Source organism: Mytilus edulis, chromosome 11 (assembly GCF_963676685.1).
Source record: "Mytilus edulis chromosome 11, xbMytEdul2.2, whole genome shotgun sequence".
In the NCBI taxonomy this organism is placed as follows: domain Eukaryota; kingdom Metazoa; phylum Mollusca; class Bivalvia; order Mytilida; family Mytilidae; genus Mytilus; species Mytilus edulis.
Genome location: NC_092354.1, coordinates 54,235,587 through 54,307,675, shown reverse-complemented (window position 1 = coordinate 54,307,675; position 72,089 = coordinate 54,235,587). Strand labels below are relative to the sequence as shown.

The following is a 72,089-nucleotide window of genomic DNA, read 5'->3' as shown; positions in this document are numbered from 1 at the left end:
GTATCAAAACTATTGAAATTTTGTTACGTATCGATATTTTGAATATAAGGAGGACATGCTGGCACCCTAAATTTATGCGAAACAAAAATTTGTTGTTATCAGCTGGTTATTGTATTGCAATATTGCAATCCATTGTATTATACATTGAATCCTGACATAAAAAATATGGCTGAATTACTATGCAGGTATATATGGTATATAGATTTACAAATTAAAGTGCACATATGGTCAGTTTTGGTGGAAGCGCTCAAAATATTTTATTGTACAAGTCAGCATGAGGTATCAAAACACTAATTTTGATACGTATCAATATTTTGAATAAAAGGAGGACATTCTAGCACCCTAAATGTATGCGAACACAAATTTGTTGTTATTGTATTGCAATATTGCTGTCCATTGTATTGTACATTGAATTCTAACACAAAAAATATGGCTGATTTACTATACAGGTATATAACTTTACAAATTAAAGTGTACTTATGGTCAGTTTTAGTTGATGCGGTCAAATAATTTTGTTGTACAAGTCAGCATGGTCAGCATGAAGTATCAAAACTATTGACATTTTGTTACGTATCAACATTTTGAATATAAGGAGGACATGCTGGCACCCTAAATTTATGCGAAACAAAAATTTGTTGTTATCAGCTGGTTATTGTATTGCAATATTGCAATCCATTGTATTATACATTGAATCCTGACATAAAAAATATGGCTGAATTACTATGCGGGTATATGGTATATAGATTTACAAATTTAAGTGCACATATGGTCAGTTTTGGTGGAAGCGCTCAAAATATCTTGTTGTACAAGTCAGCATGAGATATCAAAACACTGTAATTTTGATACGTATCAATATTTTGAATAAAAGGAGGACATTCTAGCACCCTAAATGTATGCGAACACAAATTCGTTGTTATTGTATTGCAATATTGCTGTCCATTATATTGTACATTGAATTCTAACACAAAAAATATGGCTGATTTACTATACAGGTATATAACTTTACAAATTAAAGTGTACATATGGTCACTTTTAGTTGATGCGGTCAAATAATTTTGTTGAACAAGTCAGCATGGTCAGCATGAAGTATCAAAACTACTGAAATTTTTTACGTATCAATATTTTGAATTAAAGGAGGACATGCTGGCACCCTACATTTATGCGAACACAAATTTGTTGTTATTGTATTGCAATATTGCTGTCCATTATATTATACATTGAATCCTGACATAAAAAATATGGCTGATTTACTATGCGGGTATATAGATTTACAAATTAAAGTGCACATATGGTCAGTTTAAGTTGATGCGGTCAAATAATTTTGCTGGACAAGTCAGCATGAGGTATCAAAACTACTGTAATTTTGTTACGTATTAATATTTTGAATAAAAGGATGACATGCTGTCAACCTTAATTTATGCGAACAAAAATTTGTTGTTATTGTATAACAATATTGCTGACCATTGTATTATACATTGAATCCTGACATAAAAAATATGGCTGAATAACTATGCTGGTATATAGATTTAGAAATTAAAGTGCACAAATTGTCAGTTTTAGTTGATGCAGTCAAATAATTTTGTTGTACAAGTCAGCATGAGGTATCAAAACTACTGAAATTTTGTTACGTATCAAAATTTTGAATAAAAGGAGGACATGAAGGCACCCTAAATTTATGCAAACAAAAATTTGAAAAAATTTGCTGATTTAGTATGCTGGTATATAGATTTATGAATAAAAGTGCTCACATGGTCAGTTTTGGTCAACACGGTCAAATAATTTTGTTGCACAGGTCAGCAAGAGGTATCAAAACTACTGAAATTTTGTTACGTATCAATATTTTGAATAAAATGAGGACATATGCTGGCACCCTAAATTTATGCAAACAAAAAATTGTTGTTATTGTATAGCAATATTGCTGTCCATTGTAATATACATTGAATCCTGACATAACAAATATGGCTGATTTACTATGCTGGTATATAGATTTACAAATTAAAATGCACATATGGTCAGTTTTAGTTGATTCAGTCAAATAATTTTGTTGTACAAGTCAGTATGAGGTATCAAAACTACTGAAATTTTGTTACGTATCAAAATTTTGAATAAAAGGAGGACATGCTGGTACCCTAAATTTATGCGAAAAAAAATTTGAAAAAATATGGCTGATTTACTATGCAGGTATATAGATTTATAAATAAAAGTGCACACATGGTCAGTTTTGGTCAATGCGGTCAAATAGTTTTGTTGTACAAGTCAGCATGAGGTATCAAAACGTAACTAATTTTTTTTATGCATCAACATTTTGAATAAAAGGAGGACATGCTGGCACCCTAAATTTATGTGAACAAAAATTTGTAGTCATGTGTTAAAATGATGCTTTCCTCTAAAATACGTCCTTTCATAGATATACATATAAATAAAGTGCAAATATGGTTGAATTTGATAGGTATTGGAATATATATTCAGTGCCCGTTATCATTGTAACCAAGATCGTTTTTTAATTTATAGATTGGCAGATCACAGATAAATTTGTGTTTCAAGCAACGTTTTATGCGAACTTTATTTTCAAATTTTTGTATTAAATCCTGTTTATATAACGGAAGTATTAGTTTTACTTTATTTTTGATGTTTATACAACGAAACAAAGATATTAAAAAATATTTTTTTAAAATCGATGTAAAGCGGTCCTGCCCGTCCGAAAATTTCAACAGGAGTTCAACTGGACTTCAGCTGGACTTGAGACGTATTCCAGTCTGACTTTGAAAAGTCCAGTCTGACATGAGCCGTACACGTACTTTTTCTTATACTTCGGTTATTTGCCAGCCGGTATTTTCTTAAAAGTCCAACCGCACTTTTTGTAATTCTGACAAGAAAATAAACACGGCTGGACTTTTGAGGGAAATTATTCTTTCTGTAGAATGATCAGCAGGATTTTTGTCTTAGAAAATTTTACAGACATTTATGAGCAGGAATTAAGACTTAGAAAATTTTCATCAGCCAAATCTGCCCTTACAGAAATAAAAAGTTTGTCACTAGGATTCTGTTCTTTGAAAGGAACAATTTCTTTCAAAATGGAAAAGAGTTATAAATGAAAATTTGCAAGTTATAATAATGATATCATATTTTTTTTACAATATACTTTAAGATCAAACTATAAGATGTGATCTTTTCCCCTAAATTTTTCAATTCCATTATAAAATATTTAAAATAGACTGTAAATGGAAAGTTGAAATTTATTACAGGTGATATAATTTTGATTGAATTATATCCCAGTTAATATGTTTTCAACAATTATTTAACATTTTTACTTTTTCATGAAATAAAACCCCTAGCAAAATTACATCTACTAAATGGTTAAATTTATACATTTTTCTAGTATATTTATATTTAATAAGATGTCAAGATGAATGCATAAAATAAATAATTATCATCATTCTTTAACATCAATTAGAAACTTGAGACATTAACAGTGATTTAATAGCAGTAGTCTTGTAGAGAGTGCCATCTGTTTTCAATTAACCTCAGTCTGGACAGGGCACAGGAAGTAGCATCTACACAGAGGTTGATCATGAGGCCATTTGAAGGATAACACATTTCTAAATACATTTATCTGCAACAACTATCACTTTTATTAAACATTTCATAATTGAACAAATTAATAATTGATTTTCTTTTTTTTTTAAATATCACATATTCAAAATTAAGACATATGCAAGAAGTCATAAGAAGAAAAATTTTCACAGCTCCTCAAACAACGTCATGTATTGCAATACAACAAAATTTGAATTTGGAAATAAACAGGAAGATGTGTCTTCTTTCTTGAACAAAATGAGAATTTAACTTTGGATTTAAAGCAAATGTTTGGAAGTAGTTCTTTTCACATTAAATAGAGAAGATTGATCCTTATGACTGGTATCAATGGCAATTTAGGAAGATAGCTGTTTGCTTGTAGTTTGGATTGCATATTCTGGTAAGTACAATCTGATATGCTCTTTTTTCTTAAACATATTGATGAAATGATTACAACATTATAAATAGCTTAATTTTTATTTTTGAAGAGTAAAAAGAATTAAAAAAAAACTACATTAAATACTTAATTATGCAAAATATTTCAGTTTGAGTGATTTTCAAAGCTTTACTTTATTTTATGCACTTTAAATTTATTTAGTCTTAATATATAATCATGATAATTATAACCACACATTTCTAGGAGTAAGCATTTAGCTTCACAATTCCCCGTTTCTTGATTTTGCCAGTAAGACAGTAGAAAAAAGAAAAAGAAATAAGCAGTATATGCATAACGCCATCTGTTTTTCTAAATTTTATTTTCAGATTATAACAAGGGATGCATATCAAATCAGAAGAATCCACCATCTGAAGAAAAACTAAGCAGTAGTAATCAAGAGGGAGGGTTCTGCGGGGTGGAAACCCCCCCCTCATTTTTTGTGGATCAGCCCCTGCTGAGATCATCTTTAAAGGTCAAACAGAACTTTTTGAAGTCCAGCTGAACTTTTATGAGTTCAGCTGGACTTCTTAAAGTTCAGCCGGACTTTGTAAAGTCCAGCTGAACTTTATAGAGGCCATATTTTTGCCAGAAATGCCGGCTGGATTTTTTCAGACGTACTTTTATTAAAGTCCAGCTGGACTTTCTGAACCGGACTCCTGCTAATTTAAATATTTCGAGCCGGTTTACGGCTAATTTCGCTGAAAGTCCAGCCGGGTTATCCATTAAAAGACATTCAAAGAAAAGTCCAAATGATTATTATAAGTACGGTTCTCAGTATGGCTACTGTCCAGCTGGAGTACATGTCATGTTTTTCGTACGGGTGGTTACAAGTTAACTTAGTGTTGAGCAGACTAGTCAAAAGTTAACTTGGGAACAGGTCTGGTTTCGATCAGATTTGTCAAAGCAAAAGTCAACTTATGTTAACTTTGTGGCAGGACTGGTCTCGAAGTTAACTTATGTTAACTTTGTGGCAGGACTGGTCTTGAAGTTAACTTATGTTAACTTTATGGCAGGACTGGTTTCGAAGTTAACTTATGTTAACTTTACGGCAGGACTGGTTCAAAGTTAACTTATATCAATAGCGGACCTGTTTCGAAGTTAACTTTTTGGCAGACATAAAAACAGTCCTAGGACCAAGTCCGCTTTTCAAGTTAACTAGATTTTGGTCCTAGGACTGGTCAGAGCAGTCCTAAATTTGGTCACAGGTTAACTTTGACCAGTCCAAATGACTGGTTATCAAGTTAACTTGCTGTACAGGTTAGGACTGCACCCATCTGTAGCATGGGTTCGAATCCCGGCGAGGGAAGAACAAAAATTTGCGAAAGCAAATTTACAGATCTAACATTGTTGGGTTGATGTTTAGACGAGTTGTTTATATATAATGTACACAGCCATGTATCAACATCATTGATGGCGATCCGATGGATAAATCTGTTGTAGAGTTGTCACTGACTCAGACGTATACTTATAAATATAATTATTTTCTGTGACTGTATCTTACATTAATTTGTAGGATCCTTTACTATAGATAATTGAGCTGATCTTTAACAATAACGTCTCCATGCCTTATATATCATGTACTGTAGTACGCCGCTATATTAAAACTGACGAGGAAAGGTAACACACGGCCACTGAAAGCTTTATTTTTGTAGAGCCCAGGTAGTCGTGTGGTCTAGCGGGACGGCTGCAGTGCAGGCGATTTGGTGTCACGATATCACAGTAGCATGGGTTCGAATCCCGGCGAGGGAAGAACAAAAATTTGCGAAAGCAAATTTACAGATCTTATATTGTTGGGTTGATGTTTAGACGAGTTGTATATACATAATGTACACAGTCATGTATCACCATCATTGATGGCGATCCGATGGATAAATCTGTTGTAGAGTTGTCATTGACTCAGACGTACTTATAAATATAATTATTTTCTGTGACTGTATCTTACATTAATTTGTAGGATCCTTTACTATAGATAATTGAGCTGATATGTAACAATAACATCTCCATGCCTTATATATCATGTACTGTAGTACGCCGCTAGATTAAAACTGACGAGGAAAGGTAACACACGGCCACTGAAAGCTTTATTTTTGTAGAGCCCAGGTGGTCGTGTGATCTAGCGGGACGGCTGCAGTGCAGGCGATTTGGTGTCACGATATCACAGTAGCATGGGTTCGAATTCCGCCGAGGGAAGAACAAGAAATTGCGAAAGCAAATTTACAGATCTAACATTGTTGGGTTTATGTTTAGACGAGTTGATGGCGATCCGATGGATAAATCGGTTGTAGAGTTGTCACTGACTCAGACGTACTTATATATACAACTCGTCTAAACATCAACCCAACAATGTAAGATCTGTAAATTTTCTTTCGCAAATTTTTGGCTCTTCCCTCGCCGGGATTCGAACCCATGCTACTGTGATATCGTGACACCAAATCGCCTGCACTGCAGCCGTCCCGCTAGACCACACGACCACCTGGGCCCTCAATAAAAGAGCTTTCGCTGGCCGTGTGTTACCTTTCCTCGTCAGTTTTAATCTAGCGGCGTACTACAGTACATGATATATAAGGCATGAAGATGTTATTGTTACAGATCAGCTAAAATATCTATATATATATAGGCCTTATAGTTAAACTAAACTATATCATAGTAATTGTTACCATTAAAATTGTTTGAATACACATATTTGATTTTTAAGTCATTTCTCGACAGACCTTTTTTTACATCCATCGACGACCATGCGCCTAGCATGACAGACAGAGGTGATAACCGCTATACCAGATCCAATCCCCAAGAAAAGGAAGTTTCACGGGGGTAGTGTTACTTTTGCTTGTTACGAAAGCTTTTTAATGACTTGTCTGTTTCATACACAGTATTTGAAGCGACTAGGGGCTTAAATTACTAGGATTTCGATCCGCTGTAGGCATATGGATCTAAATATAATTTATATATAGATACCAATACAATTTTGAATTCTATTTATAGGTTATCAGTCTATGATGGTGTATTAACAAATGGCCTCCAACTTACCCATCGAATCATTAAAGATGTACTTAAGATGCAAGGATAATTGAATTATAATATATATATACCTTATAGTTTAAGCAAACAATATCATAATAATTGTCACCTTTAAAAATCGTCTGTACACACAAATTTGATTTTTAAGACATCGCTCGAGAGTAGAACTTAAAACCATTTTACATTTTTCGATGACCATGCGCCTAGAATTACACCAGATCCAATCCCCATGAGAGAAAGTTTCACTGTGGAGGTATATGTGGGATTTTCAGTTTTGTTGTGAATTTCAATTTATACTAGCTAGACATTCCAAATAAAGACTTCACATCTGATAAACAAATTTAATAACACTTTTAGATATTTGGATGATATTTTGGCTGTCAATAATGACGACTTCAGTATGTATATTAAAGAAATTGATCCTGTTGAACTTACTTTAAATAATTAAAAGCTAATACTAACAATGACCACTGCCCTTTCCTCGATCTTGATATCTATATCACTAATGGAAAGCTGAATACTAAAATTTATGATAAAAGAGATGATTTTTCATTTCCTATCGTTAATTATCCATTTTTAGATGGTGACGTTCCCTTGTCACCATCTTACGGTGTTTATATATCTCAACTTGTACGATTCGCTCGTGTATGTAACAATGTTTCAGATTTTAACGAGAGAAATTTATGTATTACTGAAAAATTATTACACCAGGGTTTTCGATATCACAAACTAGTCAAAACATTTACTAAATTTTATCATCGGTATAAGGACATCATTCGTAAATATAGCTCAACATGCAGACATCTTATACGTTCAGGTATTTCACATCCAATTTTTTATGGAAATATTCTTTATAAAGCACAAAGGTGTCAGTATTCACCTCAAAAACTAAAAAAACCTTTGAATAGACTTATTAAGAAGGGATATAGTTACGATACTGTTGTCAGGTCATTAAAGATTGCATATTTTGGCGTTAATATTTATTCACTTAAAGGGTCTTTGCATCGGAACTAAACACATTTTTTCAAAAACCAGTTGTTGGCATGACACGGGTTATGTTCTTCTCATATATGTTATGATGGTATGATACTAAACCCCTAACGGGAAGGATTGTGCCTGATGTTCATATGATGAAATCATAATCTTTCAGTCAGTTTAATTGAAGTCTGGAGCTGGCATGTCAGTTAACTGCTATTAGTCTGTTGTTATTTATGTATTATTGTCATTTTGTTTATTTTCTTTGGTTACATCTTCTGACATCAGACTCGGACTTCTCTTGAACTGAATTTTAATGTACGTTTTGTCATGCGTTTACTTTTCTACATTGGCTAGAGGTATAGGGGGAGGGTTGAGATCTCATAAACATGTTTAACCCCGCCGCATTTTTGCGCCTGTCCCAAGTCAGGAGCCTCTGGCCTTTGTTAGTATTGTATTATTTTAATTTTAGTTTCTTGTGTAGAATTTGGAAATTAGTATGGCGTTCATTATCACTGAACTAGTATATATTTGTTTAGAGCCAGCTGAAGGACGCCTCAGGGTGCGGGAATTTCTCGCTACATTGAAGACCTGTTGGTGACCTTCTGCTGTTGTTTTTTTCTATGGTCGGTTTGTTGTCTCTTTGGCACATTCCCCATTTCCATTCTCAATTTTATTCTGCATATCAAAACTATATTGTTTGAGCTTTTGTCTGTATGACAACTTTTTTTTGTAAAGAGAGAAGATAAAGCATCAACAACCTTGGGCATCTTGAAAGGGTTAGAAACCCGTGTGCTCTTCAGATAAACTCTTCAGCTTCGGTTCATCTGGTTTGCGCTTTACTGTAGAGACATTTATTGTCGAAATGCGCATCTGGTGAAGTAAGATTGGTACCATTAATGATATTACCAATTTTCTGGCTTAGATATGTGAACTTACCAACAATTTGTTTTTATAACGGAAGTGTTTTTGAGCTCTTGAAATAGTGAACTGAGCTTTGATGATGGTATGTAGAACATGTAAGTTCGATATAGTGAATTTCCAACAGAACAGAGGAAAACAAACCAATTTACACGAGCCTTACAAACTATTGTATGAATACCTTTTACCATTATTTTCTTTTTGATGGTATTATTTTAAAAAGGAAATATGATAGCGCTTCATACTTCAATTTAAGCTGGCAAACAACTTTGAAAAAGATACTATAAACGTAGTTTGAAACTTTAATGTAATTTTTTCTAAAAATAACTATATTGATTTTTATAATGTGTGAAAAACTCGTCATTTTTTGTAATAGTTATTTCATTCGAAAATATTGAAATATATTAAGAAGCAATGCCAGAGAGCACCAGGCAGGGGTATTCAACAAAAAGAAACCCACCTTAATTTAATAAAAAAAAATATATTTTTCGAACTCAGTATAACATACTGACTGGGAAAATATTTTTTTTTATTATTTTTTTGTGAATTTGACTTAGTTCAAATCAATAGAAGGGCTCATAAGGCGAATTTTCGATAGAATGTATGGGGAAAAATCCTGTTTCTAGCAGTTTTCAATAATTAATCTCCAGCAGAAAACTACACTTATGCCTCAACTACCTTTTTGAAAGTCTAGAACTATGTTGGTATTAAAAAAACTGAAATACAAATTTTTGTATCTCTTTTCATATTTCCATAAAATAAGGTAAAACATTGCAAAAATAGGAAAACTGGTTAAAAATGAGAAAAGTATGCTTTGGAACACCAAAATGGTATTACATGAACTACATTGCAACTACCTTATATATTGAATTTCTAAAGGTTTTTAAGTAATAGATCATAATAAAGAAAAGAGTCACTTCCACACTTTTTTCAGTTAGTTGCCATATCAACCATTACTATGTATTCTGTTCAAAAACTAAACAGAAACTGCAGGAATCTGATCAACTCCAGGAGGATCTATACTGGGTACGTCGACACAGCAATGTCTTCCCATGTCAATTGTTAATATGTCTCATGTACATATACTGGGTACGTCGACACAGCAACGTCTTCCCATGTCAATGGTTAATATGTCTCATGTACATAGACTGAGTACGTCGACACAGCAACGTCTTCCCATGTCAATGGTTAATATGTCTCATGTACATAGACTGGGTACGTCGACACAGCAAAGTCTTCCCATGTAAATGGTTAATATGTCTTATGTACATAGACTGAGTACGTCGACACAGCAACGTCTTCCCATGTCAATGGTTAATATGTCTCATGTACATAGACTGGGTACGTCGACACAGCAACGTCTTCCCATGTAAATGGTTAATATGTCTCATGTTCATAGACTGGGTACGTCGACACAGCAACGTCTTCCCATGTCAATGGTTAATATGTCTCATGTACATATACTGGGTACGTCGACTCAGCAATGTCTTCCCATGTCAATTGTTAATATGTCTCATGTACATACATTTCCAAAACCAACCTAAAGCCCTATCTTAATTTTCGATAACTTGTATATGTTATACATCATTGAAACATAAATATTTGACAACAATATTGCTATCCTGAGTTTTAGCAGCGAGGAACCCCTTTTATAGTTAATATAAAAAAGAAGATGTGGTTTGATTGCCAATGAGACAACTCTCCACAAGAGACCAAATGACACAGGAATTAATAACTATAGGTCACCGTACGGCCTTCAACTATAAGCAAAGCCAATACCGCTTAGTCAGCTATAAAAGGCCCCGAAATGACAAATGTAAAACAATTCAAACGAGAAAACTAACGGCCTTGATGTACAAAAAAATGAACGAAAAACAAAACAATTTGTTTATTTTCTTTTGTTTCATATTCGGACATCGGATTCGGACTTCTCTTTAAATGAGTTTTACTGTGCGTATTAGTACGTTTGTTTTTTTCTACATTGGCTAGTGGTATAGGGGGAGGGTTGAGATCTCATAAACATGTTTAACCCCGCCGCAATGTTGCGCCTGTCCCAAGTCAGGAGCCTCTTGCCATTGTTAGTCTTGTATGATTTTTAATTTCAGTTTCCTGTGTATAATTCGGAGTTTAGTATGACGTCCATTATCACTGAACTAGTATACATATTTTTTAGGAGCCAGCTGAAGGACGCCTCAGGGTGCGGGAGTTTCTCGCTACATTGAAGACCCATTGGTGGCCTTCGGCTGTTGTCTGCTATATGGTCGGGTTGTTGTCGCTTTGACACATTTCCTTTCTCAATTTTATGTAACACATCAACAAACGACAACCACTGAATTACAGGACCCATAGTTGATTCATTTACTTCAGATAAATAACTACTTTCAGCACATATTAACTACACGAAGCGTACATGATGGGGAAAAGACATTAGATGCCCTGAATGTCATTCGAATGTATTTAATATATACAAATTAAGGAGATGTTGTATGAGTGAAAACGAGAAAACTATACACGTGATGTGAATATAAGCAAGTGTGGTTTATAAGTTATAAGCTAGTTTACACCCACACAAAACTTAGTCAGGATCTCCAGGAGAAAAGTATCAATAAGAACACACATCCATCGAATTGAGTGTAAAAACATCATAAACAGTCTGATAAACCGTAACTGTGTGCAATGCCAAAATATAAGTAAACATGATGTAGGATTACGAGTACGCATGATTATAATTTTATATCCGTATATGTTTAGGTATATTTTCATTTTCCAAAATCAAAATCAATGATAGAATCGATAGAACAATATTTAAAAGTTTTAATTTGGTGTACAATTGATAATTAATAAGGATGTTTATTCAATGGATCAATGAGTTTTACAAGGAATCGTATCTAAACTACCAGGCGCTATAAAATACTCCATCTGTATGTGATATTATAAGAATTAGAAATACAGCTAAACATCATAAATAAATATGTGTATCTATCAAAACATTTTATAAAAGTTTTAGTTAAATTTAAGTAACGAAATGCATGACTCGATACATTTATAGTTATACATAAATTACATTTGCTGAAATTAAAAAGCGACTTCAGACAAGGATTTAAGACTGGTTAAAGACCGATTAAACTAAATAGCACCCCCAGTTAAACACTAAGACTCATTATACTGCCGGTGCCGTAGTGTTAAATTAGTTCAATCAAATTTTACACTGAAAAACAATTGATCAATACACACTTAGTAAATAAAATCACTCATACATATTTGATTTTTAAAGTGTATTAAAAATGACTCAGTTGATTATTTTTTTTAAATGAATAAATATAGCATTTTCAAAAATTGTGACATCTCTTGTTTGTATAATCCAACAATTTTTCAATTTCGCACCTGTTTATTATTGTGAAAGGAATATTTTATATCTCTACTGCTAAAGAGAGACATAAGACACAGTGATAGTTTCATTGGCATTATTTTTTTTAAGAATGGGTGAATTTCCGTTAAGAACGTTTTTTCGTTTTGTCTCTTGTTGGTATTTCGACTGGAAATTTATTCTTTTATTATGGACATAGACATAATGAAAAATAAATTAATTAAAATAACTAACATATTACATAATTTAAATCAAGGCACATTATATTTCAATTATGATAAACTACATTTCCGATAAGATGCACAATGCCTTAATGTAGTACCTTTACCAAATGCATACTGTATATCAAGTAGGCTCTCAAATTGTTTACTTCAGAATTGTCAAGAATATGATAAGTCTGTAAATCAGTTGAAATATGAAATCAAACACTTCTACTTTAAAATAAGTACCTAAATAGTTCAGTGTACCAAATCTTTATCAGATTCTTATTACGAGTGTTTGTAAGGGTATTATTGTTTACCCTTATTTTGTATTTGAATATAGCATATTCTATGATTGGTGTTCATCGTAGGATAAATACGTGCATTTCCAGTATGCAAAGTGTGATGTCAGACCTAGGTTGCATTTGGACAGGCATTTTATACTCAAATAAGGTATCCTATAAAAAGCTTTCATGTGATCACGTTAATTTAAAATAAAACATATCCGTGTCGATGATCTAATCTAATCTTTTGAATGCATATCTTTATATAAACAATTAAATTTTAAAGCATGCAACCGTGGCAGTGTACGCCGTATTTAAGCAACCAATTTAACGATTGAAACTACATATTCAAATTTATTTAAAGGCTATAGGAATTACTATCTAGTATCTTCCGAGGTAAGTCCACATTTGAAATGGTACGTCTAGTCTATCCCTTTCCAACTGATTTTTACAAATTGTAGTTATGTTGAACTGTTACACAACTGTCCTTGTTTAGGGGCGGGTTGAACATTCTTTTAACAGGAATGACTTATGAAGTTGTCGTTGTTCTTAATCTAAATCTCTTATTTAATTTTCACGTTTTACCTGTTTTGAATAGTGTCATGGCGCGGTCTTTTATAGTTTACAATATGATTTTAGTTTTTCTCATTGTTAAAGGCCGAATAATGACATATAGTTCCTTGGATCTCCCTTTTGGTAATCATACTTCTTCACCTTATTTTAATATTCAAATAAAAATTTATAGTTTTTACGATTTATCGAAACAAGTGATGATCGGAAGTTCATAACATAATTTGTTCAAATATAAAAAAAAAACATCGTCTTTTTCTAACTTTTTAACAGATAACCCTGTTTAGGGGTCTCACAGTAACGATACAATTTGTCCTTTTTGTGACATCGTCTTTGTACATTTGCCAATAACATAAAGCCGACATCCTTGCTTTTTTTCTAAAATAATTTGAACAATACCTAATTTTACAGATCAAACTTAGTCTTGTAAAATGCATAACAGTGTTCCAATTTATTTAATTCCGACTGATGATAGTGCAAGATTTTTTTTTCTTGTTCTTGATAATGTTGCTCTCATCTGTTGGTTTATGCTTAAAAAGTGTACATTTTTCAATTTTTTCTATATGGCTAGTTGTCATTGACTTCTCGGACTTCTAGTTTAGTGATATTTTCTGTTTTAAAACGTACATATGTAACTAGAAACAGTATAATTACATTACGATTTGTACAATATTTTACTAGTTTTATCATGTGGAACAATTATTCCTATACTGCAAAATTTAATAAAAGTGAGATTTAGTCAGTAAATCTTCAATTATTGTTTGACGGAAGACAGACATGTTTATTTTTCATATCCTTGTGTTAAATTTTCGAAGTAGCTGTAATCAAAGATAAAGTTAAGGTCTTCTCATCGAATGTTATACGGGAGTCATTATGATTAGTTTACCTTCAAAGCATATATAGATGTCATAGATCAACAGTAAGGTGTTCCTTTTGGCGTTTTTTTTTTCTCTCTTTGAATGCATTTTAATATAAGATTTGGGATTTTGAAATGCCAAGTTAATTTTTCAGAAGATAACAAAAAACGCAACAAATTAATATCAGACTTAATATTTATACGAGTCAATGATAAACTGAAAACATGAGAAGATAAAACATTTCTTAAGCTTTACCTCGAATATTTCTTATTTTCATTTCGATAATTTAAGGATATAATTGAAATGCCAAGTTAATTTTTCAGAAGATAACAAAAAACGCAACACATTAATATCAGACTTGATATTTATACGAGTCAATGATAAACTGAAAACATGAGAAGATAAAACATTTCTTAAGCTTTACCTCGAATTTTTCTTATTTTCATTTCGATAATTTAAGGATATAATTTCATGTGATAATTATTCATTTGATGTTTAAGTTTAGAGTATATTATATTTAGTTTGTGTTTTTGCATCCTCATTTCGGGTATATGGGTCAATATTCCTAATGCGCCTCAAATTGAGGAATTCAAAAGTTGTGCGTAAAAAATTATATCTGTGAAGTGATATTGAACATGTTTCAATTTTAACAAGTGAATGAGCTTAACCATTTGTGCTGATTTGGGGAGTAAAGGAGCATAGTATACATGTGTTAAAACTGTGGAGTTATTTAATATATGCAAAGAACTAAATTTTCAAAGAACTTATTGTGTGAAAAAAGGGATTTATTTACATCGATGAGCCGCACAATGAAATAATTTAATAGTGTGCTAATTTACGGAATAATTAAGCTCACTTCGTACCCCGACAATTTAACCACATACTATGTGAAAATGAGCCATCATACATATCCTAGTTTACGAGCAGAGGATTTGAGGAAAAGGCTACCATTATTGCCTACCTGAAATGAATTGCGCATCTGTGCCCAATGTATAGGATTTTTTTAGAAGTTGTTAGACTGTGTTATGCATGATTGCATCTTGTACACCAGAGAAAATTGTGAAAATGAAGGTTAGTTGTCTTTTATAAATTGCTAGGTATCACAGCTGGCTCTAGATTAACATTATTTATAAAGATCAGCAATCATTTTTAAAGTATTACGGGCACGAAGCAACAACAATCTTTGTTTACATGAGACGCTAAAATCCACATGTTGACTTGTTCATTGACTTGAAAAAGGAATAAACTTCTTATTGAAACATTCAATATTGTTAAATTGTAAGTCAACATTAATTAGCAGCTGGTCACTAAAACATGCAAATAAACAGACAAACATATTTTAAGAAGAGCACCAATTGCTATATTTTAATGCACAGTAATTATAAATCACAAGATAGTGTCTTTTCTTAGTGAAAAAAGGGGAGGGTTAAACCTTTTAAAAACAAAATGCTTCACCTATTCAGCTATTTAGCTACTACTGATTACTCCTAATAAAAAAGGTTAAAATGAAGGTTGTACAGCTACAACGGAGAAGAATCTCTCTTTTTTTTGTGATAAAACTTTGAAGAATTTATTTTTCTTCTCTCAATAATAAATGTTTGTATTTAAATGAAAGGATAACACAACTAATTAATTTTTTGTCTTATTTCAGTTTCAGACATCATTCCAGTTTAACCTAAGACGGCAAATTAGAGATTTTAAAAAAGTTCTCAATTACTGGTTAGCATTTTGTTTTATTAGGCAAGGTCTAAATTGTTCATTTATGGTATTTATGAATTTGAAATTAAAATCAAAATGTTAAAATATGCTTATATGATAATTGTCGCTATGTCTTGATATTATAAAAAAAATGCTTAGCTACTGATCCTTTCGACTCAACATTTTGAGTTATACCCTGCAGCAACTGTTTTTTATATAACACTTCAAACTGTGCTTAGCATTATTTTAATGGGTCGTTATTTAATGACATTATAATACGTGTAATGTCATAATGTTTACTTTAAAACATAATGTGCATTTCTCACTGATAAAGGGTTTTCACTGAAATACATGTACATTAAAAAAAACACATTTTTTTAAATAGAATTGTGTGAAAGGGCTTTAACAGGGTCTGTTAAATGTAATTGAAGGTTCATCCATATTGTGACCTGTGAAGGTATACTGGAAGAAATCAATCATAATTACACATTGTATTCAGTATTAAATGAATATAGCGATAAAAGGGTCAATGCCTTATAGTACTGTAATAATTTATTTTATTTCAGAAATGGACAAAAATACACAAATTTATTCAGAAAGTCATACCGAAGATCAAAACAGAAAACTATGGATTTCAATATGGGTCAATATCCCTAATGCGCCTGAAATTGAGGAACAAAAGTCAAATTGGACATGTTTCAATTTTTAACAAGTGACTGAGCTTAACCATTTGTGCTGACTTGGAGAGTAGAGGACCATAGAATAAATGTGTTAAAACTATAGAGTTATTTAATGTATGATACGAACTTATTTTCAAAGAACTTATTGTGTGAAAAAGGGATTTTTTACCTCGAGGAGCCACATCACAAAAGAATTTTCGAGGTGTGCTAATTTACGGAATAATGAATCTCACTTCGTATCTCGAAAATTTAACCACATATGTGAAAATGTCGCAGCTTCGAAATGAGTATTCATACATATCCAAGTATACGATATGAGTGGAGGAATTGAGGAAAAGGCTTCCATTACCGCCTACCTGAAATGGATTGCGCATCTGTGCCCATATGTGTCACATAACAAGACGGTGCAGACAGTTCTATAATCTATACGTATATTTTTATTCGCCATGGATTTATAACTGCAATCTAAAACTAAATGTATAAATTCGTATGTATCAGATCTTTGTATCTTTTTTCATACATACCATTCTGGGGTATACAGACCTATATTTCGATACCTGTATTTGCATTTATGACTGAAATGAAAATAACACCCCCCCCCCCCCCCCCATAAATGAACTGCGCTTGAAGTGTTTTTTTCTGGATTTCTGGAAAAAAAAAGCGAAATCTATCTAGGATCAACATGGTCAAATTTACTTGATGGACTTTGATCCTTAGCTTCTTAATAGTTTGTATATTTGTATTGCATAGAATTTAAAAACGTTAAGTTATAAACCATACTTGTACTGAAGCTCTCACTACTGGGCTTTTTTTAATTCCCTTCATCAGTAACACTCCAACACAAAATGTTAAGCCAAAAATGTAAATGTTTCCGATCACTTCAAATTCGTCATGACCAAAAATGGCTGAATAGGAATAGTCAAGTTCATCTAAGGTAATATTTACATGCGGTAGTTTGGACCGTGGTTTCTAAATTATTTCTGAAATATTCAACAGAGATATGATAAAAAGTGAAATCCATTTTAAAATCTGTATGCCCACATCTTGAATTCTACAGCAATATCAAATATGCTATTTGAAGTACAGTTGATTGTTTACGCTGACGCTTGTCTTAGAAAATACTCATATAAAAAAGTAAAACAGAAATACCGAACTCCATTCCTTAGCAACCAACGGAACGAGTGGAAAACAACTGTCAGTCCTTACTTGGTAAAGACATTATCGGAAAAAATGGAGAGTTAAAGGTAGTTAGTATTGCCAGCATACCCATGTATGATAGTTGTTTCATTATTTTGGCAGAATGGAGTGAGAAACCAAAACCGACATAACAAGTTTTTTGCTTGCAACTGGAGGAAACAGTTTTCTGTCTTTATGTTATAGTTTCAGCTAACAACTCCATATGTTTTCAATAGTTAAGTTATTGCATTTCAAAAATCATATTTAACATAATTGGTTTGATTTCAAAAGATTGGTTAACATTATTTGCTTGTAATAATGCAATGGCTGTATTGCAGGTGTATTGAGGAGACAATGCGCCACACATTTTTTTTAATAGTATGCTCAGTTATGCTAAGTACAGTCTTTGGATGTTCTACACCGTGTTATTGCCATGGATCGAAGTATTATTGCAGTTATAAAAGCTTAACGACAGTACCGTCTGGAATTCCAAATACAACAACACTTTTGTGAGTATTTGAAATAAAAGTTTTGTGAGTATTTGAAATAAAAGCAATCAGTTGAAATGTAAATATCTGTCTAATAAGTGAGACGTTCCCGGAAAAAAATCTTTATTGAATTGTTAAGACCTACATAAAGCGTGTTTAACCAATTCCACGGCCGACACTCGGCTAACCGAGAGATTGGTCGGTTAATCTATATTGAGTATGCGGCTGTATGGGCGATTGGTCTGTTTATCGGGTTGGTTATACGTCTGTTAAGAGTAAAACGCACAATTTTATGTTAAACTCTATCAAATATACAGATTTTTGGCATGTTATCAGAACCAAATCAAGAAAAGAAAATCGTCTGACAAAGTGATATCTATCATAGAATATTTTTCACCTGTAAAAACATTTCATAGTCTGCGCAGTTCTCAGTAAAACTAAAAGGCGTCGCGCAAGTATGTATAATTTATACTTATACGCATAGCAATTTTTTAATAAAAGGCGAAACAAACAATTTTAGATATCATTAAAAGGACACAAAATAGTACTTTGGTTCTATAAAATAAATTGACATTAGTAAATATTTCATAATTGTAATATAACGTGAATAACACCACGTTTTAGTGAAAATTATGGGAATAAAGTCTGTTAATGGGTTGGACAATTGAAATTGTGTCAGTTAAGAGTTATTTAGCCACGGCAATAGTTTTGCTACATTTATATTTTCCCATTGAAAAAGTAAAGAATGACATGTTCTTGAGTAAAAAAAGAATGACAACACGGTGCAACAGTATCGTTCTAGTAAGAGCATTTTTATTTTGACTTTCTTTGCATTTTATTGAAGGGTGTGTCACTTCAATATAGCATGATATGGATTGGCCGCTGGAATATGCCTGCATTTAATATCAACGTTTTCAATCAGCCTTAATTTTTTAATCTGTTCAAAGTAGCACGTTCTCAAATCCGACTGAAAGTGTCTTTCTAATACAACACAGGGGTACATATAACGTGTTGTCGTTCTCATATGCACATGCTATTTGTCACTGGACGTTAACCCCTAATTCGTCAGCATCATCCAATTAGTTCTTTTCTTCTTTTATTTAATCATATGTTGTTTTCAGATCATTCTAAAGAAGTAAATGGAAAGGAGCGAACGCAGCTACATTTTGTTAACTTAAGTTTTAATTCATTTTATTCCGTTTAGTTCCTTTGTACATAAGTGCAGAGAAGAACTGCTGTTGTCCGCATGTAAACTTCTAGAATTCGTCACCAATATGAGTACATCGCAATCCGTTACTGTTTCAACACCCAGGGGTGTTTCATGTCTGTATTCTTAAACAATTATTATTTTTTCTCTCTTTTTTAGCAATGCATCAATCTCTACTGTCCTTTTCTACTATTCTATATTCTGCGTCTCCATCCAGATTCTCGTGTATACCATGATGATCCGAATTGGGGGTAGTGTTTATTTCTGTATTCTTTAAATTGTTATGTCACTTTTCTATACATTTTATTTATCTTACTCAGTATTATTAATTCGTATATTTTAACTTATTTGGTTCGTTCAGGGATAGTCACATGTTAAACTATATTTTCGAAGGTGATCAAAAACGGCGGATAGCAAAATGCATATTGCACAGCAAAAGGCATATTGCACGGTTTATTTATATGTCGTTAATGTATATAATGTGGAGACAATATGATATCTATAAAATTCAAACAAAATCAAATGACGATTTTGATACAAATATGGTTGGAAATTTGATAATATAACAATTATAGCCTATGTATGAGGTCAATACAGGATAGATCGACCCAAAGAAGTATTTCGACCTAGGACTTCGTCCTCAGTCAATATACTTCTGTCAGGTCAATATATTCTTGTATTGCCCTCATACAAATGCTATAATTGTATATTATTCCACTGTTTATACACATTGATAGTTTAATCAATATCTGATTGGTTGAGACTATCCCACGTGTCATTGAACAAATCTTCATATATCCCTGAGGCACGGGAAATAAATGTATATTATTCTTTCTCTATTCTTTATATTTTAGCATCCCAATATATTTTACTTACTGATGTTTAGTTACATTACGACGTTTATCTCTGATTAATATACTGGTTACCAATGAAGATGACAAATTGGTGTCATTCATTATGTAAAGAGAATCCATACGATATATGCTACCATTCTTGGATGAAATTAATATTACTTTAATATAACACTTTTTGAAACCATTTTTATCAATTTTCAATTTCCATTGTCTAAATTGTTAATTGATCATGTGTTGCTATCGTATATTTTATGTTTCATTGCTCATGTGCTGTTTCCGTATATTTGAGCTGCTCGTCTTGAGCCTACCCATTTGATCCGATAACACCCCATATAGCAATAAAATTATATTTTTGTTGCCATTCATAACTCTTAACAGACCAATTAATAGACCGAGTTTTATAAATCCGACTCATTAACAGACCAGGTTTTAAATAAAGATTGATTTATGTCACCAAAATACAAATTTTCGTGTAGATTTTTCACACAAAGATATCAATAGGGTTAACAAACACAATGCCTGTCTTTTTTCGATGTTCAAAATTTTGCATGCAAGTAAAATCAACCATCGTGTCATTTTGTGTTCATTTTGTATGTGTAAAATGTGTATAAATTTATTGATGAGTAACCCGCCTTTTCATTTTATAGATCGTACATCGAAGCTAGAAAAATAATAATTACACCACTGGATTCAGTATATTGAATTGTTTTGTTAGACATGAATAACGTTTATAATAAAAATATATTTAAAAAGTTATACAATGAAATATGCTAAACTTTCAATGATTTTCTCGATAACACCTGATTAACAGACTTTAGTGTTGACATGCATATCAATAATGTGGTCATTTTATAAATTTCCTGTTTACAAAACTTTGAATTTTTCGAAAAAAAACTAAGGATTTTCTTCTCCCAGGCATAGATTACCTAAGCCGTATTTGGCACAACTTTTTGGAATTTTGAATCCTCAATGCTCTTCAACTTTGTACTTGTTTGGTTTTATAAATATTTTGATATGAGCGTCACTGATGAGTCTAATGTAGACGAAACGCGCGTCTGGCGTCCTAAATTATAATCTTGGTACCTTTGATAACTATTTACACCACTGGGTCGATGCCACTGCTGGTGGACGTTTCGTCCCCGAGGGTACTACCAGCCCAGTAGTCAACACTTAAGCGATTAAGTGTTGACATGCATATCAATAATGTGGTCATTTTATAAATTTCCTGTTTACAAAACTTTGAATTTTTCGAAAAAACTAAGGATTTTCTTATCCCAGGCAGTACCCGGCCACGTCTACTTGTAGTTTTGTCCATCTGATGAGTTAAGCCTTTTTCAACTGATTTTTATAGTTCGTTCTTATTTTGTACTGTTATACCACTGTCCCAGGTTAGGGGGAGGGTTGGGATCCCGCTAACATGTTTAACCCCGCCACATTATTTATGTTTGTGCCTGTCCCAAGTCAGGAGCCTGTAATTCAGTGGTTGTCGTTTGTTTATGTGTTACATATTGGTTTTTCGTTCATTTTTTTTACATAAATAAGGCCGTTAGTTTACTCGTTTGAATTGTTTTACATTGTCTTATCGGGGCCTATTATAGCTGACTATGCGGTATGGGCTTTGCTTATTGTTGAAGGCCGTACGGTGACCTAGAGTTGTTAATGTCTGTGTCATTTTGGTCTTTTGTGGATAGTTGTCTCATTGGCAATCATACCACATCTTCTTTTTTATATAGATTACCTTAACCGTATTTGGCACAACTTTTTGGAATTTTAGATCCTCAATGCTCTTCAACTTTGTACTTGTTTGGCTTTATAAATATTTTGATATGAGCGTCACTGATGAGTTTAATGTAGACGAAACGCGCGTCTGGCGTACTAAATTATAATCCTGGTACCTTTGATAACTATTTACACCACTGGGTCGATGCCACTGCTGGTGGACGTTTTGTCCCCGAGGGTATCACCAGCCCAGTAGTCAACACTTAAGCGATTAAGTGTTGACATGCATATCAATAATGTGGTCATTTTATAAATTTCCTGTTTACAAAACTTTGAATTTTTCGAAAAACCTAAGAATTTTCTTATCCCAGGCATAGATTACCTTAGCCGTATTTGACACAACTTTTTGGAATTTTGAATCCTCAATGCTCTTCAACTTTGTACTTGTTTGGCTTTATAAACATTTTGATATGAGCGTCACTGATGAGTCTAATGTAGACGAAACGCGCGTCTGGCGTACTAAATTATAATCCTGGTACCTTTGATAACTATTTACACCACTGGGTCGATGCCATTGCTGGTGGACGTTTCGACTCCGAGGGTATCACCAGCCCAGTAGTCAACACTTAAGCGATTAAGTGTTGACATGCATATCAATAATGTGGTCATTTTATAAATTTCCTGTTTACAAAACTTTGAATTTTTCGAAAAAACTAAGGATTTTCATATCCCAGGCATAGATTACCTTAGCCGTATTTGGCACATCTTTTTGGAATTTTAGATCCTCAATGCTCTTCAACTTTGTACTTGTTTGGCTTTATAAACATTTTGATATGAGCGTCACTGATGAGTCTAATGTAGACGAAACGCGCGTCTGGCGTACTAAATTACAATCCTGGTACCTTTGATAACTATTTACACCACTGGGTCGATGCCGCTGCTGGTGGACGTTTCGTCCCCGAGGGTATCACCAGCCCAATAGTCAACACTTAAGCGATTAAGTGTTGACATGCAAATCAATAATGTGGTCATTTTATAAATTTCCTTTTACAAACTTTTGAATTTTTCGAAAAAAACTAAGGATTTTCTTATCCCAGGCATAGATTACCTAAGCCGTATTTAGCACAACTTTTTGAAATTTTGGATCCTCAATGCTCTTCAACTTTGTACTTGTTTGGCTTTATAAATATTTTGATATGAGCGTCACTGATGAGTCTAATGTAGACGAAACGCGCGTCTGGCGTACTAAATTATAATCCTGGTACCTTTGATAACTATTTGCACCACTGGGTCGATGCCGCTGCTGGTGGACGTTTCCTCCCCGAGTGTATCACCAGCCCAGTAGTCAACACTTAAGCGATTAAGTGTTGACATGCATATCAATAATGTGGTCATTTTATAAATTTCCTGTTTACAAAACTTTGAATTTTTCGAAAAACTTAAGAATTTTCTTATCCCAGGCATAGATTACCTTAGCCGTATTTGTCACAACTTTTTGGAATTTTGGATCCTCAATGCTCTTCATTTTTGTACTTGTTTGGCTTTATAAATATTTTGATATGAGCGTCACTGATGAGTGTAATGTAGACGAAACGCGCGTCTGGCGTACTAAATTATAATCCTGGTACCTTTGATAACTATTTACACCACTGGATCGATGCCATTGCTGGTGGACGTTTCGTCCCCGAGGGTATCACCAGCCCAGTAGTCAACACTTAAGCGATTAAGTGTTGACATGCATATCAATAATGTGGTCATTTTATAAATTTCCTGTTTACAAAACTTTGAATTTTTCGAAAAAAACTAAGGATTTTCTTATCACAGGCATAGATTACCTTAGCCGTATTTGGCACATCTTTTTGGAATTTTAGATCCTCAATGCTCTTCAACTTTGTACTTGTTTGGCTTTATAAACATTTTGATATGAGCGTCACTGATGAGTCTAATGTAGACGAAACGCGCGTCTGGCGTACTAAATTATAATCCTGGTACCTTTGATAACTATTTGCACCACTGGGTCGATGCCGCTGCTGGTGGACGTTTCGTCCCCGAGTGTATCACCAGCCCAGTAGTCAACACTTAAGCGATTAAGTGTTGACATGCATATCAATAATGTGGTCATTTTATAAATTTCCTTTTACAAAACTTTGAATTTTTCGAAAAAAACTAAGGATTTTCTTATCCCAGGCATAGATTACCTAAGCCGTATTTAGCACAACTTTTTGGAATTTTGGATCCTCAATGCTCTTCAACTTTGTAATTGTTTGGCTTTATAAATATTTTGATATGAGCGTCACTGATGAGACTAATGTAGACGAAACGCGCGTCTGGCGTACTAAATTATAATCCTGGTACCTTTGATAACTATTTACACCACTGGGTCGATGCCACTGCTGGTGGACGTTTCGTCCCCGAGGGTATCACCAGCCCAGTAGTCAACACTTAAGCGATTAAGTGTTGACATGCATATCAATAATGTGGTCATTTTATAAATTTCCTGTTTACAAAACTTTGAATTTTTCGAAAAACTTAAGAATTTTCTTATCCCAGGCATAGATTACCTTAGCCGTATTTGTCACAACTTTTTGGAATTTTGGATCCTCAATGCTCTTCATTTTTGTACTTGTTTGGCTTTATAAATATTTTGATATGAGCGTCACTGATGAGTGTAATGTAGACGAAACGCGCGTCTGGCGTACTAAATTATAATCCTGGTACCTTTGATAACTATTTACACCACTGGATCGATGCCATTGCTGGTGGACGTTTCGTCCCCGAGGGTATCACCAGCCCAGTAGTCAACACTTAAGCGATTAAGTGTTGACATGCATATCAATAATGTGGTCATTTTATAAATTTCCTGTTTACAAAACTTTGAATTTTTCGAAAAAAACTAAGGATTTTCTTATCACAGGCATAGATTACCTTAGCCGTATTTGGCACATCTTTTTGGAATTTTAGATCCTCAATGCTCTTCAACTTTGTACTTGTTTGGCTTTATAAACATTTTGATATGAGCGTCACTGATGAGTCTAATGTAGACGAAACGCGCGTCTGGCGTACTAAATTATAATCCTGGTACCTTTGATAACTATTTACACCACTGGGTCGATGCCGCTGCTGGTGGACGTTTCGTCCCCGAGGGTATCACCAGCCCAATAGTCAACACTTAAGCGATTAAGTGTTGACATGCAAATCAATAATGTGGTCATTTTATAAATTTCCTTTTACAAAACTTTGAATTTTTCGAAAAAAACTAAGGATTTTCTTATCCCAGGCATAGATTACCTTAGACGTATTTAGCACAACTTTTTGAAATTTTGGATCCTCAATGCTCTTCAACTTTGTACTTGTTTGGCTTTATAAATATTTTGATATGAGCGTCACTGATGAGTCTAATGTAGACGAAACGCGCGTCTGGCGTACTAAATTATAATCCTGGTACCTTTGATAACTATTTACACCACTGGGTCGATGCCGCTGCTGGTGGACGTTTCGTCCCCGAGTATATCACCAGCCCAGTAGTCAACACTTAAGCGATTAAGTGTTGACATGCATATCAATAATGTGGTCATTTTATAAATTTCCTTTTACAAAACTTTGAATTTTTCGAAAAAAACTAAGGATTTTCTTATCCCAGGCATAGATTACCTTAGCCGTATTTAGCACAACTTTTTAGAATTTTGGATCCTCAATGCTCTTCAACTTTGTAATTGTTTGGCTTTATAACTATTTTGATATGAGCGTCACTGATGAGTCTAATGTAGACGAAACGCGCGTCTGGCGTACTAAATTATAATCCTGGTACCTTTGATAACTATTTACACCACTGGGTCGATGCCACTGCTGGTGGACGTTTCGTCCCCGAGGGTATCACCAGCCCAGTAGTCAACACTTAAGCGATTAAGTGTTGACATGCATATCAATAATGTGGTCATTTTATAAATTTCCTGTTTACAAAACTTTGAATTTTTCGAAAAACTTAAGAATTTTCTTATCCCAGGCATAGATTACCTTAGCCGTATTTGTCACAACTTTTTGGAATTTTGGATCCTCAATGCTCTTCATTTTTGTACTTGTTTGGCTTTATAAATATTTTGATATGAGCGTCACTGATGAGTTTAATGTAGACGAAACGCGCGTCTGGCGTACTAAATTATAATCCTGGTACCTTTGATAACTATTTACACCACTGGATCGATGCCATTGCTGGTGGACGTTTCGTCCCCGAGGGTATCACCAGCCCAGTAGTCAACACTTAAGCGATTAAGTGTTGACATACATATCAATAATTTGGTAATTTTATAAATTTCCTGTTTACAAAACTTTGAATTTTTCGAAAAAAACTAAGGATTTTCTTATCCCAGGCATAGATTACCTTAGCCGTATTTGGCACATCTTTTTGGAATTTTAGATCCTCAATGCTCTTCAACTTTGTACTTGTTTGGCTTTATAAACATTTTGATATGAGCGTCACTGATGAGTCTAATGTAGACGAAACGCGCGTCTGGCGTACTAAATTATAATCCTGGTACCTTTGATAACTATTTACACCACTGGGTCGATGCCGCTGCTGGTGGACGTTTCGTCCCCGAGGGTATCACCAGCCCAATAGTCAACACTTAAGCGATTAAGTGTTGACATGCAAATCAATAATGTGGTCATTTTATAAATTTCCTTTTACAAAACTTTGAATTTTTCGAAAAAAACTAAGGATTTTCTTATCCCAGGCATAGATTACCTTAGACGTATTTAGCACAACTTTTTGAAATTTTGGATCCTCAATGCTCTTCAACTTTGTACTTGTTTGGCTTTATAAATATTTTGATATGAGCGTCACTGATGAGTCTAATGTAGACGAAACGCGCGTCTGGCGTACTAAATTATAATCCTGGTACCTTTGATAACTATTTACACCACTGGGTCGATGCCGCTGCTGGTGGACGTTTCGTCCCCGAGTATATCACCAGCCCAGTAGTCAACACTTAAGCGATTAAGTGTTGACATGCATATCAATAATGTGGTCATTTTATAAATTTCCTTTTACAAAACTTTGAATTTTTCGAAAAAAACTAAGGATTTTCTTATCCCAGGCATAGATTACCTTAGCCGTATTTAGCACAACTTTTTGAAATTTTGAATCCTCAATGTTCTTCAACTTTGTACTTGTTTGGCTTAATAAATATTTTGATATGAGCGTCACTGATGAGTCTAATGTAGACGAAACGCGCGTCTGGCGTACTAAATTATAATCCTCGTACCTTTGATAACTATTTACACCACTGGGTCGATGCCACTGCTGGTGGACGTTTCGTCCCCGAGGGTATCAGCAGCCCAGTAGTCAACACTTAAGCGATTAAGTGTTGACATGCATATCAATAATGTGGTCATTTTATAAATTTCCTGTTTACAAAACTTTGAATTTTTCGAAAAAAACTAAGGATTTTCTTATCCCAGGCATAGATTACCTTAGCCGTATTTAGCACAACTTTTTGGAATTTTGGATCCTTAATGCTCTTCAACTTTTTACCTGTTTGGCTTATAAATATTTTGATATGAGCGTCACTGATGAGTCTAATGTAGACGAAACGCGCGTCTGGCGTACTAAATTATAATCCTGGTACCTTTGATAACTATTTGCACCACTGGGTCGATGCCGCTGCTGGTGGACATTTCGTCCCCGAGGGTATCACCAGCCCAGTAGTCAACACTTAAGCGATTAAGTGTTGACATGCATATCAATAATGTGGTCATTTTATAAATTTCCTTTTACAAAACGTTGAATTTTTCGAAAAAAACTAAGGATTTTCTTATCCCAGGCATAGATTACCTTAGCCGTATTTAGCACAACTTTTTGGAATTTTGGATCCTCAATGCTCTTCAACTTTGTACTTGTTTGGCTTAATAAATATTTTGATATGAGCGTCACTGATGAGTCTAATGTAGACGAAACGCGCGTCTGGCGTACTAAATTATAATCCTCGTACCTTTGATAACTATTTACACCACTGGGTCGATGCCACTGCTGGTGGACGTTTCGTCCCCGAGGGTATCAGCAGCCCAGTAGTCAACACTTAAGCGATTAAGTGTTGACATGCATATCAATAATGTGGTCATTTTATAAATTTCCTGTTTACAAAACTTTGAATTTTTCGAAAAAAACTAAGGATTTTCTTATCCCAGGCATAGATTACCTTAGCCGTATTTAGCACAACTTTTTGGAATTTTGGATCCTTAATGCTCTTCAACTTTTTACCTGTTTGGCTTTATAAATATTTTGATATGAGCGTCACTGATGAGTCTAATGTAGACGAAACGCGCGTCTGGCGTACTAAATTATAATCCTGGTACCTTTGATAACTATTTACACCACTGGGTCGATGCCACTGCTGGTGGACATTTCGTCCCCGAGGGTATCACCAGCCCAGTAGTCAACACTTAAGCGATTAAGTGTTGACATGCATATCAATAATGTGGTCATTTTATAAATTTCCTGTTTACAGAACTTTGAATTTTTCGAAAAAAACTAAGGATTTTCTTATCCCAGACATAGATTACCTTAGCCGTATTTGGCACAACTTTTTGGAATTTTGGATCCTCAATGCTCTTCAACTTTGTACTTGTTTGGCTTTATGAATATTTTGATATGAGCGTCACTGATGAGTCTAATGTAGACGAAACGCGCGTCTGGCGTACTAAATTATAATCCTGGTACCTTTGATAACTATTTAGCCAACCCGATTAGCAGACCAACCTCCGATATAGCCGCATACTAAATATAGATTAACCGACCAAACTCTGGGTTAGCCGAGTGTCGGCCATGAATTCGTTTGTGCATCAAACCATGAGATACTTTTACGAGTATAAAGAACACCCAAAACAATTGAAAGTCAACTCAGATATTTGTTTTTGACCTTGCTAACTTTCCTTTTTTGAAGACAAAATGTGAACAAAATGTTTGAGATGTAGAATGTTAGAAACCGTATACTGGCCACATATTTGAAGTAAATTTTGATTTGTTTGCTTTGGATTTTTTTTTATCGTATACTGACTTTATTGTTTTTATTTGCAATTTACGATAAGAAAAAAACCCCATAATTATAATCAGTATCATACTTTTAAGTTCTATATCATTGGAATGCCCTTCGTAAGGACATTCATCTGTTCTGGCGCAACTGTTCCGCTACTGCCATTGCAAAAAAAAAGTATCTTAAAATAATGTGTCTTCTACTTTTGACGGTTTTGCAACTTAATGCATACAATCTAATAAGCTCTACCCTGTTCACTGATGGCTACTCAATTATGCATTCCCTCTTCCGGTAAGACTACAGCAAAACAACACTCCCTAAATTATGATATCGGCGCAATGATTACAAGATATGGTGAGTTAGAAAGGTGTATCGCTTATTCAATTCGGCATTTAAATAGACGGTGAATTTGTTTACACAACAACTGTTCCAACAGAGTAATGTGGAAGACCCATTGAGATCGACACTAAATGAATGTAAAAAAAATGTCACCATCACGAATAAGATAACAGATAAAATACGGGTGTGTTTTAGCTCACTAGCGATGTGAAATTGCTGTCTTAGATCCACCTTTTCCTGCTACAACTATAGTTCATGCAGTTCTAAAAAAATATGTTTATTACCTTGATTAATCTTCTTAATTGATTTATGAAATGAACATTAATAACATACTGTTGCCTATTTTTACAACCGCAGTTACGGGCCTAAAATATCTGCTCAATTATCACTAATAATCCATATGTAATAGATTTTGTTCGTATGCAATTCTGGTGACAGGTGTTTAAATATGTTCGAAGCCTGTTATGGAAAATGAACGCAAGCACACTTTTCATACTATTCGTGATTGTTTTCTTTAATTTGCTTCATAGGAAAGGTTCAAATTCAATTTTGATAATTACCATTTAATGTTGTTAGTTCAAGGTACCTTGTAGTTTGTTAGATTATCATTGAAGTGATTTAGGCTTTTGAAAACTTATTTATATATTCTACAATACACATTAGTATTACCTTTTTTTTTCATTTTTTATGTAAAATTAAATCTTGTAAAGGTATTAATTATTTTTTATTACATTTCGTATTTATATCATTTCAACATACAATTAAGGTGTTCATAAATATAGGAATTAGAAAAATAAAGTTGTTTATAATCTTGTCAATGAAATGCTAGAATAGATAAAAACCTTTTCAGTTTTGTTAATAGAGACGTTTTACTGTATCCTTATAGGAAACATAAATCAATAGAAGGAAATTCATGGTTCTTATTTCATTGAGACAATTTTTTCTATAGAAATTGAAGTTTAGACTATTTGCATGGGAATATCTGTATTATATCATATTTGTATTGACATCAACTGGTTAAGGTGGTACATAACACTACAGGGAGATAACTCTGTAAAATCAGCTAAACGTTTTAATTACGTTGTGTTGTTAAGGGAACATTAAGCTTCTCGATCATCAAAATTAGTGTTTGTCAAACTGCTATATAACGAGTGTAATTTTTCTTACAAAATGGTTGGTTCAAATGTTTTGAATTTTTGTCAAAGGGTCAACGTTAATACTTTGTCAAAATTTTATGAAAATTAAACGAGCCAAATTAATTTAAGTGAAGGTGTTGGGTACCACCTTAAAAAGGTAATAGGAATGATGTATCCATCAATAGTGATTTATCATGTGTTTATTATATTTTTGAAAGTTGGACGACAGACCATTTGTACACAACACAATCATTTGGTTTAAAACAACATACAGCATTATTGTACAAAACACAATATACCATGTAAAGAATTCATGGGTTTCATTTGGCTACACATTGTTAGTTATTGCATTAGATAATTTTCACTGGCATTCCTTGCCATCAACCTTGTCTGCTGCCATACAGCACCGTTAGCAAAAACATTATCCCAACTTGTTTTGAAAAAAATATTGGTATATTATTTTACGTCAGAATTTTTTTTATCTTCAATGGTATAGACATATGTGTTGAAAATATCGAGACTCATTGTTGTTGAATTCTCAAATTTATCAAGAATTACAATAAAATTGTTAGAGAACAAACGCGCTTATTGTGTGAGAGGAAAACATAATTAAACATAAATGTGGTAAGGCAGACAGGAAAAGTGTCGAAATATTGTTCAAAACAAATCTGTCAGTGCATTTGACATATGATTACTGGTATTCAAACATCTTACCTCAACAAAAGTTGCTTTGTATATGTACTATGTTAAATACAAATAGGAAGATGTGGTAAGCTTGCTTATGAGACAACTATCTACCAAAAAATATTCGCAATCATATGTACCGGTCGGCCTTCAACAATGAGAGAAAAAATACCGTATAATCAGCTATAAAAAAAGCCCCGACATGAGACATGTAAAACATTTCAAACGAGGAAACTAACACAGTTGGCTTCAGATAATTTTAAATAAGACAAAACAATTATTAACAATATTTCTTTCAAAAAATTATTGAATAAGAAAAATCAAAAGAAACTGTTGTACAAAATATAGATAATGAGTTGAAAAATGAATAATTAAGAAGCTGCATAGAACACAGTTTTGACTGAAATATTGTCCAAATATCACTTGAATATATTTGACTGACATGAACCTAAACATCATCGTCACTGATTATGGCCTTAATGAAACAACTTCATAAATATTTAACGGGTAGAAGAAGTCTCTATATAAAGGCAACAGTAGTATACCGCTGTTCAATAGTCATAATTCGATTAAGCGAAAACAAATCCGGGTAACAAACTAAAACTGAGGGAAACACGTCAACTAACAGAGGAAAACAACGGAATAACAGAAACACTGAACAACAACAAAAGCAAACCCCAACATACATAGACACAGACTTTTTGATAACAACGTGATGGATTAAACCTTGTGTTATGGCTAGCCGAGCCTCCCGCTTATATGGCAATGTTCAAAATACCACTAAAATGACAACACTACGTGACAGGAATACATTACTAGCAAACAATAGATCACTTAGCAAAGAGAAAAGCATAAATGAATTGTATAATAGTACATTACAAGATGAAAACAGACTAAAGTCTGTCTACACTGGTATAGTTCTATCTGTTGAACTTATTATCACGTTTATAATTGTGTCTATATCAAAAATATCAACAATGTAACGGTAAAAATGTCCAAGGTTTTGAAGTTAAATGTTTACTCATTACAATCGATTATTTTAGGAATATAGGCATGTCTATTTTTTCGTTTATGTCTGTGCGTCATATGCAATCAAGTAACACATTTTAAAACAGCTTGGTATCATCTTCAGTAGCTTTCTTTATGCTACGTAATTTATTTTTATGAAGATCATAATGGAGATGTAGATTTTTATTTTTCAGGGAACTGAAAGAGAATCAAATTACTGAGATTAAGGTAGATGAATTCCAAGGCATGGCGGCTCTTGAAAACTTGTAAGTATATTTATTCCAACAAAAATAGTACCGCCTTCTGTTGGTAGTATGCTGTCGCATTATATTTATCCTCATCTTTTATTCATATTTCATATACAATTTCATTTTGAGAAGGTATTTCTTCAATACATTTATTATTGTATGTTTATGACAAATAAATACAATTTTCATAGTAAGGAATACATTTCGTTCATATATCATTTCATCGTACGTTTACATTGTACAGTTTACAAGAAATACTAAAATATGGATTCGTATAATCTTGTAACTAACTTGATACGATAGCTAAAGACCATCTGGGTTTTGTCACAGAGATATTATCATTTAAAGAAATATAAGTTAATTGTTTATGAATCCTCTACCTCACATGCAGTTGGTAACTAATATCCATGAAAATATGTTTGAATTGACGAGATAGCAAATAAAACGCTTAACACTTAAAACAATGTTATCTGTCAGGTATCTGGATAACAATCTGATAACCAAGCTAGTGCCGAATGTATTTCAAGACTTGACTGCTCTAAAGACACTGTAAGTACTCTGTATGATAAGAAACGTCTATCCGTGCATATGTTAACACGTTTTGAAGGATCTATATCTAACATTCAAATGATTACATACAAATAATACATACAGAAATGGCCTTAATGAAACGACTTTTAAATGGCCAATCAGATAATTAACCATGTTAACCTTCTTTCATTTATTGTGTTGTCCTACATCATGCCGTTTGTTTTTTTCGTTTTTATTGTATTGTATATTATTTAATTGTTTTGCCGATTGTGACATTTTTACTGAGTGTGAATTTGCATAGAACACAGTTTTGACTGAAATATTTTACAAACATCATTTTAATCCATTTGACTGACATGAACCTACGAGACAATCAAATAACTGAGATTAATGTAAATTCATTCCAAAGCATGGCGGCTCATGAAAAGTTGTTAATATATTTATTCCAACAAAAAAAGTACCGCCTTCTGTTTGTAGTATGCTGTCGCATTATATTTATCCTCATCTTTTATCCATATTTCATATAAAATTTCATTTTGAGAAGGTATTTCTTTAATACTTTTATTTATTGAATTTTTATGACAAAAAATTTCAACTTTCATAGCAAGGAATACATTTCGTTCATATATCATTTTAACATACGTTTACATTGTACAGTTTACAAGAAATACTAAAATATGGATTCGTATAATCTTGTAACTAACTTGATACGATAGCTAAAGACCATCTGGGTTTTGTCACAGAGAAATTATCATTGAAAGAAATAAAAGTTAATTGTTTATGAAACCTCTACCTCACATGCAGTTGGTAACTATTATCCATGAAAATATGTTTGAATTGAAGAGATAGCAAATAAAACGCTTAACACTTAAAAAAAAATGTTATTTGTCAGGTATCTGTATAGCAATCTGATAACCAACCTAGTGCCGAATGTATTTCAAGACTTGACTGCTCTAACAAAACTGTAAGTACACTGTATGATAAGAAACGTCTATCCTTGAATATGTTAACACGTTTTGAAGGATCTATACCTAACATTCAAATGATTACATACAAATAATACATACAGAAATGGCCTTAATGAAACGACTTCATAAATATTTAACGAGTAGAAAAGTCACTAAAGTCTGTCTACACTGGAATACATCTATTTGTTGTACGTATTATCACGCTTATAATTGTGTCTATATCAAAAATATCAACAATGTAGTGGTAAAAATGTCCAAGGTTTTGATGTTTAGATTGTATACTCAGTACAATCGATTATTTTGGGAATATAGGCATGTCTATGTTTTTTTATGAAGATCAGAATGGAGATGTAGCAGTACACTGTAAATTATTATTTTTCAGGGACCTGAATACTAATCAAATTACTGAAATTAAGGTAGATGCATTCCAAGGCATGGCGGCTCTTGAAAAGTTGTAAGTATATTTATTCCAACACAAATAGTACCGCCTTCTGTTGGTAGTATGCTGTCGTATTATATTTATCCTCATCTTTTATTCATATTTCATATACAATTTCATTTTGAGAAGGTATTTCTTCAATACTTTTATTTATTGAATGTTTATGACAAATAATTACAACTTTCATAGTAAGGAATACATTTCGTTCATATATCATTTTATCATACGTTTACATTGTACAGTTTACAAGAAATACTAAAATATGGATTCGTATAATCTTGTAACTAACTTGATACGATAACTAAAGACCATCTGGGTTTTGTCATAGAGAAATTATCATTGAAAGAAATAAAAGTTAATTGTTTATGAAACCTCTACCTCACATGTAGTTGGTAACTATTATCCATGAAAATATGTTTGAATTGACGAGATAGCAAATAAAACGTTTAACACTGAAAAAAATGTTATCTGTCAGGTATCTGTATGGCAATCGGATAACCAACCTAGTGCTGAATGTATTTCAAGACTTGACTGCTCTAAAGATACTGTAAGTACTCTGTATGATAAGAAACGTCTATCCGTGCATATGTTAACACGTTTTGAAGGATCTATACCTAACATTCAAATGATTACATACACATAATACATACAGACATGGCCTTAATGAAACGACTTCTAAATGGTCAATCAGATAATTAACCTTCTTTCATTTATTGTGTTGTCCTACATCATGCCGTTTGTTTTTTCGTTTTTATTGTATTGTTTATTATTTCATTGTATTGCCGATTGTGACATTTTTACTGAGTGTGAATTTGCGTAGAACACAGTTTGGCTGAAATATTTTACGAACATCATTTAAATCCATTTGACTGACATGAACCTACGAGACAATCAAATAACTGAGATTAATGTAAATTCATTCCAAGGCATGGCGGCTCTTAAAAATTTGTAAGTATATTTATTCCAACAAAAAAAGTACCGCTTTCTGTTGGTAGTATGCTGTCGCATTATATTTATCCTCATTTTTTATCCATATTTCATATAACATTTCATTTTGAGAAGGTATTTCTTCAATACTTTTATTTATTGAATTTTTATGACAAAAAAATGTCAACTTTCATAGCAAGGAATACATTTCGTTCATATATCATTTTAACATACGTTTACATTGTACAGTTTACAAGAAATACTAAAATATGGATAAGTATAATAGCTAAAGACCATTTGGGTTTTGTCACAGAGATATTATCATTTAAAGAAATATAAGTTAATTGTTTATGAATCCTCTACCTCACATGCAGTTGGTAACTATTATCCATGAAAATATGTTTGAATTGACGAGATAGCAAATAAAACGCTTAACACTGAAAAAAATTGTTATTTGTCAGGTATCTGGATGGCAATCTGATAACCAACCTAGTGCCGAATGTATTTCAACACTTGACTGCTCTAAAGACACTGTAAGTACACTGTATGATAAGAAACGTCTATCCGTGCATATGTTAACACGTTTTGAAGGATCTATATCTAACATTCAAATGATTACATAAAAATAATACATACAGAAATGGCCTTAATGAAACGACTTCATAAATATTTATAGAGTAGAAAAGTCACTAAAGTCTGTCTACACTGGTATACATCTATTTGTTGTACTTATTATCACGCTTATAATTGTGTCTATATCAAAAATATCAACAATGTAGTGGTAAAAATGTCCAAGGTTTTGATGTTTAAAATGTATACTCAGTACAATCGATTATTTTGGGAATATAGGCATGTCTATGTTTTTTTATGAAGATCAGAATGGAGATGTAGCAAAAAAATCAAAAAAATTCTGTTGTGCAAAATATAGATAATGAATTGAGAATTATGTTAGTTGAAAAATGAATAATTAAGAAGCTGCATAGAACACAGTTTTGACTGAAATATTTTCCAAACATCATGGAACGGTTCTGTATTCATATCACATTATCGTGATCTCGTCCTGAATATATATTTAATTTCCCATTGGATGTCAAACAGACAGCCTTCGGTCCATCGAACGTCCCTAAGAGGGTTGATCAACAAAAAACGCGTCGAATGCATTAACATAAAACAAAGTTATTTTCATTAATTCTAGTTATAATTATATTTCTTATGGAAGCCTACTCTGACAAAATATAGTACTTTTGGTGTTGCAGATTACTAGCACGTAACAAATACATTTGCGTAACTAAAACTTTTGATGAAAGATAGATATTGCTTTGACGACTACGAGCCCAATGTTACTTGGTTATGCTGTTATATGACATTTTCATCAAAGGTATTAAGAAAACCGTAGTGGCGTTTTAGTATTAGATGACTTCTGGGAGGTCATCTGTTCCTAATTGACTGTAAAAGTTGCGTACTAAAAGGAGTCCATGCACACAAATGATATATATATAAATAAATGGTTGCAACTAAGTCCAACTTTATGTAAAATGTTAACACAGCTGTGAAAATTGAAAATTGCTGTTGAATTTATCATGTTTTTTGAATTGGTTGTACATGTATGAACGTAACTAAATTGACTTATTTTCGTAAATTATTTTTGTGTCCTCTCTATTTGATTTTGCAGCGATTTTTTTGATTTTTTTTGGGATGATTGGAGTTTATATTATTTTACATTTATTTTTCAACTCATGAAAGTGGCGAAGAAAAATCGAATGGCAGAACTTGTTGGTTTGAACTCCCACTGTTTTAATTTTTTTCTAAAATTTTAGATTAAAAAGAAATCCCCTTAAAATTGATCCAAAGCATGAGTAAAATTGCTATGTTCTCTTTTCTGCAATAAGTGTCTTTAATGTGAACAAAGGATATCAATGGAACTATCTCAAATCGCAAATCAAAGAGTCTAAGATATCACCATGACCAATAAAAAAAACCAGACAAACAGCAGTCCATAAAACTCTACACCCAAATGTAAATCGAACCCTACCGTTTCAATATTCGAATGAATTCTGTTTTCACTATAAGCTTTTAAAACACAAATGCCGGTAAATGGTACGTAAGTTATTTTTATAAAATATGACTTCAAATTAATCTCGCAAAAGAGAAATACCATTCATGGATAGCTCCGATTGCTTGTACGAGTTTGACTATATTTTTTATCCTTTTTGCTTTTTGTCAGCTCTTAATTTAACGTTTGTATTACGTTTTGTTTGGACTCGAACAACATTGAAGATACATCAATTGTCGAAAGGGGCATCTTGTGCAATACAATTGTTTGCGTGAAAGTTATTCCTGAGCATATGGAATCTTTCCCGGGTTGGGAAAATTATTATTAATATTCATTTTTTCAATATATTACTAGTTATATGTAGTCATATGTAAGATTACAATTATCACGTTTAACATTTTCTTAAACAAAAAAAGCAGCAGAGTTTCTAGTTCTTTGATATGATGCAACAGCTTAACACAGATCACCGATTTCAATTTTGCCACCGATTTCGGAGCAAGGCCATGTTGGCATTTCAACATGACTTCAAACGGTAATTAAGTTCGACTTATTTTTTACTGTACTCAGATCATATTTTTCTTTTCGAGTTTTATCTATCCCTCCTTAAGTTATGGTCTTCCTTATATTGACAATATCGATCTGCCTTTTTAACACAGAAAAGCAAAAGGGTCCATTCTCGCAGAGGGCGGTATTTTGAGCAACTGCAAAACCTTCAATATAAGCCTGTTTTAAGAACATAAATTGCTATTGTCTAGGAACTACTTTTCAGTAACTATGAGTAAGCTGTTTTAGGGGGCTTTATATCGATCTGAAGAGGCAACATTTTTCACTGATCTTTATAGTTTGGCTGTAACAACACGGCCCTAGGTTAGGAAAAGGTTTGATCGGCCATTTTCTGTATGTGTTGTTTTTGTGTATAAATGAGACTGTTGGTTTTACTGATTACCTTTTTTTTCATTTTGTTATGTCGAGACTTTCATAGTTTGCTATTTGACATGGGTTTTGCTGATTGTTCGAGGCTGTACGGTGACCAATTGTTGCTAGCATCAAAGTCATTTGGTCTCTGGTGGAAAGTTGTCTGATTGGCAACCTTACCTAATGTCCTTTTTGATACTGAGTTTTTGTTTTATTATCATGATTATAAGTAAATAATTTAATTTTGGATGTAATCGTCTTCTGATTGGCTGGCGTTATTTTGTTATCAGCCCATAAACATAATTTAGTCATGTGACCGTGACGTCATCAACGTTTTTTCATGGTTTTCTACGGTTTAAAATGGAATTTAGAATTAAATTATTAGAAATGACTCTAATATTTTTTCTGTCTATTCGAAATAACATAAAACATGTGGTGCACAGTGTTAAATAACCCGCTACGCGCGTTATTCAGTGTACACCAAATTTTTAATGTTATTTCTTCATAGACAGAAAAAATATTACAGTCATTCCTTAAGAGGATATTCAATATGTTAAACAGGTTTTTAAACAGGTATATCATTCAGCTGCTTATATGCATGTGTAATGAGTAGCAAAGTATTAAAAATACTGGTTTGAAGAACCGTATTTGAAATCTTCGGCGTTACTTTTTTAGCAAGCAGCTAGCAATTAGCAATCTGTCATCGATCAGTGACGTCATTAATCAGTCAGACTTATCAGAATACAAATCGTTTTGACTAATCGGACGGATTGGATGGATTGATCATTCTGACTGAGTTCGTCAAGTTGACCTCTTACAAAATTACGGAATCGTAAAATGAAGAAATTGTTGCAGTCTTATTCAACGCAAATGAAAGTTTAAGTAGATATAGGAAGATGTGGTGTGAGTGCCAATGAGACAACTTTCCATCCAAAAACAATTTATAAAAGTAAACCATTATAGGTCAATGAACGGCCTTCAACACGGAGCCTTGGCTCACACCGAACAACAAGCTATAAGTATCTATATCTTTATTTTATACATATTTTATCACAAACCATGAACATTCTTAAACAATTCGAAAAAAAATTTGTTAGTTTATTATATTCATCATATTTTATGAAAAACAACCCATACTGGTGTACAAAAGGTACTTATATCTAATACGGTTCGTGAATTTCATAGTCATTCTTAAATGATTCGAAAAATTATTTTAGTATGTTTTCTCTTATATGTATATAAACTCATCGTAAATAGATACCAGGATGTATTATATTGTATAAAAACAGTCCTTTCTGATATACAGAATGTAGTAATATCAAATGACGGTTCCTGATTTCCATAAAAATGTAGAAATGATTGCACTCTTATTCAACTTGAAATATGCAGTTGTTTCAACACAAACAAAAGTTAAAGTATCTTTTATTATTTACACTTTATGAAAAAATACTCATCCAAAAACACAAAAATGACTGATTGCTAATAACGGTGCATGCGTTTCAGTTTCAGGCATAGATTACCTTAGCTGTATTTGGCAAAACTTTTAGGAATTTTGGTCCTCAATGCTCTTCAACTTCATACTTAATGTGGTCTTTTTAACTTTTTTGGATTCGAGCGTCACTGATGAGTCTTTTGTAGACGAAACGCGCGTCTGGCGTATATACTAAATTTAGTCCTGGTATATATGATGAGTTTATTTAAAAGACGAAATATAGGCTTCTTTTTACAACACTATAGCGCAATTCCATTCCAAAAATCTGATTGTCATTTTTAAAAGTGTTTCTATAATAAGATCATCAATATCTTTTCTTAGAGGATAACTGATGTGGTCAAAAGTCGTTAAATGTTTAAATTACTTGTCATTTCATTGACTGATCCGTAACTAAAATGTAAATGGTAGCGTTAGTGGAGCAGGATTTGTCTACCCTTCCAACTCACCTGAGATAAATAATTGGAAAAGTATGAAAGGAAAATAAAAGTGTTCTTAACATTGTGAATGTTGTTTTTTTATTCAAATATCATACCTTCTGAAACATAACTTGATTGAACATTCTCATGAAGATATTGCCTTTTCGTAATGTGTAAAATAAGATTGAATAGGTAAATTGATCTTTTACATTTAAATAAATCGATATACAAAACTTTCTATGAAAATATAACTCTTTGCATGTAAATTTTGCACGCGGTTTCAATTTCAAAATCGAAATGCCGTAATAAACGCGTACAAAAGTACACTACTGTCGCAATTTCAAAGCAGTTACAAAATTTTTCAAATATACGTACATATACACATGATATTTGTCGCAGGTTGCGTACACTGAATGTCGACTACTATAGGTTACACTTTGTAAATACAGCTCTTTCACATACCACGCCTCTTTTGGAGAGAAATTTAATATTCATAGATATTTTGTTTTGTTTACCTACTGGTTTCCAGATATGATCTCTATTCTTCATCTTGTAGAAAAAAACAACTGGGGAATGTTACCAGTTTAAAAACATATGAATAGCAGCCAAATTGAATTTTGAAGAAGACCCAAAGTGAAGGGAGGGGTAGTACAGAATTATAGTATACGTTTATACTCTTAGAAGTTCGAGGCATATAAATGTTAAAAATATGCCGCAAACCCCTTGTTTTGACCTTTGAAAAAAATAGTAGTGCATATAAACTTTCCATTCTGGCATATATTTTTTTATTAAACTTTACAGTAAAATTGGCACAGTTTGAGCCGTAAACGGAGTTCCTATGGGAAATTGCATTGTCTTTATTTACAGATGTGGAACCTATAATATTGTACAAACCGTTCGTGTTGCGGGTTGTTTTAAAATGCAAGTTATTCATCTGTTTTTGCTTTTTGTAGTGCATGAATGAACATCATTTAAGCATTAAACTATACTTATATAGATCCTCTACAGTCTAACATTTACAATTGTAATCACGAACAAGCTGCTTTCTAATTGGCAAACATTAATTGCAAAAGTGGTATATTTATACTGAGTGTCATACCTTCGATTTTTCTATCAGTGACTGAGCAGAAAGTTGATGAACCAGGGGTACCAAAGAACATTTTGACATGTTTACCTATAATGTCTTTTTGTTTTGTTCACACATCAATATAATGTCAATATAATGGAATTTTATGCGACTGTCATACAAGTGAGAGGTTTAGCTAGCTAATCCACCATTTTCTTCATAAACAAAATGACTGCACCAGTTGTTATCCATTCGTTTGATGTGTTTGAGCGTTTGATTTTGCAATTTGATAAGGAACATCCCGTTTTGAATTTTCCTCAGAGTTCGGTATTTTTGTGATTTTACTTTTGGCTATTTGTTTAATTGATCACGATATTTTGTAATATTTTAATTCCCTTATCGAGTGATTTAACATAGATGTGAACCGCATGAATTCTCTCATTTAACAAGAAACAATAATAAAATGGCCAAACATACAGTTCTCTCTAATTAATTTCATCTTTAAATATTTTAAAGTACACATTGTTAAGGCGCTCTTGCATTATATTACATTATGGATTAAGAGTTAGGAATCATTCTCACATAAATAATTAGAAAACAGTTGTACATTCAATTCGTTGAATTATTTGAAGTAGAACAGTATGTTAAACCGAAGTGTTAACTTTCTTTCGGTTGCTATGTTATCTTCGTGTAAAAGCAATCCCTTTGCAATAATGGGTATGTATATTATTTGATTGATTGATTGATTTATTGATTGATTGATTGATGAATAATCTTATTCACAAACAATGATGCATGGATAATGTTAATTCTCCATGAACGCTGTGAAAAGAATTATTTCAAAGTTTAAATGTATTGTCTTTTTAAAGGCTTTTGGATCAGAATCCATTGAACTGCGGCAACTGTGAAATGTCACAACTAAAGTTATTTCTTCAAAATCAGAATTTGGGGACTGCAGGTGCAACGTGTATTGGAACAAGTATAAAGGTAGTTACCTTTGATTTCACCAATTGCACAGGTACGATACTACAAATAAATGATAATTTGAAAAAGAAATTGTCCAAAAAGTAAAACAGTAATCCCAATACCCATATACATTTCTTTAATATCGATTGGTTAATGATGCGTCGTAAAAAAAAACTTATCCTCGGACGTTACTAACTAATATACCTGGGCGTTACTGGCAATTACCCCGGTAACTGCACAGACATTCCTATGCAATGGTTGGGCTCACTGAAAATTTAATTTGGTATTTTCTACATGATGACTGATGACTGTATTCTTAGTTGAAGAAACATCGTGTCAATCGCCTTCTATATTTTAAGCGCCACGTTTTATTAGTCTAGTTTCTCTCGTTATTGAAGCACCTAAGACCCGTTAACAATTTGTCAGCTTGTCCTTTCTTTTATCAAACTTCTTTTTTTTTTTAAATACTATGCTTCATTTTTGCTCATTGTGTCTGAATTTCTCTAAAAACGGCGATTTTGACTAGGATCGGTGATAAATTCGCTATCTACGTTTATTTTCTTGTTAGCCTCATGGTGTAAAGGAGTACTGAGGGTGTGTAAATTTCTAGGGACAATTAATGAGAGCCGTCTATCGTACATCCTGCACAATAAAGCTGTAATCTAAGTTTGGTAAAATCATACATTAATTTATCAACTGATAATTTTCCGAGTAAATATATCATTTGAATCATTCTGGCATCGATGAATCGATTATAGATTAATGTTTGAAATAACACACACACATGCATTACCAGTCAACTGACAGAGAGACCGGTCAAATGATAGTGCAATACAAACGAATGATTGGTTACTGGTCTTTATCTAAAAATGTTAAGAATAGTTTTTTCTTGTTGTATTGCAACTCGAACCTTCAGATGCTTTGGTAGGTTCACACATAAATAACACATTTCGTTGATTTGGTGCACATTTTAGTTTTTGACTCACGTCTTAGTTAATAAAAAAGCGTCATCTGATTTCTGATGTAATCATGTTCACATAATTTGTCATAAAATGTCTAAAATAAAAGCTTTGAATATGATTTAAAACATCAAACCATACTTACATAGTTATTAGTTCTTCCGATGACTGTGGCTTATTTCATTGTCTGTTTTCTGTCTCATTGAACAATGTACAAAACTATGTTTATACTCATATCATAAGTCTTAATTATTGATACATATAAGATTCATTTACAGCAACAGAAACAAGCACGTTGTATACTACCAACAGCAACGTTGGTTCCTCATCTGGTGAGTACAGTGTTATAATAAGAAATGTAACTTAAAGGTTATTTTAAAATAATATATATTTATTTATTTTTCTTAAATATTTAAATTCATCCTCAAAACGGCAACAAACTTATCTTTTTTTCAATTCAGAACATTTTATCTGACCTGTCAAGTAATAACGGAAGCAAGTTTGTGCGTAGTGTTTTTGCTGCAGCAGCATAAGTTTGTGATTAGGTCAGTTGAAGATGAAACAAAGTGACTAATGGTGTATCAGTGTTAATCGAAATGTAATTTTATTAGCATTTTTTATTCTGGTTGGAAGGCGATTATTTGGATTCAGTCCTTAAGAATGATCCATCGAATTTTAACAATGAGAAAAACATGAAACAACGACAACCGCTCATGATTTGGAATGCAGAATGCGGCATGGTTTAACACATTTAACCTCCCCTAACCTGGGACAGTAGTGTAACAACACAGCATGAAAATAAACTTTAAAAATCAGTTGCAATAGGCTTAACTCAAAACATCTGTACAATAGGTCAACTGATTAATGCATGTTTTTAGAATAATTGTTGGTTTGATGACAAAAGCACGAAACATTGCACAATGGCAGATATATATTTGGTAGTCAATTCAAGCTATGGACCCAGTCTGAAAAATCCAACATGGCGGTCATTTTCCAGATGTCTGCCGATCAGTTCAAATTTGACAACCATGTATAAATGAAAGCAAAAAATAATCAAACAAAATCTTTTAAAAACATATAAAAGGTAATCCAACGTTTTAAGTAAGTCATGACGTTATGAAAAATATGATGACTTTATTCTTAGTTGAAAAAAACATCGCATCAATTGCGTTCTTGATTTGAAGCGCCACATTTGCTTAGTCTAGTGTCTCTCGTTATTGAAGCACCTTAGACCCGTAAACATATTTTTCAGCTTGTTCTTTTATTTTTTATCAAACTTCTTTTCTTAATGAAATACTATGCTTCATCGATGCTCATTGTGTCTGAATTTCTTTCAAAACGGCGATTTTGACTAAGATCGGTGATACATTCGGTATCTACGTTTATATTCTTGTTAGTTTCATGGTGTAATGGAGTACTCAGGGTATGTAAATATTCATATCTAGGGATTTAAACAAAGATAACCAATGAGAGCCGTCTATCGTTCATTCCCCCTGCACAATATACCTGTAACCTAAGTTTGTTAAAATCATACATTAATTTATCAACTGATAATTTTCCGAGTAAATATATCATTTGAATCATTCTGGCATCGATGAATCGATTATTGATTAATGTTTGAAATAACACACAAGCATGCATTATCAGTCAACTGACAGAGAGACCGGCCAAAGGATAGTGCAATATAAATGGATGATTGGTTACTGTTCTTTATCTAACAATGTTAAGAATATTTGTTCTTGTTGTATTGCAACTCGAACCTTCAGATGCTTTGGTAGGTTCACACATAAATCACAAATTTCGTTGATTTGGTGCACATTTTAGTTTTTGACTCACGTCTTAGTTAATAAAAAAGCGTCATCTGATTTCTGATGAAATCATGTTCATATAATTTTCCATAAAATGTCTAAAATTAAATCTTTGAATAAGATTTAAAACATCAAACCATACTTATATAGTTATTAGTTCTTCCGATGACTGTTGCTTATTTCATTGTCCGTTTTATGTCTCATTAATTTATGTACAAAACTATGTTTATACTCATATCTATTGCGTGTGAAACAAAATCATTAGTCTTATTTATTGATACTTATTAGATACATTCCCAGCAACAGAAACAAACACTTTGAATACCACCAAAAGCAACGTTGGTTCCACATCTGGTGAGTACAGTACTATAAGAAGAAATGTAACTTAAAGGTTATTTTATGATAATATGTATTTTTTTTTATATATACAAATGTATACATAAATTCATCCTTAAAACGGGAACACTAGTTTCAATTCAGAACATTTTGTCTGACCTGTCAAGACATAACGAAAGCAAGCTTGTGTGTAGTGTTCTGGCTGCAGCAGAATAAGTTTGTGATTAGGTCAGTTGAAGATGAAACAAAGAGACTAATGGTATATCAGTGTTAATCGGAATGCAGTTTTAATAACATTAGTTATTCTGGTTGGCCCGACGATTATTTGGATTCAGTCCTTAAGAATGATCCATCGAATTTCAACAATGAGAAAAAACATGAAACAACGACAACCGCTCATGATTTGGGATAGGCACGTGCAGAATATGGCATGGTTTAACACATTTAACTCTCCCCTAACCTGGGACAGTAGTGTAACAACACAGCATGAAAATAAACTTTAAAAATCAGTTGCTTTAGGCTTACCTCAAACAGTTGTACAATAGTTCAACTGATTAATGCATGTTTTTAGAAGAATTGTTGGTTTGATGGTAAAAGCACGAAACATTGCACAATTGCAGATATATATTTGGTAGTCAATTCAAGCTATGGACCCAGTCTGAAAAATCCAACATGGCGGTCATTTTCAAGATGTCTGCCGATCAGTTCAAATTTGACAACCATGTATAAATGAAAGCAAAAAATAATCAAACAAAATCTTTAAAAAACATATAAAAGGTAATCCAACGTTTTTAGTAAGTCATGACGTTATATTTAACAATTTCTTTTTTTCAAAACGGCGGAGAAGTTAAAAAATAACGCCAACCCGTACCGCATAGTCGGCTATAAAAGGCCCCGATATGAAAAATATGATGACTTTATTCTTAGTTGAAAAAAACATCGCATCAATTGCGTTCTTGATTTGAAGCGCCACATTTGCTTAGTCTAGTGTCTCTCGTTATTGAAGCACCTTAGACCCGTAAACATATTTTTCAGCTTGTCCTTTTTTTTTTATCAAACATCTTTTCTTAATGAAATACTATGCTTCATCGATACTCATTGTGTCTGAATTTCTTTCAAAACGGCGATTTTGACTAAGATCGGTGATACATTCGGTATCTACGTTTATATTCTTGTTAGTTTCATGGTGTAATGGAGTACTCAGGGTATGTAAATATTCATATCTAGGGATTTAAACAGAAATAACCAATGAGAGCCGTCTATCGTTCATTCACCCTGCACAATATACCTGTAACCTAAGTTTGTTAAAATCATACACTAATTTATCAACTGATAATTTTCCGAGTAAATATATCATTTGAATCATTCTGGCATCGATGAATCGATTATTGATTAATGTTTGAAATAACACACAAGCATGCATTATCAGTCAACTGACAGAGAGACCGGCCAAAGGATAGTGCAATATGAATAGATGATTGGTTACTGTTCTTTATCTAAAAATGTTAAGAATATTTGTTCTTGTTGTATTGCAACTCGAACCTTCAGATGCTTTGGTACATGTTGGTAGGTTCACACATAAATCACAAACTTCGTTGATTTGGTGCACATTTTAGTTTTTGACTCACGTCTTAGTTAATAAAAAAGCGTCATCTGATTTCTGATGAAATCATGTTCATATAATTTTCCATAAAATGTCTAAAATTAAATCTTTGAATATGATTTAAAACATCAAGCCATACTTACATAGTGATTAGTTCTTCCGATGACTGTTGCTTATTTCATTGTCCGTTTTCTGTCTCATTAATTTATGTACAAAACTATGTTTATACTCATATCTATTGCGTGTGAAACAAAATCATTAGTCTTATTTATTGATACTTATTAGATACATTCCCAGCAACAGAAACAAACACTTTGAATACCACCAAAAGCAACGTTGGTTCCACATCTGGTGAGTACAGTACTATAAGAAGAAATGTAACTTAAAGGTGATTTTATGATAATATGTATTTATTTATTTTTATATATACAAATTTATACATAAATTCATCCTTAAAACGGGAACACCAGTTTCAATTCAGAACATTTTGTCTGACCTGTCAAGACATAACGAAAGCAAGCTTGTGTGTAGTGTTCTGGCTGCAGCAGAATAAGTTTGTGATTAGGTCAGTTGAAGATGAAACAAAGAGACTAATGGTATATCAGTGTTAATCGGAATGCAGTTTTAATAACATTAGTTATTCTGGTTGGCCCGACGATTATTTGGATTCAGTCCTTAAGAATGATCCATCGAATTTCAACAATGAGAAAAATATGAAACAACGACAACCAATGTACTACAGGCTCCTGACTTGGGATAGGCACATAAAGAATATGACGTGGATCGAAATGGCCGCCAAAAAATGAAAATGAACAAAACTAAGACAAGGCTTTGCTGATATTTATTTCTTCCATCGAATTGTACTTTGCAGTTCATACAATATTCTAAGGGTTGCGTTTCCATGATTCATGGAAGTTGCTTGCAGGAAAATTTAATCAAAGATCCCATAAATGGAAACATTTGAACGTTTTCAGGACGCCATCAAAATTTGTTTGACCGTTAAGTTATATCTGGGTCACAACTGATAATGGATATGTTCCACTTTTCCTTGCCACCTAAACACCAACTTGCAATGAGTAACATCACGCGTGCATCCAGTTGACCCAAAACTACACACCCTTCCGGAACACATGCGATAACCTCTAGATTTGACGAAAAGGTACTTGTGTTGTTTATGCTTTCAATGTTGTTTTCCATTCATTTGATGTGTTTGAGCTTTTGATTTTGCCAATTGTTAAGGGACTTTCCGTTTTATTTTTTCTTTGGAGTTCGGTTTATTTGTTGTATTAATTTTTACCTGCTCTTTTTTCAATGTCTGTTGTCAACTATTGAATGTCTTGTTTATCCATCGTACAGGCATGGAAAACCTTATTTCATTTCAAACGTTCACATTCGGTCAAGTCTAAATAATAATTTCAATGTATCAATGGTTTTTACATGTTCTAAGGATTCTAAGGGTTAGACAATATACATTTATAAATTCACCATTACTAGTACATGATATATGCCCAATTACTGGATATTACTCATCAATCTATCTAAACAAGTAGGGTTGATGTTGCCCATTTAAAAACAATTGTGTGTAGTGATTTCTTGACTGCTATTGGTCCGTTTTTTATTCATGTTATTATCCGGTTTTCTTTTACTAATGATTTTTTAGTGCCTATGTATCTTCGCTGTCTTCTTATTATCTAAACAACAACATATTTTAACAGCAGTTATCAAAATGTTTCTCAAGGACAACCCATTTAATCTTTACCCCACTGTCAACAAAATGTTAAACAGGACTGTAAAAAACATCATTATCCTCGCGCATTTTAATCTACTGTGACATCCGTGTTATCCGGCAAGCACATTTTATTAGCTCATTACAAAATGCTGATACCTTTGTGATAAATGTCCAATAGAATAGATGACATCCGCATTCACTCGAAGTAACACTCCGGGTAAAAGGCCGAAACATTCGCCGCCTAAAGCTTTCACATGCTTTAAGAATGTTGTTAATTTGCTTTTAAACTGTTCCTGGTGTAGAACATAATTTGGATTACCTAATCAAGTTATATTATTTCAAAGCTTGATTGAAACGTGTTAATTACAATGGCCATTTGTAGATAAACGCTATTACATGTTGTAGTTTAGCAATATTGATGGTCAATCTGATTGCCCTACCTTCCCCTTTTACAAGTGTGTAATTCTACTCATGGCTTGATCTACATTTACAGTTTTCAAATTACGTTTCCAACACTTAAACTGTATAGTTAAATGGCATAATATCACACACGGGTAATGGAAGCCATAATTTGGATGGGAAAATGGAAAGACCTAATGAAAAAGTAGTATAGTGGAATCTTTATATACTTAGAAAGAACATTCTCTTAATGATCTTACATCAACATTTAATTTTTACAGATTAGTTGTGGCTAAGTTGACTGTCACTTTCCCTCTTATATCTCTATTCTTTAAATATTGCATAGTTCTCACCAGTGTCTCGTTCCTCAGTAAACATTATGTCATGATCTTTACATACGAATGAGAAGTACACCTACTGTAACTTCATCAAAATGTCTTGTTCGTGATGCATTAGAGCCTCTTAAAATAATCTGCTGTTCATGAAGTGCTATGTTTCTTTGATTGAACACTTGTTCAACCACTGTTGTCGAACCAATCAACTATGCCATTTCGATACGAAGACCTTAAATACAATTATTTTTTGTTCTGCTAGAAATACTGTACTGAAAAAGTAAAGAAAGGATTGATCACAATTGATAATTGATATATGTCTCAGAAAATATTAATACATTGCTGGATTGTATTAATGGAATGTCGAACCGTTGTGACAGATTTGATCTCTTCCAGACACGTTGTCAATGTGGACTAATATATAAAGGCGGATGACCATTTGTCTTCGCTCTACATGCGTGAAATGTTGTCCAGACATATTTAATGTTTTCATTATCATCTGGGTCAAAATACCATGACTAAGTAACATTTTCTAAACATCTTAAAAAGCATGTTTAATACATACTGGAGTATTATTACTATGTAAAGGAGTTAGAATAGCTTTAACCTTTAGATTGGAGGTGTATTGTAGTGGGTTTAACATACCATGGCAAGGGGGTCAAAATACCACGGCTAAGTAAAATTTTCCAAACATCTTTATAAGCATGTTAACTACATACCAACTACTTATTGCAGTAATAATACTATGTAAAAGAGTTATAACTGCTATAATTTTTGAAATTAGGATGTATAGTAGGGGATGAATACCATGGCTAAGTAACATTTTCCATACAACTTTATAAGTTTATCATATACTTAGCATTGCTATGATAGCTTTTGTATATGTGTAATGAGCGGAAGTACACAAACCATAATTTCCCACCCGGGCTGATAACCCATATCAGGTGCATCTCGTGCACAAACCCCATAATAGTGCCTCTCGTGCAAGTTACTTTCGGTGTTTCCGGTATCGGTTGTTTACTTTTCCATTGTGACGTCAGATATTTTTTATGACGACGTCAAAAGTTACGGAAACTTTTGTGGGGATAGTTTAGTACATGCTAACAAATGCCATTGACAATTATGAATCATTTTATAGTACAACAAACACGGCGTAATAATGATCATAAAACTCTTCCAAATGTTCAATGTTTTAAAATGCCCCTATAGGAAATAATACCATACATATTTATATGGAGGTAGTGATGCTGTTGTTGGACAATTATAGTATATTTGATGTATGATTTAACTTCTTTATAAAGTTTTTGACTGTTTTATTTATTGCATTTGTTTATTTGCCGTACATAACACTATTGTCGGAAGTATATGATAAAGCGATTAATACATACCAACTACTTATTGAAGTACTATTACTATGTAAAGGAGTTGGAATGGCTATAATTTTGGAAATTGGACGTGTATAGGAGGGGATTCAATATACCATGGGAGGGGGGTCAAAATACCATGGCTAAGTAAAATTTTCCAAATATCTTTTATGAGCATGTTTAATACATACAAACTACTTATTGGAGTATTATTACTGTGTAAAGGAGTCAGAATAGCTATAATTTTTGGAATTTGGGGTGTATAGTAGGAGGTTCAATATACTATGGCAGGGGGGGTCAAAATACCATTGCTAAGTAACATGGTCAAAACATCTTTATAAGCATGTTCAATACATAACAACTACTTACTGAAGTATTATTACTATGTATAGGAGTTAGAATAGCTATACTTCTTGAAATTTTAAGGTCCAAGGAAATGGTAAAGATGTGAAAGTCTATTGTTCATGTATATTGGTTGATTGTCATAAAAAATTGTTTAAAACACAAATTGTCATTACTTATTATAAACAAATGATTACTTGGCTTTTCCAATTTATCTTTGGAATTGTCAAAACGAAGTGTTCTTTTGTTTAATAAAAGTGTGCTATATACATTTTTTTTAAACACCTCCAATGTGTCCAATACACTAATGGTTCATTAGGATGTCGCATTGTTCACATATTATAAACGCCACATTTCAGATGTAATTTTAAAAATTGTTTAAACTTATTATATAGAATTATCTTTATGTTGTTTCTGAAAAAACTTATTTGATCGTATGGGTATTTTATCTTACTTCAATATTTAAGAATGGTCTACAACAACCCTGTTTACAGTGTATTTTGACCTGTTGTAGAATTGTTATAAATTTTGAATTTTCATAGAATTTCAACTTAAGATTAATCTTATGATAAAACACAAATTTTAATCCGTGACAGAATTATTATAATATATACAAATAAAACTAGTTATGATGCTTAAAAAAAGTATCTTGAATGAAAACCATTATGGAAGTAAATGTTTTAAAACACTTTGCTAATAAGACATGATATAGTGAACTCCCTAGTTACCATGAAAAATTTACCCCACTTTAAATGTAAGAAAAAAATATTAAAGCATGTAAGCAACAAATCTAGTTAGAATGCTTCAATAGGTATCTGAAACAAAAAATGTTGGAAAAGATTGATTTAACATTTTTTTTTCTTATCCATGGTATTGATCCCTTACCATTGACAATTGGCCCTCCTCCTTTAAGTTGTCAGGATGTCAGACTACATGGTCTATTTATAATGCTTCAATAAGTATTTTAAATGAAAATTATGTTGGTAAAGACTTTATAGCACTTATTTCTAGTCGTGGTATTTTGAACTTCTACTAAGTCAAATTGACCTCGCCCCCCCCCCCCCCCAACCCTTTTACATGTCTGAATTTCAATCTATAATAAAGTGTTTAATACTATTTAATGTCAAAATAAGTAGTTGGTATGAAAAAAAAACATGAAGGAAAGATGATTCAATAATTTTACTAAGCCATGGTATTTTGACCCACCTTGTCATGGTAAATTGAACCCCCTTCCTATACACCTCTTACTTTCAAAGATAATATTATTTCAAACTCCTTCTCAAAGTTTTAATACTGTAATAAGTATATGGTATATATAAAACATGTTTTAAAAGACGTTTTAAAATGTTTACTTAACCATGGTATTTTGACCCTTGCCATGGTATATTGAACCCCCTCATATGTACCTCAAACTTCAAAAATCATATTATTTCAAACTGCTTTTCAAAGTTTGAATACTTTAATAAATGTATGGTATATATAAAACATGTTGAAAAAGATGTTTTGACTATTTTACTGAGCCAGAGTAATTTGAACCCCTCCCCTTTTTTACCACGGAAAATTGAACTCCCTTTATATGGTAGGATATCAAATAATTAAAGCATTTAAGTTACATGGTATAGTTATAATGCTTCAATAATAATTTTGAATGACATTATGTTGGTAAAGACTTCAGAACACGTATACCAAGCCATGGTACTTTTTGTTACCTACCATGGAAAAATTGAACTCCACTTTTTGTATGTCTGATTTTCAAACCACAATAAGCTTTGAAATCATGTATAATTGTCTCATAATTATCTAATTATCTAGAATGAAAAAAAACAGGGGGAGGTCAATTTACCATGGAGTCAATTTTCCATACATGGGGGTCTATTTACCAAAGTGGTATTTTGACCCCGGGGTTAAATTTCCGTTGGGTTCAAAATACCATATGACACCGGTAGTAAGTATCATCGATCACCGACATGTTTACAGATTAGAATTAATTGCAATATGAAACTAAATTGATTTAATGATTAAAACATTGATAGGTAAATAAGCTGAATGAATTCAATAATATTGTTGTTGTTTAAAGCACAATATTTCTATTGCTATAAATACGCGAATGAAGGATCGCGAAATTATATGCCAATACAGACCTACCGTTTTTTGCAATTCTAGCAAACAGTATGATTCCGTATTGCTTGACCGTAATTACAAGAAGGTATCATTTTCTCCCATTCCCATCTCACGTAACACTTATTTTGATATGAACTGGTCTTTGTTACTGACTCGTTCGCAATTCGATAAGTCAAAGTTATTATTACTTCGCTTTTACCATATTTACCTTTTGATTTTTTGTCTAGTGTGTATTAGGTCTTTACATGCATTTTAATATATACAAGCATGTGTCGTTAAATTGATTTTTTTTCATATTTTTCATGTCGAGGCCTTTTATAGCCGACTATACGGTATAGGTTTTCCTCCTTATTGAAGGCGTACGGTTGACCTGTAATTGCTTACATCTACTTCATTTGAACTTTGGTGGATAGTTGTCTCATTGGAAATCATACCACATCTCCTTATTTTTATATAAGATGACAACTCTGAAGTTAAAATATATAAGAGAAATAACAAAACTACTTCCGATTTTTAGTTATGCGTTTTCGACTTCCTTTCACATGTTCTATACTTCCTTTACAAGTAACCAAATCTATTGATTTACTATATACACTGTTAATACCATAAAACAATGATCCTATCATTGATATGTCAACATTCTATTTGTTGAAAATTATACCCATTGAAAGATGATTAAATCTTGTATATATTTATATATATATATGTGTGTGTAGGACTCTAAAGTGCGATGGTACTCTAAAGTGCGATGGTCTACGCTAAAGTGCGATGGTGTCAGACGCTAAAGTGCGATGGTTGTTTGTTTTTTAAGTGCGATTAGATAACACGCTAACATGTGATGGTATGACAAGCTAAAGTCCGATGATGTAACGGAAATGTGGTTCAGGCAATGGTTTTCGCTTGTTGCTGAGTTCCAATTATTTTTTGTTTATTGTTGTATTTATACATCAAGCCGTAGTCTTTCTCTTTTGGATGGTTTTACACTGGTCATTGTATAACCCTATATAGCTTGTTATGCGGCATGGGCCAAGGCTTTACTTTGAAGGTCGTATGATTATTAGTTGCATACATGAACGACATTTGGGGTTGGATGGATATTTCATACTACATCTTCTTAAATTTTTTTAAAGTACGATAATTGTCCAAGAAGTGTAATGGTTACATTGCAGTAGTTAGTAAATCCGGAATTTAGTAGTAGTCATTTGTTGGTATATTTCATATCTGCTGTTCGTTTAATGTTTTGTATTTAAATCAGGTTGTTATTTTCTCGTTTCAATTGTTTTACACTGGTTGTTTTGAGTTCGTTTGGTCTTAATAGAATATTATGCGGTGTAAGCCAATGCATCGCGTTAAAGGCCATTCTATAACATAAAGTTGCATACATTAATGACACAAAGTCTTGTATAGAGAGTTGTCTTATTGGCAATCATATGATGATACTACACATCTGTTCGTAAGGTTGATGTCTAGCTGACGTGTATTCATTGTTTAACAGAAATAACAAACCATATTGTAATTTTTTTTATTGAACTATTCAATTAGAAAGCAAAAAGAAGACTTTTTTTGGCACCCCAGCTATTTTTATTATTTTTTTTTATAATTTTACAAATTATAAAGTTAACCTGCTCCAGCAACGACCAAAAAAGTTCTAGATTGTGATCAGTTTGTTTCTCACTTCTTTCTTTTCTGTTTTTGTGTAATAAAACCCCTTAATCTGGACAATCATTCTCGTCATAATGCTGTTTGGCGTCATAACGTCGATACTTTTGCAGAAAAACACACTTTAGCGTGTTCAAAAAAATATCACAGACCATCGCACTTTAGCGTATCAAACAATCGCACTTTAGCGTAGGCCATCGCACTTTAGCGTGACCATCGCGTTTTAGCGTCCCCATCGCACTTTAGAGTCCTACATATATAGATATGGAAACAAAACATTTGTTAACTGGAAACAGTTTAATTTGCGTTTCTTCTAACACATGTTACACAAACGTGTACAGTAGTTAAATTTGACGTCATATAAGACAAACGACGAGTTCATATATTTGTTAGTTATGAAACAGAAGGTTAGACAGGTTCGATTTGCCAGCTTTTTGCCTTTTCACAAAATAGAAGTAATACATGGAATTTGTCGATATTAAAATAGCATAATCTTAAAAAAATGGTGAATATTTACATATCATGCGTTTTCATTCTTTGAAAAAAGGTTATTCTTTCGAAGAAAACCATTGTGTGTATAATTCCAATTTATCTCAAACGATAGTAGTGAGTTATTTCTGTCATAAAATAATAAATCTGCCAATTTGAATATTAAACACACAACTTGATTACTTAAAGATCGGATTCTTTTACCTCACAAAATCGAGTAAAGATCTATAAATATACTCATCATTGATACATGGTTTCCAATTTTGTACGCCAGACGCGCGTTTCTTCTTCAAAAGACTCATCAGTGACGCTCGAATCAAAAATGTTTAAAAGGCAAACTAAAAGAACGAAAATGAAAATCATTGAGGACCCAAATTTGTTTACATTTATTTATTGTGTCGGTTTTTTTCAGAGGCCGACAGTATAGCTATTATAACCGGGGCAGTTACTGGTGCTGTTGTAGTGCTTTGTGTAATCGCATTTTTTGTAATACGAAAGGTTTGTAGTTGTGCATCTAACGTTAAAACAGTTGTGCATCCATCAATCTAGTAGATATAGAGGTAGTGCTGGCAACAATAAAATCAATATGCACAATAATAAGAAGTCCTCAGGACACCCAGGAGAAGATTTTTAAAGAGTATATGTTGGTACTGTACTTTAATGATGGTCTGCGTTTATTTTTGATTTACCTCATTTCAATTGTGATTGTAAAACAAAATACGCTAATAATATTTTGGTTATTTAATAATATTAGTTTTACCCATTTGCTTTACTTTTTCGTGTTTTTTTTTTATATAGAATCGAAAATGCTTATTCTAGTGTATGTAAAATTAAATGTCCAATTCGATTTAACACGTAGTTGCAATGTTAGAATTTAAATGTACATTGAAAAAAAATAAAAATAAACTGTATTATTTATTTTGGCACCAAATGTATTTTGGCCCTTTAAGTTAACAGTAGATATTCCTTAAATTTTATAAGCCGTAATCAAAATCGATGTCCAGGAAATGATGTTAATTTTACTATCATGGTGTTATATTTGTTTAATAAATGTTATTTTAAAATACCGATTAAGACATTGTTTAACGCTACTGGGTCAGCTTGATCCTAGGATTAACCATTGTTTCTTTCACTATTTGCATTTAATCAGACATTTGTTTAAATATCCCGATTTCATATTTATTTGTATTTCATATAATTGTGATATTTAACTTATTTACCATTGTTGTTATATGTATTCATATTCAATAATTAAAGTGATTTATAAATCTTGTAATGTGAGTATGATTTATAAATGAATTTTTATGATAACATATTTTGTAACATGTGTTATGTTGTTTCTTACTTATAAATAAACATAAGTGTTTTTTTAAGATTTGTAATATTTTTAACTGTTTTGTACATAGTCTGCATGTACTAAATACATTTGATTTAATTAGTTATCAAAGGTACCAGGATTATAATTTAATACGCCAGACTCGCGTATCGTCTACATAAGATCAAAAAAGTTGTAAAGCCAAACAAGTACAAAGTTGAAGAGCATTGAGGACCCAAAATTCAAAAAAGTTGTGCCAAATACGGCTATTCCTGGGATAAGAAATCCTTAGTTTTTCGAAAAATCTAAAGTTTTGTAACAGGAAATTTATAAAAATGACCATATAATTGATATTCATGACAACACCGAAATGCTGACTACTGGGCTGGTGATACCCTCGGGGACGAAATAATCTATACACTACAGGTAACATCTTTAGATTTGGTAATGTTTCAGCATCGCTGATTTGCTGCGTCATTAACATATGCCCCACATTTTGCTTTATTCTTATTGCTAAGTTCAAACTGTAAAATATGCAGTTATTATAACAACATTAAAATGTTATTACGTCTCCAGACCCCGTAAATGCAATCGAAGTGATTAAGTTATTTGAAGAACGATTATCAAGTGTATAATAATTATTAAATGATTTTCAAACGTATGTGAAATGGTTGATGAACTGCATATAAGAAACACTTTTCATTAAAAATTAGAATGATAAAGAAAAGAAATTATTTTGATTGAAGTGTGAAAAAGGAAAATTACATCAAAAGGATTGTATGTATCGTCTATAAATATATTCTGATATTTAATGTCATAATTTTTTGACTGGTTTTATGTTATCATTCAAATGGAAATTTCATGTAAGATAGTTACGTAATTTAATGATAAGATCATGTGGTGCAAAATCTGAATTTTATATTTTAATTTAGAATAATATATCTAATTTGTCTTCAAGAAAGTAAAATAGCGAATTCCATTTTTACTGAATGAATAAATGTCAGTTTACAGAAAAACACTAATTTTAAATGTATCATTTACATATTCGAATTCAAGTAGATTGTATGGTTGGTTTTTATTTTGACCCTTTGGTTTAAACACATACAACAAAAACTAGCAGTCCATCTTTCACTTTTTGTGCTGACATGAATTGTCATTGATATGGTTATATTTATAAATTTACTGTTTACAAATTTTTGAATTTTTGAATACTAAGGCTTTTCTACCTCAGGCATAGATTACCTTAGCTGTATTTGGCAAAACTTTTAGGAATTTTGGTTCTCAATGCTCTTAAATTTCGTACTTCATTTGGCCTTTTTAACTTTTTTGGATTCGAGCGTCACTGATGAGTCTTTTGTAGACGAAACGCGCGTCTGGCGTATATACTAAATTTGGTCCTGGTATCTATGATGAGTGTATTTAATTAAAACTGAGTTTTAATTTAAGGTTTAATCGTACTATATTTGAGATTGATATTGCAAAATACTGCTTCCCTATTTAATTATCGATTTTCCCTAAAAAGTAGACATAGGCTTTTGTGACAATGGATCGATTTACCGGGGAGGGGGGGGGGGGGGGGGTTCGAATGAAAAACAATATTCGTAATCTACATGAATTTACTTTCTGTTCTTAATGGGATTATAAGAATAACAAGAGGCTGTCACAACGACAGCAAACCGGATTTATTAACATTTATTTGTGTCCTGGCAATATCACAAGAACCATAACTGATGAATGCTGAAAGTGAAAATCGTCAATATCAAATTTGACCTCCATTTTGTAGTCAGTATCAACATATTAAAATTTGAAAAGCTTAGATTGAATGGTTTATAAGTAAATGCAACAACGTGAATGGAAACGCCATTTTACGATCTTTCAAGAACCATAACTCCTGAACGGTAAAAGTCAAAATCGTCATTATTGAACTTGACCTCCATTTTGTCATCAGTAACAATATATTAAAATTTGGGAAGCTTTGGTAAAACAGTTCATGCGTAAATGCACGGACACGACTGGAAACTCCATTTTTCAATCTTTCAAGAACCATAACTCCTGAACCGTAAAAGTCAAAATCGTCATTATTGAACCTGACCTCCATTTTGTCATCGGTAACAACATATTAAAATTTGGGAAGCTTTGGTAGAACACGTCATGCGTAAATGCACGGACACGACTGGAAACTCCATTTTTCAATCTTTCAAGAACCATAACTCCTGAACGGTAAAGGTCAAAATCGCCATTATTGAACTTGACCTTCATTTAGTTGTCAGTAACAACATATTAAAATTTTAAAAGCTTTGGTTGAACGGTTCATGAGTTAATGCATGGACAACATTTGATTGCCGCCCGCCCGCCCGCCCGCCCGACCTCACGGCCGCCCGGCCTCCCTGCCGCCCGCCGTACATCCCCAAATCAATAACCGACATTTTTGTCACAAAAATCCGGTTAAAAACTGCTGAGTATTGTTTTCTTGTAAACGTCAGGAGAAGAGATGTAAACATTCATCTACTAATGGTTATTAAATTTAGCAGACTGTTTCCCGACCACTTGATCAGATCAAAACAACTATAACAAAAGTAAAATATACTGGCGGTATCACATAAAGTATGATAATGAATTAAAGAAATATTTGGCCTATATAGAAATTTTACTTTTATTCTTTAACTAAAAAGCAATATTTTAAAAATTGTTTGCACTCAAAAGACCATGTATTACAATGAGTGCGAAACATTTCCTAAATACTTATTAAGTGTATTCAATGTTAAGACTATATTTAAACCAGGGTAGTCTATACTGATACGTCTTTTTGTAGATGCATCACGATAACTTAGTTTTAGCATCGTAAAACTAAGGTAGTCTATAGTGATACTTGTTTCTGTAGAAACATCGCGATAACTTAGTTTCTGCATCATTTAACTAGGGAAGTCTATAGTGATACGTGTTTCTGTAGAAACATCACGATAACTTAGTTTCTGCATCATTAAACTAAGGTAGTCTATAGTGATACTTGTTTCGGTAGAAACATCACGATAACTCAGTTTTAGCATCATTATACCAAGGTAGTCTACAGTGATACTTGTTTCGGTAGAAACATCACGATAACTTAGTTTTAGCATCATTAAACCAAGGTAGTCTATATCGATACTTGTGTCTGTAGAAACATCACGATAACTTAGTTTTAGCATCATTGAACCAAGGTTGTCTATAGCGATACTTGTTTCGGTAGAAACATCACGATAACTTAGTTTTGTCATCATTATACCAAGGTAGTCTATGTTGACTGCTGTACCCCTATTTTTGACATTTTTACCTATTGTGTCTGTTTGTTTTGTTCACGCATCGGTGACAATATAATGGAATTTGATACGACTGTCATACAAGTGAGAGGTTTAGCTAGCTATAAAACCAGGTTCAATCCACCATTTTCTACATTTGAAAATGCCTGTACCAAGTCAGGAATATGACAGTTCTTGTCCATTCATTTTTGATGCGTTTTGTTATTTGATTTTGCCATGTGATTATGGACTTTCCGAATTGATTTTCCTCTGAGTTCAGTATTTTTGTGATTTTACTTTCTATTGTGATACTTGATTATGTAGAAACATCACGATAACTTAGTTTTAGCATCATTAAACCAAGGTAGTCTATAGCGATACTTGTGTCTGTAGAAACATCACGATAACTTAGTTTTAGCATCATTATACCAAGGTTGTTTATAGTGATACTTGTTTCTGAAGATACATCATGATAACTTAGTTTTAGCTGCATTATACCCAGGTAGTCTATAGTGATACCAACACTTAGTGGAAGTGCAGAATCGTCGTAATCTAGATGACAATTACAACAAGCAAACACAGGACATCAATGGAGCAAGACAGATGATAAAACATAAAGAAGGAAGTCACACATAAATTTTACAATAACTTCAACAAAATCTGCTCTCATCTTTACATTACTAGTTATTTACATCATATAAGCAATCGTTCAAACAATGATTCTCTTTTTTAAGAATAATAATAGTCGGCCGTCCATGAACATTTTGAAGGATTGGTAAAAGAGATTTATGAAGTACCTAAAGATTCTAATACAGAATAATTTCGATAAACACTTTAGCATTTAAACTTTTATGTTTATAATTTTAACAGTTTAATACATAATAACTTTAGCTATTTGATAATAAATACATCTTGGGATAGTTTTGATTATACATTAAACCTTTAACGTTATTTATGAGACATGATTGATGATTTGGTGCCTGCACATGATATGCATATGCTTAATGTTAGCCTTTGATTTATGAGCATTCAATGTCTAAACACGATTACTAAATGGACGTAAGTTATATGTTTAAATGAAAAGAACACTATTTATAACGTGCGTTCGAAGCGATTTTATGGATTAACAGTCATCATAAACGCTCAAACCAAAACAATTGAAAGCTAACGAAGTACAAAACCTACACATGATATTAGTTATATGATCAAAAAGGACTTTAAAAATAGCCAAATTCATATAAGGTCAACCTTGCCTGAGGGAATTAAAACCTTATGTTTCTTAATAATTTCTCAAGGTAATCAATGGAAAATTTAAGAAAAGTTGCTATTAATCATATCAGTACTTAAGAACTGACTACTGAGTTGTTGATACACTCTGGACTAATATTTCACCAGCAGAGGTAATGACTCAGTGCTAGTGAATGAAAATCGTATTGGAAAAACATATACATATATATATAAAGTACCTAAAGAACCAAATATTGAATAATTTCGACAAACAATTTAGCGTTTAAAGATTTATGTAAGTAATGTGAATTATTTAATATTTTACTACATAATTGTATTAAATATACGAGAATAAATTACATGTGTGGGTAGTTTTAAATAGACATCATATCTTTAATGTTATTATGCTGACATGCTCGATGAGTTGTTGTATACACATGTTATAATTTCAATAGAAGCCTTTGATTTACAAGAATTCGGGATTTAAATAATATTATTAACTGGACGTATGTTAAAGAAGGATATCTTCTTCGTCTTAAATATAAAACATGCATTAAACTTTGGCATTTCAGTCGCTCCAATATTTTTTTAATCTTTTTTATAGAAAACAAATAATTAAATCAAACATTTGATCATTACCCCACCGTTTTTTTTCCTCCACAAAACTTAAAGGCACAAACAAAATTAATATGGAATGTGTTATAGGTACATAAGTCCAGTTATGCTTAGCATATACATGATATATATGTAAACCTACAAATCTCTAAAAAGTATCAGAAATATTTGGAGCATCCTTTCAGACACTCAATTAGCTTTTAATAAATCCATAAAAAAGTTACATTGGTCATTTGAACATTTTCATCATTCAACCAATGAAGTCATTGCCAAAATAACTAAGAAAATTCAAATATATACCATGTTTATACGAAACAGAAGAGATATTAAAATGCTCCATTGGTTACTTTAAGGGTCCTTAAATGGGTCTCAGTTTCATGTGTGTATTTGATGTTGCTCAGTCATCTGAAATAAAAGAAATGTTAAGCTTATAAACTGTACACTTTTTTTTTTGCTGAAAGGCGTTTTCGATGATATTGAATAAGATCAATTTAAATTTTATGTAAAACACGACTACAATACACATGTACATGTATATCAAGTTTAATTGAATAAACCTCTAGGTCTTTTTAGAGGATTTTACATGCATGACTTTATAAGGTTAGTCACATATAGGAGGAGATTATACCCCTCCTGGAGCACATGGTCACATATTTTTTTTTATGTGCAGTCTGGTTTTTTTTTATTCTGACTTGCATTATATTTGTACTGAGTTTGGATCGCCGCCAACACTTTCCATGCTATATCTTATAAACCATTCAAGCAATGCTTTTCAAATTTTAATATGTTGTTACTGATGACAAAATGGAGGTCAAGTTCGATATTGACGATTTTCTTTTATACCGTTCAGGAGTTATGGTCCTTGATAGATTGGAAAATGGCACTTAACGTCGTTACCGTGCAATAACTTACAAATTACTTATGAACCGTTCAACCAATCGTTGAACCAATCCTTTTCAAAATTTTAAAATGGGGTTACTGATGACAAAATGAAGCAAAGTCAAGTTCTATATTGGCGATTTTCAATTGTTATTCACTGTTGAGGAGTTATGGTCCTTGATATATTGAAAAATGACCCTCTATGTCGTTTCCATACAAAAACTAATGAACTGCTCTGCGAATGCTTTTAGAATTCAAATATCGTGTTACTGATAATAAAATGGACGTCAAGTCTAATATTTACTATTTTCACTGTTACCGTTCAGGACATATGCTCCTTGGTAGATTAGAAATTAGGAACAGAACGTGGCAGGTCAAACAATCCTGAAAGTATTTACCATGCAGTACATTAGACGTTTTGCTGTCAATTTGACAGCGCATTTCTTGTTTTGTTAAATTTCATCGAAAAGGACACATAGTTTCTGGTTGTATCATATGGTCCCTGTTGAATAATCGTCTCATTGACAATCATACCACATCTTTTTATCTTTATCTTTATCTTTATCTCTACCTAGAATGCAAATGGAGTACACGTATGTTTGGTAGGTGGCCTATTTGGCCCCCAATATGAAGTCCATTGTTTAAAGTGAACCAACATTATGTTTATCAAACTTTTTTTTATAAAGCCTTTTCATTTACATCCTAAATAAGGCAAAAATAGATATTGTGGTAAAAGTTTACTAAATATTTTGCTGAAATTGACCTGTTAGCATTAAGTTTCAAGGAAAATCAATAGTTGTGCTATTTGTGACATCATTGATTCATAAATTTTCAACAAAAAGACTTATTTCCTATCTAGAGTAGACATTGGTTTAGCTATATGATTTATTTTGCTATTGATTTTAAAATGTAAGTTGGAAATAAGGGGGCCATATTTGGGCCTTATCGAACCTCTTCTTTTAGAATGTTAACCTTATCTTATTTACGAATTGTAATTATGTTTGAATCAAAATAATACAGCTTAAAATAACAAAAATACCGCACTCCAAAGAAAATTCAAAACCGATATTCCTTTATTAAATGGCAATATCAAAAGCTCCACATGTCAAAAGAATGGAAAACAATTGTCATATTCCTGACTCGGTAAAGGAATTTCCTTACGAAAACATTGGTGGATTAAACCTGGCAAAAAACTAGCTAAACCTCTCACTTGTATGTCAGTCGCATATAATTCCATTATATTGACAACTAGTATAAGCAAAACAAACAGACATAATAGGTAACAAGAATGTGTCCTAAGTACACAGATGCTCCACTCGCACTATCATTTTCCATGTTCAATGGACCGTGAAATTGTGTAAAAAATCTAATTTGGCATTACAATTAGAAAGATCATACCATAGAGAACATGTGTACTAAGTTTCAAGTTGATTGGACTTCAACTTCATCAAAAACTACCTCGACCAAAAACTTTAACCTGAAACTCGCACTTTCATTTTAAATGTTCAGTGGACCGTGAAATTGGGGGTCAAAAGTCTAATTTGGCTTTAAAATTAGAAAGATCATATCATAAGGAACATGTGTACTAAGTTTCAAGTTGATTGGATTTCAGCTTCATCAAAAACTACCTTGACCTAAAACTTTAACCTGAAGCGGGACAGACGGACGAACGAACGGACGCACAGACCAGAAAACATAATGCCCCTCTACTATCGTAGGTGGGGCATAAAAATGTCAAAAATTGTGGTACAGCAGTCAACATTGTGTTATAATCTTAATCATCATAAAAACAAACAACTATGTAAAGAAAGAAAAACAAATGGCATATAGACACTTTATAGACAAAGCACATAATAACGGGATGTATAAATACAGAGTCACGCGAAAGGGATATTACCAAAAACTAAACAGTAAAGGTTAAAAATATACAGGGACAAATAAAAAGAACACTAAACACATAATTAAGATGATAAACAACGTCAGTAGAGAGAATCTTTACTTTAAGACCATCATGTATTATTTGTGAAGTTGATACGGTATATTTGTCAACAAGGTCTTGATATCTTCCGATGAACTTTTTTAGAAAAAGGACGAGACGTTATTTGACATAACCCTGGTTCATCAACTTTCTGTTCAGACATTGGTGACGTTTTATTGTCTGAGTAGCAGCTGCATGCTCTTGAATACCGAATGAGTTAAGCAATGTATATTTCATATGCAGGTGAATTTGCATTTAGTGCAGATTATATTTTTGCCTATCAGGACTTCCCATTGAATATGTAACTCAAATGGCGGAGAAAATTTACAAAATCCTAGAATGACACCATGATTCCCAGTTAGAAAAATATTGCCATTGGGAAAAATAAACATTTGATATTGAGTATTTCATCAAAATGAAAAAGAATAAATACATTTACACTTGTATGCCAATGTGTCTTCGAATTTTTAAAATAACACAAGTTACAGAAAGTTTTGCATCACAATTTAAAAAAAATTAGACACCATACTTATAAAGTGATGGCTGCATGATGTCAGAAGGTATTCGGAGCAAATTCAGCTAATATCCAAAAGTGTATACGTCTACTGTCATCAGTTCTCATCTCTCATCACTTAACTTAAAAACGCTTATTCTTCTTAAGAATGAAAACAAACTTTTCAGATATTTTCTTATTGTAATTTCAGTACTGTGCACACATTTCAATTGCAGACAATCCAGTAGCGTTCAATAATTTTTCAGACATTTCCGACTTGAGATTGGCACATTTACGAGTATCGAGATTAAGTAATTTTTTTTTTTATTATTAATTTTTATTTATCTATTTACTTAATCGTTTTCGTTTATGATATCGACCAGTCGAGTAACAGAAGATACAATAAATAAGTTCAGAAGAAGCGTTTAAAGGGGTTGATCTGGGTTCAGGGTGATGACTATTCATCTCAGTAACGAGCTTTCAGTGGGCAATTTCAGCAATGCCTTTTCTAGCATTTATGTGATGCAAGATTGAAATAATCTGTTATTTAGAAATTCAAGGTAAATGATTAAAAACCTACCAGTGATTTTTAAGAGAGTTATTTCCCTTTAATAGAGATATCCCACATTTACTTCATGGTATTGATATAGAAACAAAAACAAGAACAGAGCTCCAAGTTGATTAGTATCCTAAATTAAACTGTTACTAATAACGAATTTCCCGATCTCATGATGGAAATAATTAATCTAGGGTTTACAAAAATATGCCTTCCTAATATCTTATATTGACCATTCTATGTCCAAGTCGTTTTGTTTTATCAATATTATGTTTACAATAATTATAAGATCAGCAACACAAGTTTCTCTCAGTGAAAAAAAAACCATCATTAGTCCCAAGTTTCCAAGACGAGTAAGAAACACATAGGTAACAGTTATATTTGTTTGTATGACAAACTATAAATTGGATTTTAATAGATTGAATTTCTGAAAAAAATGTTGCGTTTATTCTTGGATGCTGATATGTAGGTGGATTTTCTATAGAGTATTATTTTAATTCGACTATCCAACATACAAAACAAACAAATCTTTAAAAAATGATCCAAAAAAAAATGTCACCATGGTCAGTGTCATAAAATAATAATTTACATTTGTCTGAACAGTTACACATATCATCAAACGAAAAAAGTATTGTGTTTGTTTTAGGGACGTTCGAATTAAACTTCTGATATTCAATCACTCTGAATCTACAGATGAGAAGTACTTTTTGGCTACAAAATAAGAATAATAGACGTAAACAAATGATTTGTATTGCAGTTATGAAAGAACCACATCAATTTAAACCAACAAAATTGTGTTTATCGTTTATAAATATATTTTTATAATGTTTGTCTTAATATATATTTATTGGTCTTTCTTTTTTTTTAAATTTATGTATTAAAGTTACATTACTGAATGATCAGATCAAATGTGCGATGCAAACTCTTCACAAACCATTAATTTTGTTAATATGCAATGGTATATTTAATTTGTCTTCAACAAAGTAGAACACTGAACACCATTTTGACTTCATGAATGAATGCAGACATTGAAAAATCCAATTATCTGCAATGTATCATTTACATATTCAATTTCAAGTAGGTTTCATTATTTTTTAAATGTTGACCCTTCGGATAAAACCCATAGGTGAAACAAAGCATTTCATCGTTAATCAAGACAGAGTTTAGAATTCAGATTTATTCCTACTACATTTGCTATTGATATATCAAAATTCCTCTTTTCATTTTCTATTTCACGTACAACATAGACATACGCTTTTATTACAATAGCCCAATTTAATGAACAAGATGACTAACATTGCCCATTATCTACATGACCTCTTTTTATTTTCAACAAAGGATTATTACAACAAAAAGTATAACTGTTTTTTTAATCTTTTTAAACTTCATGAGAATAGATGTGAACATTTCTCTACTAATGGGTTATTAGATTTGGCTGGAGTTTTATTTCCCGGTTACATCTTAGACACTTTTTTGTCATACTATACCAGATTTTATTTGACCAATACATCAGATCGGAACAAAATAATACAGACCAAAAGAACAATAAACCCTAGCATTTAGTATGACATTGAACTAATAGAAATATCTTTGGCTAAATACACATTTTTATTTTTTCTACAAAATTTTGAATCAATTGCAGTATGTTTTCTAAATAATGAAAATAACTTAAGAAAGGTTAGTAATTAAAAGGAATATGAACATACTAAACGTATGTCTAACAAATATTGAGACTGTGTTCAATTAAATACGTGTAGCACTATTTCAGTGAATGTAAAGGAAAACGTATCACCAATAGGACAATTTTAACCCTTAAAGCTGTGTTTTGGACAGTTGTATTTGTCAATCATAATGCCCATACTTTTTCATATTCTGTAGATTTTCGCCAAACCCGAGAGGAATATCCAATAGTGGGAATCTCCTAATTGTACTAGTTATTTACAACATATCAAAAATCGTTGAAAATTATTTTAATTGTAAATAATGATGAGAGTCTGCCTACCTTGAGAACTTCAAAATGATAGGCGAACATATATTTATAAAGTATCTGATACAACTTAATTTCGACAAACAATTTAGCATTTAAACTTTTATATTTGTAATTTTAACTATTATATATTCTATTGCATGCTTAATATAGAGATATGAGAATATATTACAAGTGGGTGTAGTTTTAAATAAACATCAAACTTTAAGATGTCTTTTTAGATTACAAACGTTGTTATTACAGGATTGATGATTTTCTATATGGAAATGTTATATGTATCAAGTTAGCATTTTATTATGAAGCTTTTTGGTATTCAAAATCTCACCAAAGATACCATACTTATAAATTGGAACGTTACTTACGCGTGTCTCCATAAGATTTATCAGTATCGCTCGAATAATAATAGTTTAAAGGTCATATCAAGAACGAAGCTGAAGAGCACTGAAAACCAAAAATTCCAAAAAGTTGTGCATATCAGACTAAGATCATCCATGACTTGGATGGAAAATGATCAGTGTTTCGAATAATTCAACATTTCAAAAGAGTTAATTTACAACAACAACAACAATTCTGTTCCCGAATTAATTAATTGAAAACAAACCATGCAGGACAACGTAAAGCAGTTTCACTTTGAATTAGTTTTAAATTGTTCAGTGTCTAAATTATAAGGTCAGTTTGTTTTTCTGTTCGGTTTTGTATTCGCCTTATTTTGAGGAGGAATGTCTCAATGTTGATTTGCCAATCCAACATTTTGATTGCCGTTTTTTTTCAGGAGGAATGTTTCAATATCGATTTTTCATATCTACATTTTAAATGTCATTGTAAAACAGTGGTCCCATACTTCTACACTGCACTTGTTAACTTTAAGGATGTTTGCTCCTCTACTTTTTTGAATTTTTGGCAGATTTTCGGAATCCTCTGGTTTTATTCATTTATCGGTAATTTGTACATTTTTCCTTTGATGTATACTCGCTGATAATGTCAGTATCAGTGGACTTGCCGTGATATAAAAATTATTGGGTTAGTACGCAAATGACATGCGCGAATGCAACGCGTAAGGATCTACTTTCCCCTTTCATTCACAAAATAGCGCGTGATTTTTTCCGCAGAAACGCACGAGATTTTTGGCGAATGAAACACTTGACATTGTTTGAAACTTTCACAAAGTCAGTTTAGCCTTTTTGAACAATTGTTGTGAAAATGTGAACAGAAAATGCATGAAAAACCCGATAGTCTTTTAAAAAAAAATGAAGTACAACTAACATATCGTCCATGCTGAGTTTTTATTCATACAATACCAATTCCTGATACATAGCCTGGTGCTGTTCCATGTAGTTTTCTTTTTCTGTTTCTTGAGAAGTATTTGTTTTACCTGTTCAGTCACTATAAAGTGTTACAATTCATAGTTAAACGCAACACATAAATAGTTACCAAAAAGGTACCGCTGTCGCATGAGAGAAGCTAGAAGAAAAAAATGAAATTTACACATTTTCGACATTTTTGTGGGACCATCATATACAATTTTAAAAGATGTGGTTTCATTGTCAATATGACAGATAGTCATAGAACAAAAACAAAAAAGTGAACCGTGATATTCATATGCGGATCTAGGATACATTTTAAAAATGGGGGTAACCGGGGGCACCAAACTTTAAAAGTTTGCTTTGACCAGAACTGTAGCCTTTAAAAGGGGTGACTGTGACCCGGGTCGCCGGTAACCGGGTCGCCTACCCTTAAATTCGCTTCTGAAATTAAAGGTAACCGCAGGGCCTTTCCAAGTTTCAAATTTCTGGTCCGTGTTGAAAATAAATGAACATGACTTTGAAAAAGCAAGAATTATAAGCTAAAAGTTAAGTGACGTCTATTAAAATGTTTGAAATAATTATGAAGTCGACAGGAAATGAGCTTGTTCAGATAATTTACAGTCAGCTTACATTGGGCCATTGCCTCCTGTATAAATGTCTCCTCACAGTGCTTTCTTAAAATTATTTGAAATCAATGTGATCGTTTTCAGTGGCGGATCCAGGGGGTCCGGGTGTTGGAACCCCCCTTTATTTGGGCCATATGGTCCGCAAATAGTCAAAAAATAACATAAGGACCTAAGAGCTACGGTTCCGCAGCTATGCATTAGAATGGGGACCTGTGGTTGGAACCCCCCTTTTGTCCTGGGTTGGGACCCCCTCCATTTTTAAAATGGCTGGATCAGCCCCTGGTTTTCATGATGAACACTGAGCGAATAATGACAAAATAAATGTAATTTTATCCACTAAACTAAGTAAAACATAATTATAACTTGTCATTGAACTCGAAATGATGATCGATGAAAAATCTGCTGATTCATATCGTATCATTCTTATTTGAATATTTCTGACTATCACTATGCTGATGCTTTGTGAAAAATAAAGAAATTTAACTTACCGGTATGCTACCATTATATTTGCCATTGTTAGTGTCATGTCCAAAGCAGAATATTAATGAAACGCATGCAATAATTCCTTTTCAATACTTTGTGCAAGACAACGCCATGTTTACTGCACTGTGACAAAATTTAATATGACGTAATGCCGCCTGTGACGTCAAGTGTGATTCGCCGTGATTCGACGCAAAAAAGAAGTTCGTTTGTTATTTTCTCTATTATTGTAGTTATTTTTATTTTTTTTTTGAATTACCGATAAACAGAATAAAGGACTTTTTGTTTTTGATACTGACTTTATCACAGAAAATATCAGGCTCGCCCTTCGGGCTCACCTGATATTTTACTGTGATAAAGTCAGTATCAAAAACAAAAAGTCCTTTATTCTATATGTATTGCCATTGAAAATTTTGCCCATTAACCCCTACTTTTTTATTCATAATTTTTTTACATATAGTTCAAAAAGCCAAATTTCAAAATCTTATAAAATCCTTGTTATTTTTTCATAGTTTTTGAACCAAAAAAGGTGTCAATGTTAAATGTATGAAAAATCTATAGAGAATTATTTCCCGCCAAATTTTCTATGGCTTATATCTCGAAAACAAGCACACAGACCCTCCATTTTTTTCTGCTTTTATTGTTTCTTTATTTATAAATTATCAATTCATAATAGTCTTTTAAAAAGCTTGTTATTTTTAAACAGAGTAGCAAATATCCTTAAGCTGAAATTACATTTACACTGTTATGATATAGGTTTGAACTGCAACTATATCCCTAAAAACATGAACTAGAACATAACGACGTAGATATTTTTATTTTTGGTTATACGATCTTTAAAGATTGCAGATAACTAGATAACTATATTGTGGATGTGATGTTTGTTTTTTGTACGACGAAAGTCAGTGAAAGCAAAACATAGACATTAAAAAAAAAAATATATGATAAACGTCAATTAGATAGCCACCTTTGAAACAAATAACAAAAAAAAAAAAAAAAAAAAGACACATCTACTGTTCTACATGGAGCAGATACACTACATCAAACTCTTAATTGAATAAGTATTCCCGGAAGGACAACACATACAGTCTATTATGTCAGTGGTGGCAGGTTGATATGACGAGTGCGAGAGAATCATAACATGCATAAGTGATCGATCAACTATATTTTGTCTAAATACTATGGTGTAATGGTGTCGAATTGGGAAAACTATGCATCATAACCACTTAATATTGCCTCTTGAGTACATGTGTCTGTTATATTAGATAACTTCAGCTTAACCTAATTTTATAACGCTATTTTTTTCTTGTTATAAAATTGGTTTGTATTATAATATTGGTTTGTGTTTCTGTAACTAATACAAGGCATACACGATGTGGCATCTATTATGTTCATTGATCAAACATTTCAAAAAAGCAATGTGTCACGACCTAATGAATTTTAATCTTAAAAGACCGTTTTGGTTTTAACATCATCCGCGTCTTCACCTGAAAACGTTAATTTTTGTTGAAAGTTGAAGTCTTTTTTTACAATTTGGAAAAATTGAGAACTCAAGTGTATCGGAAAGGTAAACAGTTTCTACTTCACTACTGCCACTATAAATGATGCGTACATCCCGTAATAAGACGTATATGGTGATGTAACATGTCAAATGATTTTATTAATGAGAACAATACTGTGACTATGGCAAGTAGAACATATCTATAGGTTGCACTTTGTAAATACAGCTGTTTCTCAAAACACGCCTCTTTTGGGGAGTAATAGAATATTCATAGAAAATTAATTTTGTTTACATACTGGTTCCCAGTTATGCTCTCTGTGTTCCATATCGCAGAGACAGAACTTGGGAATGTTACCAGTAAATAAACACGTGCATATTGTTTACATTGAAATCTGTGGCAACCTTTCATTCGAGGTAGGGGTAGTTAAGAAAATTCGTGTAAGTTTAAACTCTGAGAAGTTCAGGGCATATAA

General features: G+C 32.5%; 1 protein-coding gene across 5 annotated transcripts; it reads left to right on the top strand.

Moving 5' to 3' along the window:
• The first annotated feature begins 13,009 nt into the window (after positions 1-13,009).
• Positions 13,010-56,747, top strand: LOC139495828 (leucine-rich repeat transmembrane neuronal protein 3-like). 5 transcript variants are annotated; one of them, XM_071284212.1, is made up of 13 exons: positions 13,010-13,170; positions 18,094-18,264; positions 32,413-32,484; positions 32,944-33,015; positions 33,890-33,961; positions 34,348-34,419; positions 34,880-34,951; positions 35,793-35,864; positions 42,143-42,291; positions 43,477-43,530; positions 45,295-45,360; positions 47,231-47,333; positions 55,793-55,906. In XM_071284212.1, exons 2-12 carry the CDS (start codon positions 18,110-18,112, stop codon positions 47,329-47,331), a joined length of 957 nt encoding a protein of 318 aa, XP_071140313.1. In that variant the 5' UTR covers positions 13,010-13,170; positions 18,094-18,109; the 3' UTR covers positions 47,332-47,333; positions 55,793-55,906. The 5 variants fall into 5 exon arrangements, with proteins under 5 accessions (XP_071140313.1, XP_071140311.1, XP_071140316.1 ...); XM_071284210.1 differs by having other exon boundaries at positions 13,018-13,170; positions 47,231-47,296; positions 55,793-56,747; XM_071284215.1 differs by lacking the exon at positions 18,094-18,264 and having other exon boundaries at positions 13,018-13,170; positions 47,231-47,296; positions 55,793-56,747.
• The last annotated feature ends 15,342 nt before the right edge of the window (positions 56,748-72,089 follow it).

Coding starts and splice junctions, on each gene's coding strand:
- LOC139495828 (XM_071284210.1), top strand. CDS start 18,110: ATGCGCCACACATTTTTTTTAATAGTATGCTCAGTTATGCTAAGTACA. Junction 32,485..32,943: donor ATGGCGGCTCTTGAAAACTT/GTAAGTATATTT, acceptor GTTATCTGTCAG/GTATCTGGATAACAATCTGA. Junction 42,292..43,476: donor TGATTTCACCAATTGCACAG/GTACGATACTAC, acceptor ATTCATTTACAG/CAACAGAAACAAGCACGTTG.